The sequence below is a fragment of the Myodes glareolus genome, chromosome 18 (assembly GCF_982192425.1).
Source record: "Myodes glareolus chromosome 18, mMyoGla1.1, whole genome shotgun sequence".
Lineage (NCBI taxonomy): Eukaryota > Metazoa > Chordata > Mammalia > Rodentia > Cricetidae > Myodes > Myodes glareolus.
In genome coordinates, this window is record NC_142043.1 from 7,362,152 (window position 1) to 7,434,240 (window position 72,089).

Below are 72,089 nucleotides of genomic sequence, written 5' to 3' on the forward strand. Positions count from 1 at the left end.
CTTCTCTAGACTAGATCTTGTGATCCAGAATGTGATACCTCGGGCATTCTTTTCTTGCACTAGATTGTTTTATCTATACTGGGTTTTTGTTTCTCATATGAAGTTGAGTGTTGTTCTTATGAGTTTTGTGAAGAATTTTGTTGGAATTTTGATGGGGATTTTGTTGGATCTGCAGATTGCTTTTGGTCAAAAGGCTATTTTTTTTTCTTACCAGGTTAATACTTTTCTTTCATGAACTTGAGAGAGCTTTCAAGCTTTTGATACTTACTTTAATTTTTTCTCAAAGATTTGAAATGTTTATCATAAAAGGCTTTCACTTTCTTGGTTAGAGTTACCCAAATTTATATAATATCATTTGAGTCCTTGTGAAGGATGATGTGTCTCCAATTCCTTCCTCAGTTCTTCTGTCATTTCTGTATAGGAAGGATACTGAGGTATTTGAGTTAATCCTGTATCCAGCCAATTTACTGAAAGTGCTTATCAACCTTAGGTGTTCCCTAGTAGAATATTTGGAGTCACTTATAGATGTTGTCATTTCACCTGTATATTAAGATATTTCTGACTCTTTTCCATTATATATCTCCTTCAGCTGTCTTCCTGCATTAGGTAAAAGTTCAAATCCTGTATTGAACAGAGAGAGAGAGAGAAAGAGAGAGAGAGAGAGAGAGAGAGAGAGAGAGAGAGAGAGAGAGAGAGAAAGAGAGAGGACAACCTTGTCTCGTTCCCCACTTTAGTGGAATTGCTTTAATTTTCTCACCATTTAATTTGATGTTGGCTTTGGGTTTCTGTAAGTTGCCTTTGTTATGATTAGGTATGTCCATGGTTTCCCTAATCTCTCCAGGACTTTATGAAGGAGGGTTGTTGGATTTTTGTCAAAAGAGTTTTCAGCATCTAATGAGATGATCATGTAGGTTTCTTTCTTCTAGTGTGTTTGTATGGTGGATTACATTTACTGATTTTTGTATGTTGAACCATCCCTCGATTTGTGGATGAAACTTGCTTGATTGTGGTGGACGATCTTTTTATATGTTCTTGGTTTCAGCCTGCAAGTATTTCATTGAGTAATTTTACATCTATTTTCCTGGGTCGTTATATAACTTGAGCAGCAGCGTATATAGCATGATAATTGGGCAATATTCCTTACCTTTTTGTTTGTTAACAATTTGAGGAGTAATGTCTTAATTTTCTTTGAGCATCAAGTAGAATTCTTTGCTAAACCCATCTGTCTTGGGCCTTTTTGCAGCATGATGTAGATGGGTCTTCTGTCTATGTGTTACTTTCATGGGTTAATAAAGAAACTGCCTTGGCTTTTTGATAGGGCAGAATTTAGATAGGTGGAGTAGACCTAACAGAATGCTGGGAGAAAGAAAGAAAGCAGAGTCACACAGATTCTGTGATTCCCCTTCCAGAAACAGACACTGGCTAGACTCATGCTGGTAAGCCATGACCTCGTTGTGGCATACAGATTATTAGAAATGGGTTAGTCAAGATGTGAGAGTTAGCCAATAAGAGGCTAAAACTAATGGACCAGGCATAGTTTAAATGAATACAGTTTCTGTGTTATTATTTCGGGGGGTAAGCTAGCTGGGGTCCTGGCAGGAATTCAGCCTGGGGCTCCTATTTACAACAGCAGTACAGTCTTTTATTACCTGCTTCTGTTTTCCTAGGGCTTGGAGTTCTAGTTTAATTGTTTATCTGAGTTTGATGTAACTTTGGTAAGTGGTATCTATTGAAAAAATTATCTGTTTCTTTTAGATTTTCCAATTAGATGGAGTACAGGTTTTAAAGTATATCGTTAAGATTCTCTAAATTTTCTCAGGGTCAGTAGTTGTGTCCCCATTTTGCTTTTGAATTCATTACTTTGGAAATCAATTCTTTGTGTTTTAGGTAGTTCGGAAAAGGATTTGTCTATCTTTGTAGTTCTCAAAGAACCAGGTTTTGGTTCATTGATTCTTAGGTTCTCTTTGTTTTCATTTTATTTATTTCAGCCCTGACATTGATAATTTCTTGCCACCTCCTCCTTCTGCCTCGTTTTGTTCTAGAGCTTTCAGGGGTGCTGCTAAGCTGCTAGTGTGAGATCTGAGCTACTGTTTATGTAGGCACAGAGAGCCATGAAATTTCCCCTTAGGACAGCTTTTCTTGTGTAGCACATGCTTGGATATGTTGTACATCCCTTTTCCTTGAATTCTACATTGTCTGCATTTCTTTTTAATTTATATCTTGATCCATTCTTTATTGAGTATTTAGGTTTTTGATTTTTCTGAGTATGTAAGACTTTTGTTGTTTTAGGTCCTTGGGGGAGCAGCTGCACACTGTGCTCTGATAGGATGCAGGGGCTTATTTCCATTTTCTTGTATCTGTTGAGACTTGTGTTTTGTCCAGCTAAGTTGTCCGTTTTGACGAAAGTTCCATATTTGCTGAGAGGAAGTTATATTGTTTTTTGTTTGGGTGAACTATTCTCTAAATATCTGTTAGATTCATTTGTTTGATAATGTCTGTTAGCTAAATATTTCTCTACATAGTTTTTTCTGAATGATCTATCTGTTGTCAAGAGTGCTGTATCAAAATCTCCCACTTTAGTGCATGAGGATGAATGTGTGTTTTTAGCTGTACTAGTGTTTCCTCTTACAAAGGTGGGTGCCCTTGTGTTTTGGGCATGGATGTTAAGAATTGAAATGCTATCTTGGTAGTTAGTACATTTATTTGATGAATATGTTGTGTACTTTGTCATCTCTTTTGATTATTTTTGATTTGAGGTCTATTTTGTTACCTAATATATTGGCTATTCCATATTGCTTATTGGGGCAGTTGTTAAAATTTTTTTCAACCCTTTACACTAAGTAAATGTCTATCTTTAATGGGAGGTGGGTTTCTCATATACAGCAGAAGTATGGGTCCTATTTCCATTTCAATTCTTTTAATCTCAAAATTTTAATTGGGGAATGAAAGCTATTAATACTGACTGAATCAATGAAAAATGATTGTTATTCCTATTATGTTATTTTTGTTGCTGGTTGTTGAGTGTTTGTTTCTGTGTGTGTGTGTATGCAGGTGTGCATGTGTGTATGCAGTTGTACGTGTGTGTTTCCATTCTTTTGGTGTTTTGTGTGTGAGTTTATTTATTTCCTGTGTTTACAAGTTGACATTCTTAGTTTGGATCTCGATCTTTTAGCACTTTCTGCATTGCTGGATTTGCAGAAAACATATGACTTAAATTTGGCTTTGTCGTGGTATATCTTAGTTTCTCCACCTATGGTGATAATAAGTTCTTTTTGGGTATTGTACTCTGGGCCAGCATCTGTGGTCACTAAGAGTCTGCAATGATCTGTCCAGGCCCTTTGAGTCTCCTTTGAGAAGTCAGGTGTAATTCTAATAGGGCAGCCTTTTAATGATACTTTGTACTTTTCCTTTGCAGGGTTTAATATTCTTCCTTTGTTCTGTATGTTTAATATTTTGACCATTAGGTGATGAGGTGTCTTTTTTTCTGGTCCTATCTTTTTGGTATTTTGTATGTTCCTTGTAACCTTTTCAAAAATTATTTATTTATTTTGTATTGGTGTTTTGCCTGTGTAAGAATGTTGGGTCCCCTGGAATTGTAGTTACAGACAGTTGTGAGCTGCCATATGTCCCGCGCTACTGTCTCACCAGCAAGAACGACGCGGGGCACGTAGGATCCTTCTGCAGAACAGCTTTTTAATGCATCTTGAGAGCGAGAGCATAAGCCGACATGGCGGAGACCCAGAGCGAGGCGAACCCAGCCCTTTTATAGGAAACAGTCCCCGCCTCGGACGTGTCACTCTCAGATTGGTCAGCTGCCTATCATCCCAGATGACGCCTCGGGAGAGGCAGGGACTACAGCGTTGGAAATTTATCAACACATGCGCGTTATCCTGTTCACCAGGCGGTGGAACCGGATGTCAGCGCCATCTTGGAATGGCGAATGTGGTTGCGGTCCTCTACATCTCCCCCCCTTTTTTTTTTTTACTTCATTGCAGAAAGGCAATTCCCTCAGAAGGCAAAGATAGAGGTCGCACTTCCCAAAGTGGAAAACATTATAATGGGCTTGCATGGAATCTGCCCCTAGGTTCATGACACCTGGAACTTATCCGGCCTGCCCTCTGCCATTTTTCTGGGAAAGGGAATATACGGCAGGAAATCCTTATGCAGGGCGACATATCTCTCAGAGAGGGCCATTCTCTGTGTGCTGCTCTTTAGCTCGACAACCTTCAGGGCTAGCTAAGCCAAGCACTCCACCCTGTGCAATGGACAGAGGTGTCCTAGGGGTGCAGGAGCTGGTTGGCGTAAACCTTACTGCTTCAGCATAGATAACCACATCAGTAGAGGTTCCCTGTTCCAGGGCAGCCAGCGCTTGTGCAATAACCACACTTTGTCCCTACGACTTTGGGATTTGAGTCAGCAGACCATCCAGAGGAGAAACACTGATCCACAGCATAGGGCTGTTCCAAACATTCCCACCCCCACCCAATCTTAAAGTAGGAGATGAAGGACACAACCCAGGACTGGAATCCTTCGGCTAAGCTTATAAATAGAAGGTAGGGGAGCCCCAGAGTCTTATTGGTTGTAAAATAAAAAAAAACGAGGAAACACTGCCACTCTATGGCTGACTGGTGTCGGCTTCAGGAAGGCTGAGAGTATCCCCCATCGCTGCTCCTTCGTAACCGTTGTCATCCATCCACAAAATGGTAGGAGGAACAGAAGCCAAATCTTCAGGCGAGTCCGCGTGTTGTGGGTCACCCCTCACCGTTCGGGTCAGTTTTTCTGGCACCCAGAATGGATTTTCCTGGTCCTGTGGGAACACACAAACAGCTCCCCTGGATCTCAATAGGATGGGATCCGGGCCTTTCCATTCATTAGAAAACACATCTTTCCATATAACCAAATCCTTAGGCCGCTGCGGATCCGAACTATGTCGTGTTGCAGCATTCTGGCCATTATCGTCCAGATTTAAAAAATTTATAGTGAACAGAGCCATGGCAATGGCTACTCTTGGTGTCGGGGGTAATTCCTTCAATATTCCCCCTTTTTGTTTAAGTAGATAAGATTTGAGTGTGCGATGTGCTCGCTCTACAATACCTTGCCCCTGGGGGTTATAAGGCAGGCCTGTAATGTGTGTGACTTGCATCTGTGCACAAAATTGTTTAAACTTTTGAGAAGTATAGGCAGGCCCATTATCCGTCTTTAAAGATGTGGGCTTGCCCCAAGCACTCCATGCCTCAAGACAATGTTGAATGACATAAGAGGTTTTTTTCTCCTGTAAGTGGTGTGGCATGAATAATGCCAGAGCATGTGTCAATTGACACATGCACATACTGAAGGTTTCCAAAGGCAGTGATATGAGTCACATCCATCTGCCATATTTGCAAAGGCGCAATCCCTCTGGGGTTTACGCCAGTGTGTCTGACAGGGAGAAACTGGCAACAATTGTGACATTGGGTTACAATATCACGAGCCTCCTTTCTGGTAAGAGAAAAACGTTTACGCAGGGTTTCAGCTGTAACATGAAAATTATCATGAAAGGTTTTAGCGGTCTGTAACGGGGAGGCAAGAGCTACCGCAGCAAGCTGCGTAGCACGATCAGCCAGATCATTACCTAAACTCATGGGGCCCGGGAGCCCCGAATGTGCTCTTATGTGTGTGATAAAAAATGGAGCTCTCCTATTTAGTAAACAGTCCTGTATCCTCTGGAAAAGAGCTGCCACTGTACTAGTAGGTTTTATAATTCCAGCGGTCTCTAATAATTTAACAGCATTAACCACATAGGCAGAATCAGAAACAATATTAAGAGGACAATGAAATTTTTGAAGAACCTCTAAAACCACCATACATTCCACCACCTGGGGTGAGGTGGCAGAAAAGTTCTTTGTATATATTTTAGAATCCACAACATAGGCTCCCACACCATTTTTGGAGCCATCTGTATACACCATCACCCCGTCTTTTAGCGGGGCAGAAGACGTAACTCGGGGAAACACAATGGGATGATATGCAGCAAACTGCAGCAGAGGGTGTTTGGGATAATGATTATCAATTTTTCCTGAAAAGGTGGTAACCAAAATTGCCCAATCGTCAGAGGTGGCAGCCAAAGTTTGTATCTGAAAGGAGGTATAGGGAACTATCATAACCGCTGGATGCTTACCAAAATGACTAACAGACATTTTAAGGCCTTTAAGGGCAATTTGAGCTATAGCAGCTGGATACCAATCAATACTTTTGTTAGGAGAAGCATGCGGATGGATCCACAGTAACGGTCCATCCTGCCATAACACAGCAGTGGGTAGCTTTCTTGTTTTAAACACACATAGAACAAATGGTTGAGTTTCATCAATACGGCACAGCTGTGCCTCCTTAATGGATTCCTCCACTAGTAATAAGGCTGCTTCTGCTGCCGGCGTCAAGGCCCGAGGGGAGGTAATATGAGTATCCCCTTCCAAGATATCAAACAATGGCTTCAAATCAGCAGAGGGGATTTTTAAAAATGGTCGCAGCCAATTAATATCTCCTAACAACTTTTGGAAATCATTTAATGTTCACAAATCGTCCCTATAAATTTTTATTTTTTGTGGTAGAATCTTTTCAGGAAGAATAACAGAACCTAAGAATTGGCCAGTGTCTGTAATCTGGACCTTCTCAGCGGCTATTTGAAGACCCCATAGCTGTAAACTCTTAATGAGCAATGGGTAGGCTTCCCTTAGGACCTGTAAGTCCTCATGACACATGAGTACATCATCCATGTAATGAATCACAAGCAAACATGGGAAACGTTCACGAAGCGGTTCAAGAGCCTCCTGCACAAACATCTGACAAATTGTTGGACTATTGGCCATACCCTGAGGCAAAACTCTCCATTGAAAGCGTTTATCAGGCTCTATATGATTAATTGAAGGAACAGTAAAAGCAAAGCGAGGCCTATCAGCAGGATGCAATGGAATAGAAAAAAAACAATCCTTAATATCTATTATTACCAGACTCCAATTTTTGGGTAAAGCTGAAAGCACTGGGAGTCCTCGCTGCACAGGCCCAAAAAGATGCATTTGTTCATTAATGGCTCTCAAGTCATGCAACAAGCGCCATCTTCCTGACTTCTTTTTAATGACAAAAATGGGTGTATTCCACGGAGAGGTGGATGGTTCTATGTGCCCCAAAACGAATTGCTCATTAACTAGCTGATTCACTGCTTCCAGTTTTTCAGAGGTAAGTGGCCACTGAGGAACCCATACTGGGGTCTCTGTTTTCCATGGTATGGGCCGTGCTGCCCCAGTGGCGCCTAGGAAAAACCCAGACCCTGTTTATTGATATTAGGTTTAGGATTTACTGACTCCTGTATTCCTTGCTCGGAGCGACCCAAGCCCTTTCCTGGCCTATGGCCCATTCTTAACATTATATCTTGGGCCTGAGATGAATATGCATTAGATAAGGTCAATCCCATACCCTGCATTACATCTCTTCCCCATAAGTTGACTGGCAGGGGAAGGACATATGGTATAAAATATCCTGACTGCCCTTCGTCTGTTTCCCAGGTTAATCTGGTGGAGCTAATGGTGGGGTTTGCACTATAGCCCAAGCCCTGTAGGGCATGAGACAACTCAGTAACAGGCCAGGACTGTGGCCACCAGCGCGATGAGATAATACTTTTGTCTGCGCCAGTGTCCAAAATGCCTTCGAAGCATTTACCATTCACCCAAAGGGGCAGTTTGGGTCGATCTTGAAGGCTAACAAGCAGGTAGGCCGAATCCTGTCCTGTTGACCCCATTAATTTACTCCCCGGCCTCTGGTGGGTGTCTGCCGGAAGAAGCAGTAACTGAGCTATCCTGTCTCCTTTACTGATGGAAAAAACTCCACTAGGACAAGAGCACAGGGCTTGTATCTCAGCAGTGTGCTGACTATCAACAAGACCTGGGTGGACAATCAGTCCCTGCAGGGTAAGCGAGCCACGCCCTAAAAGCAGGCCCACGCTTCCAGGGGGTAGAGACTCAGGCAGCTGCACAGGGACAGGCTGCACCCCCATTTGGGGCATCAATAGGAAGTCGGTGGAGGCACACAAGTCCATTCTTGTTCTGCCTCCGAGGGTTCCTTGGTCGTTGCCCTGACGAACTTGTTCCCATATTTCTGAGGGCCCTGGGACCGAGGGCCCATCACCCCGTTTTTTGGATCAGTCTGTGGGTTTCCTAATGGTGGGAGGATCTTGCCATGGACATCCCTAACGGAGCGGCAGAGCTCAGCCCTATGATAACCTTTGCCACAGCGTGAGCAGAGGGTAGGAGGCTCTCTCTCCTTTTCTGATGACCTACAATCCTTTTTAAAATGTCCTGGCTTCCCACATTTAAAGCAAACTCTTCTGTCTGGCCCTTTAAAAGGGTGTTTTTGTGACTGCATGATGGCTGCAGCCAAACCCGCATTTGTCAGGGGTCCTCCTAGTTCTCTACAGACCCTGAGCCAGTCCTGTAACCCTTTATTTTTCCTGGGGGCTATGGCCGCACGGCACTCCTGCGTAGCTTGCTCAAAAATGAGCTGCTCTATGAGTGGCGTGGCCATATCAGTGTCGCCAAAAATGCGTCCTGCTGCCTCAGTCATTCTAGCCACAAAATCTGAAAAAGGCTCCTGAGTCCCTTGTATAATCTTGGTGAGCGGGGTGCTTCCTTCTCCCTTTTTAGACAAAGCTTTCCATGCTCTTATACCTGTATTGGCTATCTGGCGGTAGGCGTCATAAGGGTAGTCTATCTGGGCAGCGGTGAAGCACCCTTGCCCAGTCAGGAGGTCAAAAGTCCATTGTTGTTGTTCTGGAGTTAAGGCTTGAGCATTAGCTCTGGCCTGTTACTGGGCCACCTCATGCCACAGAGCTTTCCACTCCAAATATTGACCCATGCTGACAAGCGACGCTTTTGCAACTGTCTCCCAGTCTGCCGGAGTCATGGCACTCAAGGCTAATCTGTCCAATTGGGCTAATGTGAAATTAGCGGTCACTCCATATTTTCTAACTGACTCTGCTAATTCTTTTATTTGGTTGTACTCCACAGGCGCATACACCCGTCCATTTTCCCCTTTGTAAACGGGGAAGGCCAGGTGCAGCTTTCTCTTGACCTTGTCAGGGATAAATGAAAAAGTCTTTGGCCCAAGGTGTTCCTCATAAGGAGGCGCCGAAGGGGCAGTCGGGCGAGGGCGCAGCTCGTAAGGAGGCGGATGGGCCCTTTGGGATGACCTCATGGCCCTACCGCTGGTTAATTCTGCCTCTTCCTCTGTACCTAGTTCTTCTGCCTCTTCTCCTGAGCCAGAACTTCCATGCTCACTTTCATGGTCACTTTCAATTTGCGGAGCTTCAAGCTCCTGCAGAGGATATAAACTACTGTCCTTTCCTTTTTTCTTATTGTTGCTTCCAGAAATCTTTCGACCTTGTAAGTCAGTCCTCTCCCCCATTCTTATTTTCTTAAAACCACTGGAGGGTCCTTTTTCCTTATTTGAGACTGTGCGTGCACCTAACCTCTCACTGTACTCAGTTTCTGAAATGCTATCCTGGACTTCCTCCGTTGCAGCAACCGCCTGGCAGGATTCATCTTTTAAGCAATCTTTGGCGAAAAATAAGAGGACTACTAAAAGAGGTAGCAAGGCCCCTACGAAACCTTCCCAATGCGGAAACAAGTCAAGCCCAAAACCAAAAAATCCAGGAAAAGCCATACCTCTCTGAGTATACAGACCTGCAGTTCTGAATCCTCCTTGTGTCCAAGGGGTCTCCGGCGGTGCGAGCAGTTGTCAGGGTCCCTCAGCGTCCCGAGGGATTCGGCACCAGATGTCCCGCGCTACTGTCTCGCCAGCAAGAACGACGCGGGGCACGTAGGATCCTTCTGCAGAACAGCTTTTTAATGCATCTTGAGAGCGAGAGCATAAGCCGACATGGCGGAGACCCAGAGCGAGGCGAACCCAGCCCTTTTATAGGAAACAGTCCCCGCCTCGGACGTGTCACTCTCAGATTGGTCAGCTGCCTATCATCCCAGATGACGCCTCGGGAGAGGCAGGGACTACAGCGTTGGAAATTTATCAACACATGCGCGTTATCCTGTTCACCGGGCGGTGGAACCGGATGTCAGCGCCATCTTGGAATGGCGAATGTGGTTGCGGTCCTCTACAGCCATATAAATGCAGGAAATTAAACCTGGGTCCTCTAGGGAGAACAGTCAGTGTTCTTATCTCTGACCCATCTCTCCAGTCCCCTACCTTTTATATACTCATCTAATTTAGGTAAGGAATTTTTTCCTGTATGATTTTTGTTAAGAATATTTTTTAGGCCTCTTGTCATATCTTCATTCCTCATATTTGTGGGTTTGGGCATTTCCTGGTGTACAACATTTCTCGGATGTTTTGTTTCTGGAACTTTTTAGGTTTATAATTTTCATTGACGCTGTCTTCATTTCTTTTATATCTTTTTCTGTGCCTGAGATTCTTTCTTCCATTACTTGTCATCTGGTAGTCAAGTTTGCCTTGGTTCCTATTCCCATTCCTAGTTTTTTCTGTTCCAGGATTCCCTCAGTTTGTGTTTTCTATGTTGGTTTTGTTTCCATTTTCAGCTTTTGAACAGTTGTATTTGTTTGAGTGCATAGGCTTTCAAGAGACACCGAAGCCATGGAGGTGGGGCATGTTGTTCCCTATGGAACTGGTAGTTAGCTGTCTGGTGACACTGAATTAGAAGCTCTCTACTGCCAAGTGGCACAGATCCTCCAGCTAGCCCCTCATCCATGTGTTCTACAAATTCCCAATCTAGAAGCCATGTCATCAACACATCTGTTATACTTTCAACAGTAGTACTGTGGTAATGACCCACAAATATTTCAGTATTCCATAAAACTGAGGTAATGTATACTTTCAAACCTTTTTATGAAGCAAACTGTTCTCATAAAGCCCTTACTCTCTAGCCAAGTGAAGACCCCTTGAAAAGAAACAAGTATCTGAAAGGGTCGTTGACTCAGAACATGGGAATATCCTTAAGGAAAGTACTAGATCCTTTATTCTTAGTCAGTGCACATTAAAATGATTAGTTTTCTTGATCAAGATCCCTCTGGGGAAACACAAGAATCGATCTACATACAAAAGCTGACAAAAGAGGGAACATAATCCAACATCAAGTGAACATAGTCACCCATGAAAAGATATGAAATGCCACTGCGAGAAAAAAACAAGAACCAGTAAAAGTTTTATTATAAACAGTCCATTTAATGCAAAATGATTCATATTTTATCTATCTGTGGTCATAGAAGAGAAGATGAATTTCTTGTTAATAGAGGTATTGGTCACTGACATGGCAAGAGAGGTGACACACAGCTGGTGAATCTTCAACACAGTTAGGGAAAATTCTTACTGTACACATACAAACCAGCAAAGTTTACCAAAAAAAATCCAAACCAAACAAGACAAAACAAAGCAAAAAAACAGAGCACAGCTAAGAATGACAAAGAAATGAGATCAGATAAAAAGAAAAATTTCAGTCTTTGAAAGAATGGAAATAACAGCCCCATTTTTATTAGATTTTTAAAAAATACCAATCCAAGATCCCACTCCCTCCCCTTCTAGCATTTCCTCCACACACCCTCTCCCCAATTTCCAGGTGGTTCTATACATGTTTTCCTTTGGGTTCACCTTATTACTTAGCTTCTCTAGGATGAGGAACTATAGGCTCAATGTCCTTTGTTTATAGCTAGTATCCTCTAATGAGTGAGTAAATACCATATTCATCTTTTTGGGTCTGAGTTACCTCACTCAGGATAGTGTTTTCTAATTCTATCTATATGCATGCAAAATTTAAGATTTCATTGGTTTTTTTTACTGTTAACAGTCACATTGTAAAACAAAATTGAATATGATAAAAAGGAATCAGTCAATAAATGTCAAAACTGAAAATCACAGAAAACAAGGGAAATTCACTTTTTCAAGATCCAACCACTTTGAAGTATCCAAGTATATGAGAAATAACTGAGTCCAAATCCTCATCCACCAACAAATCTATCCTTTGTGATACAAAGACCAAACCCTGCCCCAGGTAATGCCTTATATGGACTTGCCTCTAGCTTACCTCACAATGACTTGCTGTGATGTCACTTGGAATGGGCCAATTACAGCTAAACAAAACAGCAGCAGTTTTCTGTAGTAGTTGTTTCCTCTGCTCATTTTCATTTATACAAATATTTTTTGTTTAAAAGTTTTTTTATCCATTTTATATAGCAACCACAGTTCCTCCCCCCTCCCCATTTTTAGTTCAACCAACTCCTCATCCAGTCCTCATAAAGGGTAAGGCCTGCCATGGGGCGTCAACAAAGTCTAGCATATCAAGTTCAGGCAGGATCTAGACCCTCTCCTGTATTGACAGTCTCAAATGTATTCTTCCATAAGGAATGGGTTCCAAAAAGCCAGTTCACGCACTGGGGATAAATCCTGGTCTCATTGTCATTGGTCCTTCCCGAAATTGCTTTCATTTATTAATACATTAAAAAAATATCAATTCAATTTCCTACTCCCTCTCTTCCTCCCACTTCCTCCACACCCCCTCCCACCACACTCCCATCTACTCCTCAAAGAGGGTAAGGCACTTGCCTTGTGGAAGGTCCAATGCCCTCCCTACTGTATCTAGGATGAGCATGGTATACATCCAAAGAGAATAGGCTCACAAAAAGCTACTTCATGCAGTAGGGATGAATCCTGTTGCCACTGACATTGGCCCATCAGTCTGTTTCAGTCACACAAATGTCAACTATATTCAGAGGAACTAGTTTGGGCCTATGTTTGTTCCTTCCTGATCAGGCTGCAGTTGCTGAGCTCCCATTTGCTCAGGCAAACTGTTTCAGTGGGTGAACCCATTATGGTCTTGACCTCCTTGCCCATAATGTCATTACTTCTACTCTTCAGCTGGACTTTGGGAGCTCAGTCCAGTGCTCCACTGTGGGTCTCTGACTCTTCCTCCATCAGTTGCTGGATGAAGGCTCTATGGCAATATTTGAGATAATCATCAGTCTCACTACAGGGAAAGTTGAGATTGAGCCCCTCTTCTCTATTGCCCAGCATCCTTGGTAGGGTAATCCTTGTGGATTCCTGGGAATTTCTCTAGAGCCAGGTGTCTGCAAATCCTGTAATGGCACCCTCAGTCAAGTTATCTCTCCCCTTGTTATCATCTCTGTCCTTCCTCCATCTCGACCATCCCATCCCCTCAAGTTCTCCTCTACTCTGCTTCTTTCCCCACCTTTTCTCCTCTTACCCTCCCCTCTTCTCCCACCCCCAGGCTCCCAACCCTGCCTGTCAATCCCGTCCACTTCCAATTTCCAGGTGGGTCTCTCTGTATTTTTCTTTGTGCTCACCTTATTACTTAGCTTCTCTAGGATTTTGAACTATAGGCTCTTTATGTTTTTAGTACTAAACTATGTCTTTAGTTTATAGCTAGTTTCAATGTATGAGTTAGTACATACGATATTCATCTTTTTGGATCTGAGTTACCCCACTCAGGATAGCATTTTGTAATCCATCCAATTTCATACAAAATTCAAAATGTCATGGTTTTTATTGCTGAGTAGTACTCTAATGTGTAAATCTGCCACATTTTCTCCATCCATTCTTTGTAACATGAGGGCCGGGACTGCTTGTTTGTGTTTTCTGTCCCCGCCTGGTACCCCACAGCCAGCAGGCCCCAAAGAAAATCAACCACACAGAGATTTCTATAAGTTATAAAGCTGATTGGGCCATTAGGTCAGGCTTCTTACTGGCTAACTCTATTATCTTGATTTACCCATTTTTCTGATTTATGTTAGCCATGTGGCTCAGTACCTTTTTCAGTGGGGCAGCTCACAACCTGCTGTTTCAGTGATCTGGGCAGGAGTGGGAGGAATGAACTTCCTCCTCCCCAGATTCTCCTGCTCTCCTCACATCATTTCTACTTCCTGTCTGTTTTTTCCTGCCTACACCTCCTGCCTGGCCAATCAGCATTTATTTAAAACACGATTAATAGAATACAGACAATTCTCCCACACCACCTCCCCCTCTTCTTTTAAAAAGCAAAGAACAATATTCATAGTCCATTTTTTGGGTATGTGGGCATAGTATTTCAGGCTACTTCCAGCTGGTTGGGGGCATTGATAATCTCATGGGGGCCTAAAGAAAATTTAGAGTTATGATCAAGTCCTGACTGAAGTATCTTCTAAGTCATGATCATCTTAGGCAGCAGTCTTCAACCTGTTCTGGATTAAGAAATCAGACATCTGGGCCATCTGTTCTTACCAGAGATTGCTCAGGTGGTCTCCCTTGGTCAAAGATGATTTTTCTTAACTCTGAACAAATCCACAGCCTCTCATTTTCTGTAGAAACAAAAGCAAAATCTCTTCTCTAAAGTAACATACATTTTGACTTCAATTGTGAAGCCAAGGTATTTTCAAAATACCTATCTTGGATTAATTCTGCAGCATTTATAAGCAAGTATCTTTTCGCAGCTGTTGCTCCTTCCTCAGCATTTAAACAATTCAAAGAGAGAATAATAGCATACAGTATCAAGATTCTCTGTGTATTTTCCATCTTTATGCAGCTTTATTTTAACCTCTATTTCTTTTATTTTTACTTTTAACTGTTGGCTTTTTGAAACAGGTTCTCTGCATATCTTTACCTGGAACTCCCTCTGTAGACCAGACTATTCTTGAACTCCCAGAGATCTGTCTGTCTCTGCCTCCCTAGTGCTGGGTTTAAAGGTGTGTACCATCAAATTCAACTACTCTCTTTCTTTCTTTTTCATTTTAAGGCTTTAAACATTTTTTTCAAGCGTGCATATATTTTTAGCATATTTTAAACCATTTAGAGTTTTTTTTTTATACTTTGAATCTCTCTTTACTGTAGATCTCTCTTTTTCTGACCATATGGGTCTTTAATTTGCTAAGGAATATGGAGAAGACAACACTCAAAAGCTCTTTAGGCCTTTCAAGGTCCTTGCCAGGAAAAGCTGCAACAGTGTTTCCATAGTCGGGACTGCCTGCTTCAAAGAGTCAGAGTTTTTTACCCTGGCAGGACGGCCCAGAAAGCAAGCATTTTAAAACAGCACAGCTTTTTTCCTGCTACAGCTGAAAACTGAAATGCTTTACTCTAGTCTTTCCCAAGCTTTCTCAGGCTTTCTGTGGATGCAGTTATCCACGTGGGCGCGATTGATGGGGCCTGCTTTTTTGTGTATCTGGCCTGTCTGTGCCCAAACTATGGACTATCGATAGTTTCCTTTGTTTTTTTTTTTCTTTTTTAAAGAGGGGGAAGTGGTTTGGGAGAATTGTCTGTATTCTGTCAATCATGTTTTAAATAAATGCTGATTGGCTAGGCAGGAGCTGTAGGTGGGAAGACCAGAGAGGAAGTGGAAATGATGCAGCCACTGTGGAAATCAGTGTGGCGGTTTCTCAGAAAACTGGGAGTCAACCTCCCTCAGGACCCAGCAATTGCACTCTTGGGAATATACCAAAGAGATTTCCTAACATACTAGAAAAGCATTTGTTCAACTATGTTCATAGCAGCACTATTTGTAATAGCCAGAACCTGGAAACAACCTAGGTGCCCCTCAATAGAAGAATGGTTAAAAAAGGTGTGGAACATATACACATTAGAGTTTTACTCAGCGGTAACAAATAATGACATCTTGAATTTTGTATGCAAATGGATGGAAATAGAAAATCTATCCTGTGTGAGATAACCCAGACCCAAAAATAAGTATGGTATGTACTCACTCATTAGTGGATTCTAGCCATAAACAAAGGACATTGAGCCTATAGTTCATGATCCTAGAGAAGCTAAATAATAAGGTGAACCCAAGGAAATACATATATAGATCCTCCTAGAAATTGAAAGCAGACAAAATCACTGGTCAAAAGTTTGGAGCATGGGCATGGGGTAGGATGGGGGAAGGGGAAAGGGAGAGAAAGAAGGGAAAAGGGGAGAAATGGGGAAAGCTTCAGGGAGTGGGATGGTTGAGATGGAGGAAGGGTGGATATGGGAGCAGGAAAGAAGATACCTTAATTAAGAGAGCCATATTTGGGTTGGCAAGAGACTTGACTCTAGAGGGATTCCCAGGTGTCCAAGGGGATGTCCCCAGCTAGGTCTTTGAACAGTAGAGGAGAGGGTGCCTGAACTGGCCTTGTCCCATAGTCACACTGAAGATATCTTGAATATCACCATAAAACCTTGGTCTGGTGATGGATGGAGATAGAGACAGAGACCCACATTGGAGCACTGGACTCAGCTCCCAAAGTCCAGTTGAAGAGCAGAGGAGGGAGAAGATGAGCAAGGAAGTCAGGACCACAAGGGGTTCATCCACCCACGGAAACAGTGTGCCTGTTCTCATGGGAGCTCACCAAATGCAGCTGAATTGGGACTGAATGAACATGTGATTAAACCAGACTCTCTGAATGTGGTTGACAATGGGGGCTGACTGAGAAGCCAATGATAATGGCACTGGGATTGGTTCTACTCCATGTACTGGCTTTTTGTTTTACTCCTAGTTTGTTTGGATGCACACCTTCCTGATCCTGGATGGACCGGGGAGGGCTGTGGACTTCTCACAGGGCAGCGTTCCCTCCCCATCTTAGGACTGGAGAGGGAAGAGGAAGGGTGAGTGTGGGAGCAGGAGGGAAATGGGAGGAGAGGAGGAGGTGGAAATTTTGAATGGTATTATTTATAAAGCAAAAAAAAAATTCTAAGAAAAGAAAAGGTAAGAACAAATGCGACACCACAAAGAGCAACACTGGTACAATCTAGTGACTCTACAACAGCAAGACTTGAACAACCAAATATAGATGAAGCAGAAGAAAATGACCTAAAAAATAACTTCATGAGAATGTTTGATGCCCTTAAAGTGGAAATGATAAATTTTCTCAAAGAAATTTAGGAAAAGGCAAAGAAAAAATTAGAAGACATTAACAAATCCATAAAAGAAAACCAAGGAAAAGCAATCAAACATATAAAAGAAACTATCCAAGACTTGAAACATGAGATAGAGACAATAAAGAAAACACAAACCAAGGGAATTATAGAAACAGAAATCATAAGAAAATGATCAGGAACCACAAGTGCAAGCATAAACAGCAGAATATAAGATATGGAAGAATGAATCTAAGCACTGTAGATACAATAGAGAAAATAAATTCATCAGTCAAAGAAAACATTAAATCTAGCAAAAGTTTACCACAACCTATCCAGGAAATAGGGAACACCATGAAAAGACCAAACCTAAGAATAATACGTATAGAAGAAGGAGAAGTTCAACTCAGAAGCACAAATAATATATTTAACATAATCATTGAAGAAAACTTTCCCAACATAAAGAAAGAGATGCTTATGAAGCTACAAGAAGCTTACAGAACACCAAATAGACTGGATGAAAAAAGTCCCCTCATTATGTAATAAACAAAACATTAAATATACAGAATAAAGAAAAATATTAAGAGTTGAAAGGGAAAAAGGCCAAGTAACATACAAAGGCAGACTACCAGAATTACACCTGACTTCTGAATGGAGGCAATGAAAGACAGAAGGTCCTGGTCAAGCGTTATGCAGATCGAGGATGTCAGCCCATTCTACTATACCAAGCAGAACTTTCAGTCACTGTAGAAGGACAAAACAAGATATTCCATGACAAAACCAGATGTAACCAATACCTCGTCACAAACCCAGTGCTACACAAAGTACTAGAAGGAAAACTGCAAACCAAAGAAATTGGCTACATCAACAAAAACACAGACCATTGATGATCTCACAGCAGAAAGTCCCAAAGAAGGGGAAAACACACAAATTAACATCACCAAAACTGAAAACTAAATTAAAAAGAGATAGCAATCAGTGGTCATTAATATACCTTAATAAAAATGGACTCAAATCACCTATAAAAAGACACAGGCTAACAGATTGTATATGAAAACAGAATCCAGGTTTCTTTTTTGCACATAATATAAAAATGTTTATGGAAAAAATAAATACAGAAGATAAATTTTTAATAAAGAATGATAAAGAATTGGGAACTCTTAAACAAGTGGAATTGTGGAGCTTGTCAGCATAGGACCAACTGGAGGTGACAGGAAGTCCCTGGGTATAGTGTGCCTTTTGCTGTATGTGTACCTCAGTTAAATCAATCTGAGTGGGAGAACATTTTACAGCGAAACATTTCACATCTCCCTCCAAATCTGGTCATAACTGCCAACCATGAGACCATGACAGACCATCAAACTGTCTTAAACTGTGTTCCATATCTTCTGAGCAATGAAGTAAAGTCACCATGGGATTCATCTCTTCAAGTGCACATGAGTGACATTACCTGTATCCAGGTTATGCAATTCCTATCTTTCTAGGCACCATATTTTCACTCACAAATGCAAGCAGAACATAGTAGGTGTTATGAGGTAAAAACCCACAGAGCACTCAGTGGGACCAAAGTTCTGATTGATTGAGTCTGTGCTCAGCTGGCCTGAGACTGCCTGGAGAGGAACACTTCTCACAGAGCAGCCCTGAATACATATTGCAGGGAAATTTTAAAGACAAAGAAGACAGAAAAATTACATCCTGATTGGCAGTTGCAGGGGGAATCAAGAAAGCAGTTTAACAAGAGTCAAGAACATGCTATTAGCTGGGGCATTTCAGTCCCGAGTTTCTAGAACAGCATTGGGTGCTTTCACAGGGGACTTTTCAGAGCAGGGTTTAGAAATCAAAGAGGACTTCGTCTGAGACACGATAGAGAAACCTTTACGTTCTTACACCAGGTGTATAACAAATGCTCATTTTCCTTCCTTCAGTCCTAGATATCCAGTAGTCTTCCTGCCTCTGAGATTATGCATTCCTGATAATCTAGCACAGTGCCCTGGATGTTCATCTGCTTTTGTGATTCTTCACAGCGCACTCACTCCTGTTTCAAGCAGACATCACTTATCTCATCATCACTTACGGCAGTCATTTTGGTCTTTAATTATCTCGACTGCTGTGTTAAGAATATGAGCATGCATGTAAATTGGATGCATGTTCTAATTGTTTTAAGTATATCCTGTTAGAATTTGACTATCAAATGTCACATGGAAGGTCACACGCTGAAATCTTGGTTACCAGCTGACAAACTTTTTAGAACTGAGTGGATCCTGAAGAATCAAACATGATCAATGTATCAATTCATTCAATTCATAAATGTGACAATATTTGAAGGAGGAAGGGCCTAATCTGAGGAAGTGTGTCTCAGGTACCATGTTTTGGGGGCACTTCTTCCTAGTTCTTTTTCCTCCTTCTGTGGGGCTCTGCCTGTGTACTTGGTGCCGAATAGTCATGAAATTAAACCTGTGCCACCTGAAGCTAAAATAAAATGTTCAACACTTTGGTTTTGTTCTTCAAGGTATTTCATCCTAGAAACTAATGTCTATTATACAACTAGATCCAAGTTATTTTTAATACATTGTTTTTTTTATAATTTTAAACAATTTAAATATATAAAATATAAAATAGTTATATATTTTAAACAATATATAATGTACAGTACTGACATGGTAATTTTGCTAGAGGTCTGAAGAACTAAAATATATTCTGAATGTTTTTACATTTTTATTTTTATTTTTTTAATTTATTTATTCATTTATTAAAAATTTTCACCTCCTCCCCGCCTCCCTTTTCCGTCCCCTTTCCGACCTCTCCCTCCCTCTCTAGTCCTCAGAGCAGTCAGGTTTCCATGCCCTGTGGGAAGTCCAAGGTCTTCCCCCCTCCACCCAGGTCTATAAAGGTAAGCATCTAAACAAACCAGGTTCCCACAAAGTCAGTCCATGCAGTAAAATCGAAACCCAGTGCCATTGTCCTTGGCTTCTCGGTCAGCCTTCATTGCCAGGCACATTCAGAGTGTCCAGTTTGATCACATGTTCCATCACCCCCAGTCCAGCTGGCCTAGGTGAGCTCCCATTAGATCCATCCCACCATCTCAGTGGTTGGAACCCCCTCGTGGTCCTGACTTCCTTGCTCATGTTTCCCCTCCTTCTGCTCCTCATTTGGACCTTGGGAGCTCAGTCCAGTGCTCCAATGTGGGTCTCTGTCTCTATATCAATCCATCACCAGATGAAGGTTCATCATAGCCAAGTTCCTTTCTGTTTCAGTAAATTTTTTAATTAGGAAAAGAACAAGTTCTGCATTTTCTCTAAATTTCCTCAATTCTTTCAACAGTCAAGTTTTTTTCTCTTTACCTGCTTTACAGCTTCAATGCCTGCCCACTCCATCAGATCAGCATCTAATGAGATGATCATGTGTTTTTTATTTTTCGGTTTGTTTATATGGTGGATTACGTTGACTGATTTTCGTTTGTTGAACCATCCATGCATCTCTGGGATGAAGTCTACTTGATCATGGTGGATGATGGCTCTGATGTGTTCTTGGATTCGATTTGCCAGTGTTTTAGTTAGTATTTTTGCATCAATGTTCATGAGTGAGATTGGTCTGTAATTCTCTTTCTTAGTAATGTCTTTCTGTTGTTTTGGTATCAGGGTAATTGTAGCCTTAAAAAAAGTGTTTGGCGACGTTCCTTCTGTTTCTATTGTGTGGAATAATTTGAGGAGTATTGGTATTAGTTCTTCTTTGAAAATCTTGTAGCATTCTAAGCTGAAAACATCTGGTCCTGGGCTTTTTTAGTTGAGAGACTTATGATTACTGTTTCTATTTCTTCAGCAGTGATAGGTCTGTTTAATTTGCTGCATTTTGGTTAGTTTGGGTAAAGGTTTGTCTATTTTTCTGATTTTCTTGAAGAACCAACTCTATGTCTCACTGATTATTTGTATTGTTTTCTTTGTTTCTTTTTTTTTATTTCAACTCTCAATTTGATTATTTCCTGCCATCTAGTTCTCTTAGGTGAGTTTGCTTCTTTTTGTTCTAGAATTTTCAAATGTTCTGTTAATAAACTAGGGCAACTTCTTTATGTGGGCATTTAGAGCTGTGAATTTCCTCTTAACATTGCTTTCATTGTGTCCCATAAATTTGGGTATCTTGTTTGGTCATTTTCATTGAATTTTAGGAAGGCTTTAACTTATCCCTTTATTTCTTCTTGACCCATTGATGAGGTGAGCACTGTTTAATTTCGATGTGTTTGTGGGCATTCTGGAATTAGTATTGCTATTGACTTCTAATTTTAAATCATGGTGATCTGATAAGATACAAGGGGTTATTCCAGTTTTTTGTATTTGTTTAGATTTGTTTTTTTACCAAATACGTAGTCAATTTTTAAGAAGGTTCCATAAGGTGCTGAAAAGAAGGAATATTCTTTTCTGTTTGGATGGAATGTTCTATAGATGTCTGATAAGTCCATTTGTGTCATAATGTCTGTCAATTCCCTTATTTCTCTGTTCACTGTTGTCTGACTGACCTGTCTAGTGGTGAGAGAGGAGTGTTGAAGTCTCCCACTGTTAGTGTGTGGGGTTTAATGTATGATTTAAGCTTTAGGAGCATTTCTTTTACATATGAGGGTGCACTTGTATTTGGGGCATAAGTGTCCAGTATTGAGAATTCCTGTTGATGGATTTTTCCTACGACTAATATGAAATGTCCTTCCTTGTCTCTTTTGAATGATTTTAGTTTGAAGTCTATTTTGTTAGATATTAAGATAGCTACACCAGCTTTTTTCTTAGGTTCATTTGATTGGAATATTTTTTCCCAACTCTTCACTCTGAGACGATGTCTGTCTTTGAGGTTGAGTTGTAATTCTTGTATGTAGAAGATGGATGCTTTCTCTTTTTGTATCCAATCTTATTTTGTCATGGAATACCTTGTTTTATCCTTCTGTGATGTTTGAAAGTTTTGCTGGGTATAGTAGTCTGGGCTGGCATCCATGGTCACTTAATGTCTGCATAACACTTGACCATAACCTTCTGGCTTTCATTGTCTCCAATGAGAAGTCAGCTGTAATTCTGATAGGCCTGCCTTTACATGTTTCTTGGCCTTTTTTTCCTTTGCAGCCCCTAATATTCTTTACTCTGTATGTTTAGTGTTTTGATTATTATGTGGTGAGCGGACTTTTTTTGATCCAGTCTATTTGGTGTTATATAAGCTTCTTGTATCTTCATAGGCATATCTTTCTTTGGGTTGGGAAAGTTTTCTTTTATGATTTTGTTAAATAATATTTTCTGTGCTTTTGAGTTGAACTTCTTCTCCTTCTTCTATACCTATTATTCTTAGGTTTGGCCTTTTCATGGTGTCCCTTAATTCTTGGATATTTTGGGTTAAGCTTTTGTTGGATTTAATGTTTTCATTGACTGATGAATCTATTTCCTCTATTGTATCTTCAGTGCTTGAGAGTCTCTCTTCCATCTCTTGGATTCTGCTGTTCATGCTTGCCTTTGTGGTTCCTGATAATTTTCTCTTGATTTCTCCTTCAGTAATTTCCTCAACTTGTACTTTCTTTATTGTTTCAAGTCTTGGATAATTTCTTTCATATGTTTGATTGCTGTTTCTTGGTTTCTTTAAGGGATTTGTTGATGTCTTCCAATTTTTTGTTTGTATTTTCTTCCATTTCTTTGATGCAATTTTTAATTTCCTCTTTAAGAGTTTGAAACATTCTCCTGAAGTTATTTTTAGGTCATTTTCTTCTGCTACATCTATATTTGGTTGTTCAAGTCTTGCAGTTGTAGGGTCTTTAGGTTTTACTGGTGTCATGTTGTTCTCCATGGTATTGCCTGTGTTCTTACATTTTATACTCAGCTTTTCCTCTAATAGGTGTCTTTGGGGGCTGTCTGTGATTCTGTTGAATAATCTTCTATGTGCCAGTGAATTCAAGGGTCAGATGGTTGTTCCTCTTGATACAGTCAGTGCCTAGGATCTAGTTACTCCTTTGTTCACTCCGTGTTCCTGGAGGTCACTCAGCACCCCGAGGCTTTGCTCCACTCCCGTGGAGTATGCTGTCTCAGGCCTGCTCTAGCCTAGGTTGTTGGCTCAGACCTGTTTCTGTAAATGTCCCTGGACTGGATCTGTTCCTGCAGACGTCCCTGGCTTGGGGTTGGTCCTGTAAAGGACTCTGGCTCTTGTCCACCCATCGGAGTACCCAGGCTCGGGCACGCTCAGGCTCACAGAGGACCTGGCTCAGGCTTACTCCCTCAGAGGTCCCAGACTTAAGCTTGGACCTACAGAGGTTTCTGGTTTCTACTTATTCCCTTGATGTCCCAGACCAACAGCTTGACCCACAGAGGTCCTAGTAATAGGCTTATGCCGGGTACCTTTGAGGTCCCAGACTCACACCTGGATCTGCACAGATCTCTGATTCTTGGCTACTCCCTTGAAGGTCCCAGATTCACGTCCAGACCCTCAGCAGTGTAGCTCTGACTCACTCACTTAGCGGTTACTTCCCTGTACCTGTTCCTGTGGAGTTCGCTGTCACAGGTCTGCTCTTGCCCAAGTTGTTGCCTCAATCCTAGTCCACCAATGTCCCTGGGATGAATCTGCTCCTTCTCCCATGGAGCTTGCTTCCTCAGGCCCACTCTGGCCTAGGTGGCTCGTGCATGGACATCTTATGTGCCCCTTCATGCTGCACCTTGGACATGGTCATCACATTTTTTCCCACATCACCTCCCAGTGGATCTTCAGAATATATTTACACACTTCTCCTCATTCCTCTGTGTCAGGAAGACTGCAGTTGGCCACCTGGGTGGCCCTGGGTGGCTCTGTGTGTGCAGAAAAGTGGTCTCTGTGGAGACTGGAGTAGCGATTGGATTTATTCTTCTTGATGGGAAACAGTTTCTGCAAGCACAGTTGGGAATTCCCAACAACCTAGTAGAGCAACCCCTTTCTGGTGCGGGTAAGCACATCTAGAAAGCAGTCAGGAGGTGCTCCCTGGAGATTCTGTACAGACTGTATGGTATCCGAATTCTCCTGGCCTCATGGTAAAGTCACAGATATTCTCAAGTAATCAATTGTAATGGAGTGAGGGTCCTCATGCTTTTGGGGACTTTGCTTCTGAAGGAGCAGATAAGAACTGTTGCCCAAAGGGGCCAACAAAGTGAAACTTATGCACTTAGCCCTCACACAGCATCACAATGACAAGAGCCGCTTCCTGGCTCCTTTCTAGGCCCTGGACCAGGATGTCATAGGAAATCCTTACAGTAATATAGTCCACTATGCACACAATTACTACAGTGGGGCATCTGGCATGTGCAGGCTGTCCCAGAGATCCTTAGTAACTTTGGATAATGACAGGGCAATTCCCAAAACGTAGCCTAGGCATAAGTTGCATGCTCCATTACCACTGAACCTGGACCAACTGCATTAGAACCATAAATGCATCATGCATCCCCCTGCTGTTCTGTGACAACCTGTCCCCTCATTCCCACATTAGTAGTGTTTGTTCACATTCTGACACAATCATGACTTTATCCAGAGTGAGCCGAAAATTAATACCAGCTGGTCACAAGTGGGAACTTATGGCCTGCAAGGGTCCATTCACAATCAGATTCAAGATTACCATTTGTGCTTTTTTTCTGTGGATCTCATAGATTCTCAAGTCTGTAAGGTTGGAGCTTTGGGAGTATGGTTATTTTCTATGCCTTGGACATGAATGCTGCCATGTGGAGACCCAGAAGTTGTACTAACCAAAAACTAAAATCCTCAGAAGACCATGCCTTTACACATTCTGTTGAGGAGGGAGGGGAGGCCAATGAAGCTCTCCTTCTCTGAGGTCATATAAACGGCGAACAGGCGAACTTGAATATGCAAGATATTCATCAGTGTGACTATGGGACAAGGCATGTTCAGGTACCCTCTCCTCTGCTGCTCAAGGAACATTCTGGGGACCCCTCTTTGGACCTGAGAACCCCTCTAGAGTCACGTCTCTTGAAAACCCTAAAATGGCTCCCTTAATTAAGATATTTACTTCACTGATCCCATATCCACCCATCCTCCATTCCACCCATCCCATTCCCCCAAGCTCTCCCAAATCTTCTCCTTCTCACTTCTCTCTACCCATCTCCCCTTACATCCACCCCACACTCCCCCGTGCACCAAAGTTTTGTCTGTTAATCTTGTCTACTTCTCATATCCAGGAGGATAACTATATGATTTTCTTTTGGTTCACCTTATTTAGCTTCTCTAGGATCATTAAATATATAGGCTCAGTGTCCTTTATTTGTGGCTAGAATCCACTTACGAGTGAGTACATACCATATTTTTTGATCTCTATCAATTTTGTCACCCGAAGATGAAGACCACATTATTCTGCTGCCCAGAGTAGCCTCATGATTAGAGATTAAAATTTAAGACATTGTTGAAGAAAGATTTATGTCATGTTTGATTCCCTTATGGTTCAATTAATCTGGACTGCTTTTTATTCCATCCTCAGCTGATCTCAGGAATGGCTGCTGCCATTTTCCCCCTTTCCTTGGGAGATGAGTTCATTAAGTGTATCTTCATTTATGTTGTGTGCTTTAGCGCACTCATCCTGGCATTACCATCAATTCCGTTCACTTCTTCTCAGATCTGATCTCACAAACCTCTGATCTTTACCTGAGATTTCATCAAATGAAAACTAGGGGTAGTTCTTAAACCACACGTGGTCACAAAGCACCCCCTCTGGGTTAGCTAGAGAGCAGAACTGTGAAAAATGTGGACTTCAAACCTTCCTTCTGAAGGCAGAGCTACAAACACATGGCAGAGCCGCAAGTCTCCCCGGATGTATATGGTTGCTGCCAAGAGGGAAGTCCTGAGTTTTAACCCTGGGACCAACATGGCAGGTGAGAGTTGCCTATCAGTTTTCTGTGACCTCCAGACATGTGAAATTAAAATTCTAAAAATGAAGAAATTACAAGTTTTCTCTGGGCAGAGAGGTTTGGGTCAGTCTCCTGATGGACTTGGTGTGAACGGCACAATGACTTAACCTGTCCTTCTGTCCCTGTGACTGGTGTCCTTAGGCTGCTCCCTACTTTAGCAGGGAGCTGGCCTGCACCCAAACCTGATAACTGCCCTTCTTTTCCTGTCCCTTGCTTTGCCTCTACTCTCAATGTGTGTGGTTTTAAAGAAATTAATTTCATCTACAGCCTGGGTGGTTATGTGAATAATAGTCAAGCTTGTAGTCATGTTAATAACATTTTCTAGATGTGCACAGATATTTTTCAGATAGGCATTCTTCATATCATTCAAAGACTATAGAATATGGCATTTAATGTTTTAATAACTTAGGGTTTTCCATGACAATGAAACACGTCTGCTCCTGACAGCACCAATCTACTTCAAGAGGAAGATGGGCATCAAAGAGGCTACTTATGGAGTTTGATAGCCATTTGGGCAAGAAACTGCTCTTTTTGGACTGATGCATAAACTGGACACAAAGAACCCACAGAGAGAGGACTGCTAAACTTGCCTAAAGGTGAGATAGTCTTTCAGGGTTCCTCATTCATAAAAGAGTCTGCGAGACATTCTACAAGACACAGCAGATAGTGACTGAACTGCCCTTAAAATTCCCTGCTTCATGGAAATGTCTACTGGAAACTATGGGCGTGTAGGCTGAAGATGGATGCCCCAATGGTACAGAGAAACTTTGGGTGACTGTGATCTTGACTATGAGCGAGATGTCTCTGTCATTTCTAGAGTTTTAGGAGTTGCTTACTTCTTATTTACTTAGGTAATATTATATCCTTCTGGAGTCTTTGATGAAATTGAAGAATGGTTAGTTATAGTTATATTATAATTTTCCTTAGTTATGATAAAAGATAAAATAGATATAGATATTGTAACTGTAATTCTTGCTTTATAACTGTTTTGCTACATGTAATTTTACTATGTTAAATTATAAGCCTTCTTTTTTGTTTAAACAAAAAAGGGGGAAATGATGCAGGAGGGTCTTCTTTCTAAGTGTTACTTTCATTGTTTAATCAATAAACTGCCTAGGCCTTTGATAGGACAGCAGCTTTGACAGGCAGAGTAGACAGAATAGAATGCGGGGAGGAAAAAGGCAGTGAGACAGTCGCCATGACTCTCCTCCCCGAGATAGATGCAGGTTAGGACCTTCTGGTAAACCACCACTCGTGGTGCTGCACAGATTATTAGAATGGGTTAGATCAATATGGAAGAGTTAACCAATAAGAGGCTACAGATAATGGGCCAGGCAGTGTTTAAATGAATTATTTTGGGGGCAAAGCTAGCCAGGCTGCCAGGACGTGGGTGGGATGAAAAGCAGCCTGCTGCTCCTTCTACAAGGTTATATGACTCAGGTCTGACCAATCAGAACAGCACACAACCTAGGACACAGTGATTGGCTCAACAATAGTCACGTGACTAGTCTGGGCAATGGAGCTGAAGATACTCAGAGATAGGACTTTCTGTGAGGCTGACTGGGACTAAATGTCCTCCTTTCACAGGGACCAGGGAGGACAAGGTGGGCTGATGTTGCCTGGGCTCCTTCTCCTGAACCAGGACAAGATGAGATGGTGACCTCCTGAGAGCCTCCTGCGAACAGAGGCCACAAAAAAAAAATAGAGAGAGGAAGGACAGGAGGAGGAGGGAGAGATTTATGCAGGAAAATTGAGCCAAGATCAATCTGTGTTGGGGGCAACCCTGCAGGAAAACCACTTGGAGGGGGCGAGAAGGCATGGAGTCAACCACATAGACTCTGCAAGTCTGGTGACTACAAAAAGCCAACTCCTTTATTGAGGGTATGGGCAGGCCTCTCATATCCTATCCCAAAATCCCATTGGCTCAGGTGGCCAATTCTTCGGTGTTGTTCTTCCTTCATTGGCATCTCCAGTCATGTGTCCATTAGTCAGCAGTCTCTGGGAATAGCAGCAGGCCTTCGATTGGTTCAGGGAAGAAGTTCCTGCATGCTCATGTGGGCTGGTTTTGGCAGAATGGCTGAGGCATGGGTAGGCTGGTTTTGGAAGGACAGCTAAAGCTTAGGAAGGCTGACCGACAGTTTCTCCTAAAAGCTAGGACCAGAAGCTCCTCTCTTTTATTGGCTAATATTAATATTTATTGTACACATTAGACTTTTATAGTTACTAATGAGTGTCCAGATATTTACATGAACCATTAACAACAAAGGGAAAAAAATCATATATGTACTACTTTCTCTATTTAAATTGAACTTCCAAAGTATAATAATAAAAACATTTTTTTAGAAATATACAAAGATTAATAAATAACAAGTAAAAATTTAAAAAAGCAAATAACACCAAAATCAGAATTATTGAAAGAGTGGGAGTTCAGATTGAAGCATAAGCTCTAACTCTATATCCATTGTCCCTGTCAATCAGATTCAAGGACATGGATTGTTGCAGGTCTGCCCTACAAACAGTCTTAAATTAAGTTGGAGAGGAGGAAGTGACCAAGATGGTGATCAACATGAGGTGGGCATCAAAGGCATTTCTGGTTGCAGAGGGAGATGTGTTAGATGTTATGGGTAACGGTCCTAAATGCAAACCAAGGCTGGGGAGATAAGAGGATCTCTCGGCTGATGGGCCTTCTGTCCAGCCCTGGATCTGGAAAGCAGTGCTGACACAGCAGTAAGCTAAAGGAGAAAGGGACTGGAAGCTCAGAACCTGTAGCTGGAGTATGGACGCAGGGGCCTGTTGCCCTTGGTTGCAGGGCCGCCAACATCTGAGCTTCTTTCCTGGCTCCCTCCTACAGCAGGCACTCCTTACCAGGGCTGGAATTCTCCTAGGCCACATCCGTTTGCCCACGTGGGGCGGGCAGGCAGCAGCAGCACAGTGCTCTGAGTGCCCGGGAAATTCGCTTCTTCATCAGCTTCCAGCCCCGGAGTGACCCTGTTCCAGAGGCTGTGGGTACAACCTGGGGCTGGTCACTGGGCACCTCTGGCTCTGTGGATTGTTCATCGGTGGAGGCCATTTTCACAAACCCTAAACATTTTTCATTCAGCGATGGCTCAGGGGAGGAGGATTCATCAGCCAGGCTATCCAGTGACGTCATGTTGACTGTGGTGTCCCCTGTAGCGGGGTTGATGGTTTCAGTGGGTAATGCTTATCCTTCTGGGGCTGTGCAGCTCCTCCGGGCAGGTGTGTGTGTGGAGCCCTGGTTTAGTTTGCTTCTGCCCCTGGACAGCAGAGCTGGTTCGCTGTGGCTCCTTTTCATGGCCACAGGGACACTAATAGCGACTGCAGGGATGATCGTTTGCAGACTGCTATCCCCAGAGCTCAATTTGAATTTTAGGATGTTAATCTTTGCTCTTAGGTTTGACTCTGGGTCTTTTAGTGACGATAAATCCTGCTGGAAGGTGTACCTGATGTTACACATGGTCTCCACAACCTTGGAGAGGTTTTCCTTGGCAGGAAGTGTTATGTGTTCATGAATATGGCCCAACCAAGGTCGTTCCACAAGCCGAGATGAAGTTAGCCTGAACCAAATGTTACCGTGAGCAGTCTGGACATGATGAGATAACAGGGCTTGGAAAGATGGTATGGAATGCGGCACGGGGTGGTGGTGATCAGATGGTACATAGCTTCGGGGGTCGGTGCTACATAGGGCAATTGTCCGGTGACCAGGAGGTAGAAGACAATCTTTAAGCTCCACATATCTCCTGCCATAGTGTCATATGGTGTTTCGGCCAAGATCTCAGGGGCCAAATATGGCAAGGTGCCCCACAGCTCCTCCAGCATCTGGCCCTCTACAACCTGAGTGGCCAGTCCAAAATCGCAAAGCTTGTCTTTGCCGCCTTCCCCCAGAAGTATGTTCTCTAGCTTGATGTCGCGGTGCGCGATCAGTCTCTGGTGCAGGAAGTGCACAGCAGACGCCAACTGATTGATTATTGGCCTAGCCTCCTCCTCTTTTAGACAGCCCACCTCCCTGATCAACATCACCAAGTCTTTTCCTTTATGGTACTCCATGATGAGATAGGTGGTCTGCAGCGTGTTGATAGCGTGAAATAACTGGATGATGTTGCTGTGTTGCAGTGACTTATGGATAGCAACTTCAGACCTGATGTACTCCTCATCATTGTACTCTTTCTCAAGCACCTTGATAGCCACCGGAGTTTTCGTTGGAAGGTGTTGGGCAAGTATCACCTCCCCAAATGCACCACACCCCAGAGATGTTAAAAATTTATAATTCTTCTTAAGGATGTCCTCTTCCCGGTGGCTGACCATGATGGTTACCTCAAGTTCTCTGTATTTGGGCAATTTCAGGGACACACGATGCTAGGGAAGAAATGATATAGTTTTAGAATGGTGGTTTATAGGTATGAATTCTCTGTCTTGTAATCTGAGAGAACCCAAACATGCAAATGATGCCTTTAAGACCAAGAAGTACAAGAATAATCCAGAAGGTAATTGACAAAAAAACACTGAGCAAGTGTGTGGCAGCATCTGTTCAGATTCTGGGGAGGAGCCCATTCTCAGACACAGGGATCACTGATCACTTATGCTCTGGGAAAGAAGCTACACATAGAGTAAATCTCATCTAAGAGAAACAAAGTCCACAAAGAGAAGTGTGATATTTTCTTCTCCTGTGGGTTTAAGGAGGATGCAGGCTGAGCAATTATCAAAGAAACAGTATTAGTCACAGAGATGGAGTGGATGAAGCGATAGAGCAGGAGAGTTTGACCAAAATGCAGGCTTGGAATGGATGAGAAATTTATAATGAAGTTGCTGTGGTTAGTTTACAGTAACACGTGTTTCATCTGAAGAAAATTGAAACCGCAGTAGAAAAAAGTAAATAATAAATGAATTTTGAAACAGAAAATTGGGTAATAATTAAAAAATAGAACATCCACAAATCAAACCAAGGATGTAAACTAATAACATCCATGTAAACATGAAATAGCAAAACTTAACTCTGGAACCAAAACCAGTAACAGGAAAGGAACTCACTCTAGCAAAGTCTCGTAGATTGGAGATTCCTAGTCTGTCACAGGCAATATTCAGTAGACTTGTTCTGTAGACCAGCTCCTTCGAGATACAAGACAGGAGCCCAATGCAGGCAGTGCCTAAAACAGAGTAGTTGTTAGCATGCTTCATAATGTTTCCTAGTGATGTCACCCAAATGAGTGGACCAAACATGGCTTCCATAACTGTCAGATTCTGGAACACAACCATTATCTTATGTGTGTGTGTGTCTATGCGTGTGTGTGCACATGCGTATATGCAGTTTCATGAGACACTGAAGCCATGGTGGTGGCACATGTCCTTCCCAAATAGAACTGGCACTTAAGTGGTTGGTGACACTGAATTAGAGTTCTCGATCACCAAGTGGCACAGGTCCTCTAGTTAGCCCCACATATGTGCTTCACAAATTCCCAAAGAAGGAGTCAAGTCCTGAACACATCTGACATTCAACAATCCCTCTGTTACTTTGAATAGAAATGTCTGATACAAATGGGGTGTTTGAACACATGGAGACACAAGGAAAGTAAATGGTACTGTTTGGGAACTTTGTAGGTTGGAGCCATGGAAGCAGAACTCCATCCGTGGCACTGTCCTTGAGAAGAAACAGCATAGTCTTCCTGTCGTCTTCTACTTCGTGCTTGAGTTTAGTTGGTGACATGTCAATTTTTCTGCATTTGCCTTCAGGATTCCAGCTGGCTTCCATGACACTGACCCACTCCCAGAGGCTCTTGTCCCTCCAAAACTAAGTCAGACAGGCATGCTCACTCTCTCTTAAGATGTCATGTTCATAAGTTTCTATCACAACAGAATGCTAGACAATAAACATGGGCTTAGCAGAGCTGGTTGCTCCCCATCCCCATGCTACCCATGCGGCACAGGAGTCAAGGCAGACTTATTGCAGTCACACAGTCACACATTGACTGTATATGTTCTATCGATCTCGCCAAGATTAAAAATGGTCCCTTCAAGCAGCCTGGATTTCAGGCAACATCCTCTGTAGTGTAGCACAGGTCTCATACTAAATGAACCAGCTTCATGTTTGTACAGGAGCTCCCATTCCCTCCGAAACCTGCATTTTCATGGAGACATGCTTTGTCTGACAGGAATGAAACTGCTTCAAACTCCCACTGTGTGGCCATCATTGCTAGAATCTTTGTGCCTGGATGGAGAATCTCTCCTAGCATTACCGTTTCTCTGTAGCTCCCATCTTTTTTCTTTCGCTACTAAAGATGGGGACTCATATAACAAGGAAAGATACAAGAATCTGTGGAAAACTTTTAAGTTGAAATATACAGCTAGGCAACACAATCTGAAAGAACAAATAGGTTGACAAAGCACTGCATTTTACTGGGACGATTCACTGACAGATCTTACAATCTAAAGAAATGACTGTAAGGATCCACACATATTCCATTAGCACATAAAACTGAGGCAAGTTTTATTTCCTAATCTTTCTATAAAACAAACTATTAGCGTAAAGCCCTTACTCTCTAGCCAAGAAAAGACACCCTGAAAAGACATGAGTATCTGACAGGGTCAATGACTATGAACATTAAAATATTCTTAAGTAGAGGACTTGGTCCTACAATTCTTAGTCAGTGAAACATTAAAATGGTCATTCTTCATGATCAAGATACCTTCAGGGGAACATAGGTATCAATCTACATACAAAAATTGACAAAAGAGCAAGCATAGTCCAAAATCAAGAAAACATCGTCACCCTTGAAAAGAAAAGAAATCCCACTGCCGGGGACAACATAGAACAAGAGAATGTTTTATTATAAACAATCCTATTCTAAAAACATGAAAATATTGATCTTCATCATAGTTGGAAGAGAAGATGAATTTCTTGTTAATAGAAACACTGGTCACCTGAAATTGGCAGGGAGGTGACACACTGCTGGTGTGTCTTCAGCACAGTCAGGAATTCTTCACTGTGTCCTACAAATCAGAAAGTTTGAAAAAAACAGAGCACAGTGAAGAATGACAAAGACATGAGATTGGATGAAAAGAAAAATCTCAGTCAGTGAAAGAATAGATATAACAGCCCAATTTAAAACAAAATTGAATATGGTCAAACTTGCCTCTTTCTTAGTTGGGGAATGTAAGGTTGATGGAGAACTGAGTAGTCCAAACCCATCATATCGTCAGTATACCTGTCAATGGTGAAAACACACAGATATTCTGCCAGAACCCTCCTGCTTCAGATTTTACAGTCAAAAACCATAAAAGGCAGTGGCAAAATAGGTTCCCCTCTGACGGAGCTGTAGAGGCAGTAATACTAGATTCTTACTTGCAGATTAGCAATCCTTTTAGAATTTTTATTGAGACAGGGTCTCTTTATGTAGTTTTGTCTGACCTGTATATGTACTATGTACACACACTGGCCCCAGAATTCTGCTCTCCCAGAATTCTGCTCTCCCAGAATTCTGCTCTTTTTGTCACTGAGTACTAAGATAAAGGCAAATGCCACCACCTCCAGTCACATTCCCATGTGAATGCCCTAAAGGGCTGGCAAGCAAGGCTGCTCTCTTCCTCCATTCTTCTGTTGATGTCTGGCTCATTTTCTATTTATTGAACAATATAACTAACACATCTATGAATATCCCAGGAATGTATTTTTATTTCTCTTGTGTATTTATCTAGCAATGTAACTGCTGGGTTATTGGAGACTCCGTGTTTAATTTTCTGAGAAAAACCATACAGTTCCACAGAATATTCAGTTTGAATGGCGTGGTCTATCACAAGAAAGTGGAGACCACATGGTCAGTCTTGACAGCTCAGAACAGCCTTCCCCAAAAAAGCTTCATGCAACCCTGGTATCTCTGTACCAGACTCTGTGAGCCACAATCATCCTGACTGCATGTAGATTCACATGGTAAGCTAGGGTCATGACTGTAATTGTCAGAACTTTAAGATAAGTTATTTGGATCCTTCTTTTTACTGCCCTTTGTGTCCATCTATCCAAAGCTATTGGCTAGAATGTTTCCTCTGAAGACTAATCAAAGGGAAACCGGACTCCACCATCTCCTCTTCTACAGGACACCCACAACCCCTCCTATTCTGCCCTCAATTCCATAGCATTCTTCTTAACTGAAGTCAGTGTATGCATGCCCAAACACCCAGGCATTGTCTCACGAGTCCTTTGCCATGATTCTCTTCACTCAAGTCATGATGTAACTATTTCCCAGACTAAACATTTCATCCATACCTCTCTCCTTCATGTCCTTCTCATGGAGGGCACATTTGGTGGCAATGTGGCTGAGAATGACTCTGGTCTGCACCAGCTTCATTTCATCAGTCTCCACCATGGGCACCAAACAGAACATCAAACTCCCAGCTCTTAGATGAAATAAAAAGATAAGAAAATAAGATGTTTATGGGATATTATACTTATTATAATATACATATATACAAACACATAATTTATTCCATAGACACATTCAAAAAAGGTGTTTGATTAAGTAACAAAAAAATTTGAAAGAACTAATTACTTGATAACTAACTGTTCAATGGAATAGCATTGAAAATTTTAGTTTTCTGCATCTTTAGTGTGTTCTAAGCTTTAGCAGTTTATTTTATTAAAATTTTTATTTCATACTGACAATACTTCTGGATTTTTTACACAGGATGTTATGGTATATTTATCTCATGTTGACATATATTTGAAGAAGAGGTAGAAGGAAGTATAATTATATTGTTAGCTGGTACCCGTAAAATAAAAATAAGGTCTCGATGTCTCTTGCTACTCAAGATAAGAAGACAAGATCTTAAACCTGTTTCTGTGTAGGTTTCCTGTGTGGTTTCACTAATACCAAGGGACAGTATGTGCTGGGTAGGCCCAGAGAACCTCACCTATAGGTGTTGACCTTCCCTCCTGTTTCACATTCTCCCTCACAGCATTCCACATGATCAGCATAACCTTTCTGATAACCCTATAATGTAATATTACTAGGGAATTAGTTTGTAAAACCCATTAGAACTCAGGATAAGTGGCTAACATATTTGCCCTGGCATCTAGTGAATTTGATGTGGATGGAAGGCTGTGTGGGAACCCAAGCTAACTCAGGGAAGCATGGGAAAACAGAGACCAGCCATTCCTACGGCTTAGGGGATGGCATCAGCAAACACAGTTTCAGCCCTTTTTATTGAGATGATTACCTTATCTGTTAACAGATACCCATGACTTGCAGTTCACCACCCTTTCATCAATGAATGCTGTAGTTACACAGGCAATGTCTTGTGTTTAACCCTTCCAATAGAAAACTCTCAGGAACTGTTAGATCTTTGCTATTTCCATTTTGTTGCCTTGTCAAGCCATACCGACTTCTCAGAATTTTTTTTCAAACTAGAATACACAAATGATAAACTAGTCTTAACTTCACTGCCTGTCAGGCTTCTCACTTTAATGGTGCAGATCTGCAGATCCTGTGAGAGAAGGCAGATAGTTTTCATTTGACAAGGACACAGGTGAACTAATCATGGCTTGTGGGACTTAGGAGCAGATCTTTAAGAAAGGAGTCGTGGTCACGACACATCGCTTGTCCTTCTAGTAATTGATGCTGTCTTTCCCAGAACTTTACCAGAGGCAGAACCAGAAGTCATGGGCTACAGCAATGCCAGTGGAAGGAAAATGCTGATCATTGCTTCTGACTATAATTTATAATATTTCTGCCTATTACCAATGTGATCAGAAAGAACATTGTGTATCCCCTGCGTGGAATATGGCACAGTCTAGTGTCTAACATCTGCCAATAGGCATGATTTGTAATTTTTAACTACAATGCTCTGCAATTATTTTCAAACACAATGTTGGAAACATTGCAAAGGTAGGGTATAGTAAAGTGGTGGGATCGCAGCTACTGGACTCTGGTGCTATCTAGTAAAATTTTCAGCCCCTCCTTTTGTTAGATCTGACATAGAGGTGGCCGAAGAATGGCTCTAAAGGGGCTAAAGATTGCCCACAATAAATAGGAATTAGCCTTTGTGTCTGTGACTTGCCACACTCTTCGCAGTTTTCATCAGCCTCTGCCGACTTTGCTTCTGTGTAGGAATTCCTGTGCACAGGTGCTTTTTGACATCATACTTTGAGTTTTTATATATAGTTTAAACAGGTCTAATATTGGAGAATAATGTGCTACGTTATAGATCCATATCTAATAATATAAATATTTTTATTTAAATTCTGAAGTCTAGTCAAAAGCCCACAAAAAGGATGATAAAGGCATGGGACTCTTGTTGTCATGTTTGTGGACATGCCTCATGCTGGAAGAGAGAAGGTAAATTTAATAACTTAACACAGGAAAGCATTTGTTTGATTATTTGTAAAGTTATAGGAAGTGTATTTTTTAGAAGAATAGTGGAATGTTTTCAAAACACTCAGCACCTCTCTTTCCTCACAGAAAGCAAGTATTGCTAAGCAACACAGTTGTTTAATTTCCTGGAGTTTCTGGTTGTAAGATGTCAGGACATCGGGGTTATTTGAACATGTTCCACGGATCAGCTTCTTGTGGATCTATATGATCACATGGTATCAGACTCAGGGCCCCATGAGCGTGGGCAAGGTGGGATGGGGCTTGAGTGTGATGTTGATGGTGAGGTTGCTGCTGATGGGTGTGGCTGTAGTGATATCATGTGTGCACAGTAGATCACTGCCAGAGCATCCAGGCCACTTGTTCTCAGTAGGCTCTTCAGTCATGTTGAGAGGCAGGAAGGGAAGCTGGCATCACTGCCACTTGCTCTTCCTGTACTGAGCTCACACTGCCCAGAGGCTTGGAACTCTTGAAACACAAGACCACCATCTACTTGTTTGGGAAACATCTCATTGTGTAAAGAAAACAGTCTGTGAAGCCCTACAATTTGCTTAATCGTTCTTCATTACTATGAAAGAGGATTAGGCCATACAGCCAATATATTCACAAAGTGGATTGCAAGGGCACTAAATTTAGCCTCTGGTAAATACTTTGCTGGGAAGCAGAGGAGGCAATGAAAAGCCAACTGAAAAAGGGGTCTCATATTGTAGCCCTGCCTTTCTGACCACTGCCTTCCAGGGACAAGACCTCCCTCGAACGTGATCTAACCAGATTCTCTGAATGTGACCGGATTCTCTGGATGTGGCTGGCCCGGAGTCTTTCTGAAAAGCCATTGACAATGACACTGGGACTTGTTTCCTCTGCATATACTGGATTTTTGGGATCCAGTCTGTTTGGATACTCACCTTCCTGGACCTGGAGGGAGGGGGGAGGAACTTGAACTTCCCACAGGGCAGGAAACCTTGACTACTCTTATCGATGGAGAGGGAGGAGGAGAGGGAGTGGGGGAAGTGAAAGTGGGAGGGTGTTGGGAGGAGGGGCAGAAATGGAAACTTTTATAATTTAATAAACTTTGAAAAAAATTAAAAAAAATAAATAAACAGACCATTCTCTATTTCCTGTCTTCAGTTTTTTAATCCATTTGGACTTGAGTTTTGTGCATGGAACCTGAGATGGATCTATTTTCATTCTTCTACAGGTTGATATTCAGTTATGTCAGCACCATTTGTCAAAGATGTTTTCTTTTTCCATTGTATAATTTTAGCTTCTTTGTCAAAAATCAGGTGTTCATAGGTGTGTGTGGAATAATATCCAGGTCTTTTATTAGATTCCCTTGGTCAACGTTTCTGTTTTCATGCCAATACCAAGCTGATTTCATTACTGTAGCTGTGTAATAGAGCTTGAGGTCAGGAATGGTGATGCCTCTGGAAGTGCCTTTATGGTTCAGGAATTTTTTTTGCTGTCCTGGGTTTTTGTTTTTCCATATGAAGTTGATTATTGTTCTTTCAAGTTCTGTGAAGAATTGTGTTGGGATTTTGATAATGATTACCTTGAATATGGTGGATTACGTCGGTAGATTATTGTATGTTGAACCATCCCTGAATCTCTGGGATGATTTTTCTGATGTGTTCTTGAATTTGTTTTACCAGTAGTTTATTGAGTATTTCTGCATACATGTTCATGAATGAGACTGGTCTGTAATTCTCTTTCTTGGTAAAATCTTTGTGTGGTTTTGCTATTAGGGTAACTGTGGCCTCATAAGAAGAGTTTGGCAATGTTCCTTCTGTTTATCTTATGGGGAACACTTTCAAGAGTATAGCTATTAGTTCTTCTTGAAAGTGATGGAAGAATTCTGCAGTAAAACCATCAGGCCCTTGTTTTTCTTTAAGAAATTGGTTGGGAGGCTTTTGATGACAGTTTCTATTTCCTTGCAGGTTATAGGTCTATTTAAATTGTCCACGTGATCTTAATTTAATTTTGGTAGGTGATATCTATCCAGAAATTTGTCCATTTGTCTTTCATTTTCCTATTTTGTGGAGTACAGGTTTTTGTAGCAAGTCCTAATGATTCTCTGAATTGTTCAGTGTCTGTTGATATGTCCCCCTTTCATTTCTGATTTTGTTAACTTGTATGTTCTCTCTCCCTTTACTTTTTGATTAGTTTGAATAAGGGTTTGTCTAGCTTATTGATTTTCTCAAAGAACCAGCTCTATGTTTCCTTGATTCTTTATATTGTTTTCTTTGTTTCTATTTTGTTGTTTTCAGCCCTTAATTTGATTATTGCCTGTCTTCTGTTCCTCCTGGATGAATCCACATCTTTTGGCTCTAGAGCTTTCAGGTGTGCTGTTAAGTCACTAATGTGAGCTTACTTCATTTTCTTTATGTGGGCCGTTAGTGCTAAGAACTTTCCTCATAGCACTGCTTTCATGGTGTCCCATAGGTTTGGATATGTTGTGCCTTCATTTTCTTTGAATTCAAGGAAGTCTTTAATTCCCTTCTTTATTTCTTCCTTGACCCAGATGTGATTCAATAGTGCACTATTTTATTTCCATGTGTTTTTCTGCATTCTGAAGTTCGTATTTCTGTTGAATTCTAATTTTAAACCATGGTAGTCTGATAAGACCCAGGGGATTACTCCAAATATTTTGTATCTTTGGAGGTTTGCTTTATTACTGAGGATGTAATCAATTTTAAAGGAGGTTCCATAAGGTGCTGAGAATAAGGTATATTCTTCTGTGTTTCGGTAGAATGTTCATTAGTTGTCTGTTAAATCCATTTGATTCATGATATGTTTTAGCCCTCTTATTTGTCTCTTAGATTTCTGTCTGGTTGACCTGTCCATTAGGACAGTAGTGTGTTGAAGTTTCCTATATTAGTATGTGAGGTTTGAATTGTGTTTAAGCTTTAGTATTATTTCTTTTACATGAGGGTGATCTAGTATTTTGGGCATCGATGTTCAGTATTGAGACTTTATCTTGATGAATTGTTCTTGTTATGAGGATAAAGTATCCTTCTCCATCCCTTTTGATTGATTTTACTTTGAAGTCTATTTTGTTAGGTATTAGGGTAGCTACACCACCTTTATTCTTAGGTCCATATATTTGGAAAATCTTGTCCAAACACTATACTCTGATGTATTGTCTGTCTTTGAGGTTGAGGTTGTGTTTCTTGTAGACAGCAGAAGGCTGGATCCTGCTTTTGTATCCATTGTTTTAGCCTGTGTCTTTTTATAGGTGAATTGAGTCCATTGAGATTAAGGGATATTAATGACGAGTGATTTTTAATTACTGTTATAGTTCTTACATTTTGAAGTTAACCCACTATCCTTCTTTACTCTCTGCCATGTCACAGTACCTTTATTAGCATGGTGCATTCAACTCCTGCTCCCCTTTGTACCTCCTGGTGACTCCTGACTCCATCCTTCCCCTTCCCATCTCCCTTAGTTTGGTTGCCCTGCCTGGATACTGGCCATTAAGTGTTTTATTAAACCAATTCGAGTGACAAATATTTCCAGTGTATAAGAAGCTTATTTCATGGCTGTAACATGAGGGCTTGCTCTGTTGGGGTTTCTGTGCTGCCCAGTTCCCACAGCTGGTACGTCCCAAAGAAAGCCATACAGAGGTCTCCATTGGTAATGCACTGGGCTATTAGCTCAGGCTTCATATTAGCTCTTATAACTTCTATTAACCTCTTATTCTTATCTATGTTAGCCACATGGATCAGTACCTTTTTCAGTGGGGCAGGTCACATCCTGCATCTTCAGTTTCTTCACGGGACTGGGAAAGGAGCTTCCATCTTCCCGGAATTCTTCTGTTCTCATTACCCTGCCTCTACTTCATGTCTAGTTGTCCTGCCTATACTTCCTGCCTGGCTACTGGTCCCTAAGCATTTATTTAAAACATCATTGAAAGAATACAGAATTCTCTCACACCACATAGTCCATTTTTGGGAATGTGGTTTAATATTCCAGGCTACTTCCTGCTGTTTGGGTGTGCTGATAATCTTATGGAGACAAAAAAAAAACTTTAGAATTATGAACAAGTCCTTACTGGAATATCTTGTGATTCTTGATCATCTCAGGAAGCAGTCTTAAATCTGTTCTGGACATAGAACTCAGACATCTGTGCCATCTGTTCCTAGTGGAGATTTCTCAGTTGGTCTTCCTTGATCAAAGCTGATTTTTCTTAACTCAGAATGAATCCAAAGCCTCTCATTTCCTGTGGAAACAAAAGCAAAATGTCTTCTATAAAGTAACATACATTCTGACTTCAATTTTGAACTCCAGATATTTTCTAAATCCCTATCTTGGATTAATTCAGCAGTATTTATAAGCAGATATCTTTTAACGGCTGTTGTTCCTTCCTCAGCATTCAAACAATTCAAAGAGAGCATAATAACATACAGTATCCAGATTCTCTGTGTGTTTTCCATCTTTCCATGGCTTTATTTTCAACTCTATTTTGTTTATTTTTAATTTTTGGCTTTTGAGACAGGGTTTCTATGTATTTTGTCCTGGAACTCATGCTGTAGACCAGGCTGTCCTTGAACTCACGGAGATATGCCTGTCTCTGCCTCCCCAGTGCTGAGTTTAAAGGTGTGTGCCACCATACCTTCAACTCACAGATATCTCTGTCTGCATCTGCCTCCCAAGTGTTGTGATTAAAGGTGTATGCCACCACACCCAGCTACTCTCTTTCTTACTCTTTGTTTTATGGACTTTAACCTTTTTTTTAAAAGCTTGCATATATTTTTAACACACTGTAAACCATTTAGAGGTTTTCTTTGTCTTTGAATCTCACTTTATGTATATCTCTCTTTTTCTGACCACATGAGTCTTTTCTGAGATTCCAGGCTCATGACGGATGTACCGGATATAGTCACGTTTATTGCCACAACTCTATTGAATTTTAATATCTGTGCCAACAAGCAAGCTGCAGCAGTGTACTCACACACTACACTCCAATTCTCCATAGTCGGACCACCTGCCTGAAAGAGTCAGAGTTTGCATTGTCAGGATGACCCATAAAGCCAGCATTTTAAAACAGCATGGCTTTATTCCTGCTACAACTGAATACCAAAAATCATTTGTTCAGCTTTTCATTATGCCCATTTAAGTATTTCGTGGCAGGACCTCTTTAAAAAACCTTGCAGCTAATACTGAGTCAGGAAGCCTTTCTTAAAAGAGAGAGCCTGCTTGACTCTAGCAAGCAGAGCAGACCTGAGAAATTTCTGCTGCTAAGAAGTCATGCTTTACTCTATTCTTTTCTGTCTAGAATTACTTCCCAGCTATCTCAGGTTTTATGTGGATGAAGTTGTCCTTGTGGGCACCATTCTGTAATGTGAGGACCTGCTTTGTTGGGGTTTTTGTCCTGCCCAGTTCCCACAGCTGGGACGTCCCCAAGAAAACCACACAGAGGTCTCCATAAGTAATACTCTGATTTGCCCATTAACTCAGGCTTTGTATTAGCTCTTATACCTTATATAAACCCATTATTCTTATCTATGTTATTCACATGGCTCAGTACCTTTATCAGTGGGGCAGGTCACATCCTGCATCTCAGTGTCTCCATGGTACTGGGGAAGGAGCTTCCTTCTTTCCAGAATTCACCTGTTCTCATCGCTCTGACTCTTCTTCTTGTCTGGTTTTCCCATCTATACTTCCTGCCTTGTTAACTGGCCAATATGCATTTATTTAAAACATAATTTACAGTAAATAGAATTGTCTCGCACCACAGGGCAGGCAAGAGCTTTGGGCTTCTGGTTACATTGTATCTGTTGTTAGAATCAGAGGCATGCATGCTGGTCCTCCAATCAATCTGTCTTTTTGATTCACCTCAGGTCTCTAGCTCAGGGGCTGCTGTCACTCACATTTTTATGTGCTGAGCTGGAAAGGGAAAGCTGAGATTAGCCTTTCCTCCTGGAACTGCTTTTTGGCATATTTTTTTTCCTTGCAGGAAAGCCGCAAGTGAGGACTGGGAGCTTGCATTTGTTCTTGTATAGGGGTATTGTTAAGAAGAGCAAGAGCGGTTCTCCCCTCTCTCTGGGTTCCTGCCTCTCTACTTCTGTTGGGGTACTGTTCCTCATGAGCCTTACCACACCGGACCCTTGAGGTCTAGAATGCTGAAATAAATAACCCTCTTTTGTGGATAAAGCAGTCAGGCTCACGATTTCAGTTACAGAGCCAGAAAACTGACAAACCCAGTAGGAGTGTCTGACTCACAGAGCAGCTCAGAAAAGCAGTCTATAAAATTATGCTTCCTTTTCGTAGTAATAGCACATTTGCCTGTAGCCCTAGACTGACTACAATGTGTATAGTGTGTCCCACTCACCTTGGAAAGGGAATAGTTGACTCAAACCTTGTAAGTCTTCCACTTTGCAGGAAATGATGAATTCTTCATTGGAACCACAGCAAACAACATACTTTAGGGAGGTTGAAGTGGATCAAGAGTTCAATCAGCACCCGAAGTCCACAGCTGATGAAGAGAGCGGTGACTTCTCAACCTGGACCGTTTAGCTTACTGGTACCTAAGCTGATGAAGAGAGCAATGACGTCTCTACCTGGACTGCTCCTCTTCCTGGGACCTAAGCAGATGGAGTTAGCTATGACTTCTCCAACTCCATCGTTTCTTCGCGGAACCAACCATTGATGAAGAGAGCAACGATTTCTCTACCTGGACCACTTCTCTTCCTGGTACCTACAGCTGATGGAGAGAGCGATGACTTCTCCAACTGGACCATTTCTCTTGCAGGTACCAACAGGTGATGGAGAAAGCAATGATTTCTCCATCTGGTCCATTTCTTCCTGGTACCTACAGCTTATGGAGAGAACGATGACTTCTATAACTGGACCATTTCTTCCAGGTACCAACAGTTGATGGACAGAGCGGTTTTTGCTCCAACTAGACCATTTATTCTCGGTACCCACAGATAATGAAGAGAACGATGATTTCTTCAACTGGACCATTTCTTCCTGGTACCTACAGCTGACGGAGAGAGCGGTGTTTGCTCCAACTGGACCGTTTATTCCCAGTACCTACAGCTGATGGAGAGAGCGGTGTTTGCTCCAACTGGACCGTTTATTCCCGGTACGTACAGCTGACGGAGAGAGCGGTGTTTGCTCCAACTGGACCGTTTATTCCCGGTACCTACAGCTGACGGAGAGAGCGGTGTTTGCTCCAACTGGACCGTTTATTCCCGGTACCTACAGCTGACGGAGAGAGCGGTGTTTGCTCCAACTGGACCGTTTATTCCCAGTACCTACAGCTGATGGAGAGAGCGGTGTTTGCTCCAACTGGACCGTTTATTCCTGGTACCTACAGCTGACGGAGAGAGTGATGACTTCTCCAACTGGACCGTTTCTTTCCAGTACCTACAACTGACAGAGACAGTAATGACTTCTTTAAGTGGACCGTTTCATCCCGGAACCAAGCGCACCTGGCTTAACTGAGACAAGGTCAGACAAATGTTTACTCATGTAAGCAACACTAATCAGGACACTGGATTTTGGTCTTGTTGGCAGAGCACAAACTCCTGTAGACAGAGGTACTCCATGACCTTGGTGTCAATATTACATGATCTAATTCTCCTCCCTGCAGCACTGCAGAGTTGAGTGTTGGCATTTGTTCACATTAACTTTTCTTCATTGTGCCTAAGCGACTTGCTTTTCTCGGTTTTGAACCTCAATGAGTAGCAGGAGGGAATCAGCCTGGAGATTCACTTGCTGTTTTTCTAGAAGAAAAGCATCTCACACCCAGTTCTTCCTTCAGATTGTCTGACATTCCCCATCCCCAGCATTCTCTCCCTTGTCCTTTCCTCAGGGAATCTGATGATTTTAGGGTATGACTGTATCTGAGTTCCTAGGACTGCTCATTGGTGCCTGTCATGTTCATCTTTAAAATAATAGGCATGGTTTCCCCATCTTCACTAGTCTCTAGGCTATGTGACATCATTAATTATAGGAAGCCATCTTCACCAAGTGTCTGTGTGTTGACAAATACTTCAGAATTTTCCATGTCTTTGTAGTCTAAGTGAAGACATACAAGGATGAATATCAGAAGTGTCAAGTTTGGGGTAAGAGGGAACACCTCTGTGCATTCTCAAACCCGGAGTAGCTGCAAAGGTCAAGTTCAAAATAGGAGTTGAAAGAGCTGTGCTTGGCATCTATCTCCTGAACACATCATGTGCCCTAGCAGAGCTCACTAATGAGAATGGGGAAGGCATCCACGGGTGGTTATTTTAGTTCACAAGACAAAGGATTTTCCAAAACATCTTACCAACAGTATGGAGTGGGTAGTACCAACAGATGTGAGCTTATTTCTCTTTTCTTTAAGCATTATAGGCTCAACCTCTTTTTACCAGGAGCACCTCAAAATCCAGGCTCTTCAACAAAGCAGGTGGGTTTGTCAGGTCCCAAGGAGGAAGCTCGGCTGGTAAAGATCTCTGACATATGTTCTAGTTTTGTTTCTGCTGCTGTAACAAATACTGCACAGGGGAGGAAAGGGCTTATTTGACTCATCAATCCAAGTGACAATCCATCAGTTTTGGGATTTTAAGGCAGGAACTCTAGCTGCTTGTCATATCACACTCATAGTCCATGGCAAAGAGAATAAACTCATCTTTGCTAGCTTGCTTCATTCTTAGACAATCCAGGGCTCAACCTAGGGAATGGTGCCACCCACAGGGGCTGGGCCTTCCTATACCTATGAACAATTCACGAATAATTCCAGTAAACTCCGTGCTTCACCACTCTGGTCTGGGTGGAGTCTTTCTTTGGTCTGTCATGGGCTACTCTCTACTGCAGGCAATTCTTTAATCTCCCCCACACAATTTTTCCTTCTGTGGATTCAGCTTCTCTACCAGCAGATCCTGTTTCTGCCTCAATTACCAAAAATGATATCTGTCTTTTCTCTGTGTGAAAAGCCTTGTGGAGGGATGATGATTGGCCTGCCCAGACCACATGACTTCCTGGAGGCTCACCACCAGGACCAGGTTTTGAGATTACTAGGTTTTCGCGTCATGTGTACAGTCCTGTGGATGTATCCTCCCAGGGGTGATAGTGTCACCATGACTTCGTGGGTAAGCATTTCCCAGGCTATCAGGCAGAACTGTGAAGTGGTTGTTCTCTACCTGAATGCATGAGTATCTAGGATGGGTAGCACACACTTGTGCATTGAGAGGAATATCCAGAGAGGGTTGGCATGTGGGACAGTGACTGAAGTAGACCCATCCTGATTGTAAATGGTACCATCCAAAGTTCTGGGAGCCCAGGGAGCAGACTAGGGGAGCAGGAAATCCTGGGTGTGCTAGCCTTTCTATGAGGAATTCACCCATTGTTGTAGCCATCTTCCAAGGACACAACGTTAACCCCTTCTGTCTTCAATGTGAACTCAGTGCTAGGGAGATTCTAGGTCACCAGCAGCACACAGAAACTGCAGAGGCATCCAGATTCCAGACTTGGCCTGCATGTTGTCAATAGGGAATACACCAGCCCTTAGGTTAACCAGTCCAATAAATCTCCCAGGTCAGTGGGATGGCTCATCAGGTAAACCTGTTGGCCATAAAGCCTGATGACCTGAGTTTGTTCTTCACTGACAACTCTGATCACGTGTCCGTTAGTCAGCAGTCTGTGGGCATAGCAGGAGGTCTTTGATTGGCTCAGGGAAAGTTCCTGCCATGCATGCTCATGTGGCTTGTTTTGGAAGGACGGCTGAGGCTTGGGTAGGCTGGTTTTGGCAGAAGAGCTGAGGCTTAGGAATGCTGGCCGACAGTCTCTCCCACAAGCTAGGACCAGAAGGTCCTCTCTTTTGTGGCTCATATGAATATTTATTGTCCACATTAGGCTTTCATAGTTACTAATGACTGTCCAGATATTTACATGAAGCATTAACAATATTAATTAACTACTTTTCCTATTTAAATTGAATTTCCTAATGAACACATTTATGTTTAAGATATATAAAAAGTAACAAATAACAAGTAAGCAAATTTTAACAAATAACACATAACACAAAAATCAGAACTATTGAAAAAGTGGGAGTTCAGATTGAAGCATAAGCTCAAACTCTGTATCCATTGTCTCTGTCAATCAGATTCAAGGACATGCATTGTTGCAGGTCTGCCCAACAGACAGTTGAAATTAAGCTGGAGCAGAGGAAGAACACAAGATGATGATCAGCATGAGGTGGGCATCTAAGTCATGGCTGGTTGCAGAGGGAGATGTGTTAGATGTTGTGGGTAACGGGCCTATATACAAACCAAATTTGGGGAGGAGGAGGCTTAGTGGGCAGATGGGCCTTCTGTCCAGCCCTGGATCTGGAAAGCAGTGCCGGGGCAGCAGGAAGCTAAAGGAGAAAGCTCAGAACCTGTAGCTGGAGTATGGACGCAGGGACTTGTTGCCCTGGGTTGCAGGGCCACTGCCATCTGAGCTTCTGTCCTGACTCCCTCCTGCAGCAGGCACTCCTTACCAGGGCTGGAATTCCCCTAGGCCACTTCCGTGTGCCCACATGGGGCGGGCAGGCAGCAGCAGCTCAGTGCTCTAAGGGCCCGGGAAATTCTTTTCTTCATTCGCTTCCAGCCCCGGAGTGGCCTGGTTCCAGAGGCTGTGGGTACATCCTGGGCCTGGTCACTGGGCACCTCTGGCTCTGTGGATTGTTCTTCGCTGAAGGCCATGTTCACCAGCCCCATGCATCTCCCATTCAGAGGTGGCTCATGGGAGGAGGATTCATCAGCCAGGCTATCCAGTGACATCGGGTTGACTGTGGTGTCCCCTGTAGAGGGCTTGATGGTTTCGGTGGCCAATGCATCTCCTTCTGGGGCTGTGTTTTCTGAATAGTGCAACTCCTCCGGGCAGGTGTGTGTGTGGAGCCCTGCTTTGTTTCTGCCCCTGGACAGCAGAGCTGGTTCGCTGTGGCTCCTCTTCATGGCCACAGGGACACTAATAGCGACTGCAGGGATGATCGTTTGCAGACTGCTATCCCCAGAGCTCACTTTGAATTTTAATATGTTAATCGTTGCTGTCAGGTTTGACTGTGGGTCTTTTAGCGATGATATAACCTGCTCACAGGTGTACCCGATGTTACACATGGTCTCCACAACCTTGGGGAGGATATCCTTGGCAGGAGGTGTTACGTGTTCCTGAATATGGCCCAGCCAAGATCGTTCCACAAGCCGAGATGAAGTTAGCCTGAACCAAATGTAACCGGTGAGCAGTCTGGCCAAGGTGAGATAACAGGCCTTAGAAAGATGGTATGGAATGCGGCACGGGGTGGTGGTGATCAGATGGTACATAGCTTCTGGGGTCGATGCTACATAGGGCAATTGTCCAGTGACAAGGACGTAGAAGACAATCCCTAAGCTCCACATATCCCCTGCCATAGCGTCATATGGTGTTCCGGCCAAGATCTCAGGGGCCAAATATGGCAAGGTTCCCCACAGCTCCTCCAGCATCTGGCCCTCTGCAAGCTGAGTGGCCAACCCGAAATCGCAAAGTTTGACTTTGCCGCCTTCCCCCAGAAGTATGTTTTCTAGCTTGATGTCGCGGTGCGCGATCCGTCTCTGGTGCAGGAAGTGCACAGCAGATGCCAACTGATTGATTATTGGCCTAGCCTCCTCCTCTTTTAGACAGCCCACCTCCCTGATCAACATCACCAAGTCTTTTCCTTTATGGTACTCCATGATGAGATAGGTGGTCTGCAGCGTGTTGATAGCGTGAAATAATTGGATGATGTTGCTGTGTTGCAGTGACTTATGGATAGCAACTTCAGACCTGATGTACTCCTCATCATTGTACTCTTTCTCAAGCACCTTGATAGCCACCGGAGTTTTCGTTGGAAGGTGTTGGGCAAGTATCACCTCCCCAAATGCACCACACCCCAGAGATGTTAAAAATTTATAATTCTTCTTAAGGATGTCCACTTCCCGGTGGCTGACCATGATGGTTACCTCAAGTTCTCTGTATTTGGGCAATTTCAGGGACACACGATGCTAGGGAAGAAATGATATAGTTTTAGAATGGTGGTTTATAGGTATGAATTCTCTGTCTTGTATTCTGAGCGAACCCAAACAAGCAAATGATGCCTTTAAGACCAAGAAGTACAAGAATAATCCAGAAGGTAATTGACATGAAGACACTGAACAAGCGTGTAGCAGCAATTGTTCATATTCTGGGGAGGAACCCATACTCAGATACAGGGATCACTGATCGTTTATACTCTGTGGAAAGTAGCTTCAAGTAGAGAAAATCTCATCTAAGAGAAACAAAGTCTACAAAGAGAAACGGATATTTTCTTCTCCTGTGTGTTTAAGAAATAGGAAGGCTGAGCGTTTATCAAAGAAACAGCATTAGTCACAGAGATGGAGTGGAGGAAGCGATAGAGCAGGAGAGTTTGACCAAAATGCAGGCTAGACATGGATGGGAAATTTATAATGAAGTTGCTGTGGTTAGTTTACAGTAACACGTGTTCCAGCTGAAGAAAATGGGAAAAAATGTAAAGAATACATGAATTTTGAAGAAGGAAATTGGGTAATAATGAAAAAATAGATACAACATTCACAAATCAAACCTAGGATGGAAACTAATAGCATCCATGTAAACATGAAATTGCAAAACTTAACTCTGGAACCAAAACCAATAACTGGAAAGGAACTCACTCTAGGAAAGTCCAGTAGACTGGAGATTCCTAGTCTGTCACAGAATATTCGGTGACACTTCTTCTGTAGCCCAGCAACAGCTACTCCGAGATACAAACCAGAAACCCAATTCAGGCAGGGCCTAAAACAGAGTAGTTGTTAGCATACTTCATAATGTTTCCTTGTGATGTCACCCAAATGAGCAGACCAATCATGGCTTCCATAACTGACAGTGGTTTTGACCAGGTTCTGTGACACAACCAGTGACCTGAGTATTTTTCTCATGGCTGGCACCAAATCCCAGACCAGAATCAATTCCAGGGAGGAAGGGTTTGTGTCTGTGTGCGCATGTGCTCGCGTGTGTGTTTGTGCACATGCGTGTACGCACTTTAAAGAGACACTGAAGCCATGGTGGTGGCACATTTCCTTCCCACATGGAGCTGTTGCTTAGGTGGTTGGTGACATTGCATTAGAGTTCTTGATCACCAAGGGGCACAGGTCCTCTAGCCTGCCCCACATCCATGCGTCCCACAAATTCCTAAACAAAAAGTCAAGTCCTCATCACATCTGACATTCCACAATCCCTCTGAACACATGGACACACAAGAAAAATAGATGGTACTGTTTAGAAACATCGTAGGTTGGAACCATAGAAGCAGAACTCCATCCTTGGCACTGTCCTTGAGAAGAGACAGCATAGTCTTCATGCCCTCTTCTACTTCTTGCTGGAGTTGCAGTGTGTGACATTTCAATATTCTGCATTTGCCTTCAGGGTTCCAGCTGACCTCTGTGATTCTGACCCACCACCATGGGCTCTTGTCCCTCCTAAACTAAGTCACATATACATGCTCACCCTCTCTTAAGATGCCAGGTTTATAACTTCTATCACATCAGAATGCTAGCCAATAATCCCGAGCATAGCAGAGCTGGTTGCCCTCATCCCCACCCTACCTACCCATACGGCCCAGAAGTCAAGGCAGACTCATTGCTGTCACACAGTCACACATTGCCTGTGTCTGTTCCATCCACCTCCACCAGAGAAAGAATGGACCCTTCAAGTAGCCCGATTCCAGGCCCCATCCTCTGTAGTGTAGCACAGGTCTCATTCTAAATGAACCTGCTTCCAATTGGTATAGGACCTCCCTTTCCCTCAGAAACCTACAATTCCATGAAGACATGCTTTGTCTTACAGGAATGCAACTGCTTCAGACTCTCACTGCATGGCCATCATTGCTAGAGTCCTTGTGCATGGATGGAATCTCTCTAAGCATCACCATCTCTCTGTAGCTCCCAACTTTCCGCACTCCCCCGTAAAAACGCGGACTCATATACCAAAGAAAGATACAAAAATCTGTGGAACACTTTAACGTTGAAATATAAAACTAGACAACACAATCTGAAAGAACAAATAGGTTGACAATGCCTTGTATTGTTACCGGGATAATTCACTGACGGATCATACAATCTAAAGAAATAACTGCAATGTTCCACAGATATTCCATTAGCCCATAAAACTGAGCAAGGGATACTTTCAAATCTTTTTATAAAACAAACTCTTCTAATAAAGCCCTTACTCTCTAGCCTAGTAAAGCACCGTGAAAAGAGATGAGTATCTGACAGGGGCAATGACTACGAACATTAAAATATCCTTAAGGGAAGCACTTGTTCCTTTACTTCTTAGTAACACATTAAAATGATAATTCTTCATGATCAAGATCTTCAGGAGAACACAAGAATCAATCTACATACAAAAATTGACAAAACAGCAAGCGTGGTCCAACATCAAGAAACGATAGTCACCCCTGAAAAGAAATGCCACTGCCAGGGACAGGCCTAGAATGAGAGAATGTTCTATTATAAACAATCTTATTCTACAAACATGAAGATATTTATTGTCATCATAGGTAGAAGAAAAGATGAATTTCTTGTTAATAGAAACACTGGTACTAGACATTGGCAGGGAGGTGACACAAGGGTTGTGAATCTTCAGCACTAAAACTCTAATTAACCTAATTAAAAAATGGGGTACTGATCTGAACAGAGAATTCACAACAGATGAACTTCGAATGGCCAGAAGACACTTAAGGTCATGCTCAACCTCCTTAGCTATCAGGGAAATGCAAATCAAAACCACTTTGAGATACCATCTTACACCTGTCAGAATAGCTAAAGTTAAAAACACCAATGATAGCCTATGCTGGAGAGGATGTGGAATGAGGGGAACACTCATCCATTGTTGGTGGGAATGCAAACTTGTGCAGCCACTTTGGAAATCAGTGTGGAGGTTTCTCAGGAAACTGGGAGTCAACCTCCCTCAGGACCCAGCAATTCCTCTCTTGGGAATATACACTAGAGATGCCCAAACATACTACAAAAGCGTTTGTTCAACTATGTTCATAGCAGCACTATTTGTAATAGCCAGAACCTGGAAACAGCCTAGGTGCCCCTCAATAGAAGAATGGTTAAAAAAGGTGTGGAACATATACACATTAGAGTTTTACTCAGCGGTAAAAAATAATGACATCTTGAATTTTGCATGCAAATGGATGGACATAGAAAACGCTTTACTGAGTGAGGTAAGCCAGACCCAAAAAGAGGAACACGGTATGTATTCACTCATAAGTGGATTCTAACCATAATTAAAGGTCTTTGAGCCTATTATTCGTGATCCTAGAGAAGCTAAATAAGAAGACGAACCTGATGAAGATTATTTACCTATCCGCCAGGAGGTAGGAAATAGTCAAGAGTCCCAGGTAACCTTGGGTGCATGGGGGGGGGGGGGTGGGAGGGTTGATGGAAGGGGAGAGGGTTAGAGAGAAGGGAGTAGGGGAGGAATGGAGAAAGCTCGGTTGACCGGGATGGGGGGAAGGGAGGAAGGATGAATGTGGGATCAGGGAAGAATATATTTCAACTAAGGGAGTCATATTAGAGTTTACAGGAAACTTGATTATATATGGGATCCCAGGTCCAAGGAGAGATCCCCAGATTGTTCTCTGGACAGAGGAGGGGGTGCCTGAACCGGCCTTGGCCCGTGACCATACTGATGAATATTTTGCTTATCACCATAGATCCCTCATCTGGCGTTGGATGACGATACAGATGGAGGCCCGCGTTGGAGCACCGAACTGAGCCCCCCAAGATCCAAACGAGGAGCAAAAGGAGGAAGAAAATGACGAAGGACTGCGAGGGATACTATCACCCACTGATACAAGGGGTCGGATCTAATGAGAGTTTACCAAGGCCAGATGGACCATGACTGAACGAGCATGTGATCCAACCAGATTCTCTGAATGTGGCCGGATTTTCTGAATGTGGCTGGCCTGCAGTCTTTCCGAGAAGCCATTGACAATGACACTGGGACTGGTTTCCTCTGCATATACTGGATTTTTGGGATCCAGTCTGTTTGGATGCTCACCTTCCTGGACCTGGAGTGAGGGGGGAGGAACTTGGACTTCCCACAGGGCAGGAGACCCTGACTTCCCTAGGGGACAAAGAGGGAGGAGGAGAGGGAGGGGGGGAGTGGGAGAGCATTGGGAGGAGGGGCGTAAATGGAAACTTTTTATAATTTAATAAAATTACAAAAAAAAATAAAAAAAAGATCTTCAGAAGAACACAAGAATCAATCTACATTACATACAAAAATTGACAAAACAGCAAGCATAGTCCAACATCAAGAAACGATAGTCACCCCTGAAAAGAAAAGCAATGGCACTGCCAGGGACAAGCATAGAATGAGATAATGTTCTATTATAAACAATCTTATTCTACAAACATGAAGATATTTATTGTCATCATAGGCAGAAGAAAAGATGAATTTCTTGTTAATAGAAACACTGGTCACCTGACATTGGCAGGGAGGTGACACAAGGCTTGTGAATCATCAGCACAGTTCAGTAAATTCCTCACTGTGTGCTTACAAACCAGAACATTAAAAATAAAAGAGCACATTGAAGAATGATAAAGAATTGAGATTGGATAAAAAGGAAAATCGCAGTCAGTGAAAGAAATAACAGCCACAATTTAAAGCAAAGTTGAATATGGTCGAAAAGAATTAATCAATAAATGTCAAACGTTGAAAGTCGAACGGAAAACAAGAGAAGCTCACTTTTTTTCAAGATCACCCACTTTCGGATATCCAAGAATACGAGGAATAATTGAGTCCAAATCCTTATCCACCAACCAACTCCTCTCCTGTGAGACAAGGACAAATCCCAGCGCCAGGCAGCTCCTTTTATGGTCTGGTCTCTAGCTGATGTCACAATGACTCCCTGTGATGTCATTTGCACTGGGCCAATCACGGCTGAACAAAACCTCAGTATTCTGCTGTAGTTGTTGCTTTCCCCACTTACTTTCATTTAAATGAAATTTTTTATTTTAAAGTTTTTTTTTTAAATTTTACATACCAACCACAGTTCACCTTCCCTTCCCCACACACATTTTCCCTCAACCAACTCCCCAAACTCCTCATAGAAGGTAAGCCCTGTCATAGGGAGTCAACAAAGTCTGGCCTATCAAGTTCAGGCAGGACCAAGTCCCTCCCCTCTATCAAGGCTGAGAATTGTATTCTCCCATAAGGAATGGGCTTCAAAAATACAGTTCATGCCCTGAGGATAAATCCTGGTCCCACACAGTGGCCCCACTGTGTGCCCAAGTCACAGAACTGTTACCCATTTTCAGAGGGCATCGTCTGGTCCTATGCAGACTTCCCATCTGTCAGTCCAGTGTCAATGAGTTCCCACTACCTCCGGTCAGCTGTCTCTGTGGGTTTCCCCATTATGATCTTGAACCCTTTGCTCACATAATTTCTCCTCTCTCTCTTCAACTGGACTCCAGGAGCTTGGCCAAGTGCTTAGTCCAGCTGCTTCTTTTAACTCACTCATTTATGGACCAATGCACTTAGTGTTTGCTTATGTTCACTTTGTGGTTCCTCTTTCCCTCCCCCACAGTGTCTTTTCTTTCTCTTTTCCTTCTTCTCCCTATCTCATCTCTTCTCTCCCTCCTCTTTCCTTTGCTCTTTTCTTCTCCCTTTTTGTCCTTGATGGAGTCTTACTCTGTAGTCCAGCTGGCCTCCAGTTCACTAAGAAACCCTCTGGGTTCCAGCATCCTCCACAGCCCCCAAAGATTAGGATCACACCCAGGAGCCTCTAGTCCTGACTCTAAGTGTCCTCTACTTGGGTTCCCATGAGAGTTAGTCCTTGTCACCTTGCCTGGGTTAGAATCACCTAGGACACTGGTGAGGGAGAGCACTGGTGTGTCTGTGAAGGCATTCAAGGAAGAGACACCATGAATATGGATAGCACCATTCTGTGGGTTGAGAACCTAGATGGACTCTAAGAAGGACAAGCAGCGGGGATGCCTCCTCTCTGCTTCCTGTCTGCCTGAAGAATGTCCTTGATGCACAGTGCTGCTGTCATGTTACATGGAAATACTCATCGTCTGACCTCTGAAACCTGAACCAGAATGCGTACTTTGCCCTTTCATATTTTCACAGTGGTGAGGAACTAACCAATACAGTTTCTACATCTATATGAATTAACCACATCAGTCATGTGATTTCAGCTCCCGTCTTCAACATCTCACAGCTGGTAATGGACCTTGTCTTTCCTCATTGGTCGAGAGCTCGTGAATATGTCCTGTTTCCTACTGTAGGAGAGGCTCTTGGGTCACACTCCTTCTTCCCGGTGTCTTTTTTACCTACTGCTGCTGAAGGCCCCCAGAGCAAAGCTTACATGAGTAATGAGTGCCCTCAAGGATTTGGACCTAACTCTCTGTGAGGTACCTGTGTCTCCCTAGATAGAAGCTGGCTGCTGTGGGCCAGAGGTGCCAATGTTTAGGCCCCTGGAGGGCCAGATGCTGTGGATAAAGGGGACTCTCACACAACAGGGGCTTCCTTCCAGATCCACAATTGCATGTAAACTGCACCCAAACTCTTTCTTCACAGAAAGATTCTTTATTATGGAGGGAAGAAAAAAAGTGGCTGATTTCTGACTCTGGTGGGAAAGCAGCAGCAAATGACCTCACAGGTATAATTTTAAGGAGTAGGAGAAGGGGAGCTGTGTTAGAATAGGCTATGATGCTGTGGTAAAGGAGATGAGTGACAAGGATAAAGGGGAGGGAAAAAGGGAGAGGGACAGGGGTTTTGTCCTAGAGAGACAAAAGTCTACCTCTGGATAAATAGGGGATGGAAGAAGGTCACAGAGAAATAACAGTTTACCAAGGTAAAATGGGAATCCCTGTCTTACGAGGAGGTGTTTAACTTTAAACAGGCACGTTCATTAGGTGAACAAAATGGAACTTTTATACCTGGACTTTGGTAGTCAGCCTGAGGAGGAAAGAGTGGTCAAAGAAGGGAATAGACCTTGGTGGCCTTCTTTGCGAATGTAACCTAACAGAGTTTAGATGACAGAGGGAAGTGGGAGAAGGGCAATGCCTACCAGAGCCATGCTTGCCATGCTTGAGCAGGTCAGAGTCCCTTCAGTGGGCTCCCAGTGACAACCTGAATCGGGAAGTTGTCTACTCATGTCACACCTTCTTTCTATCCCCGTCCCTTCATAAATGACTCCGAATTTCAGCTTTTCTTCTGCAGAGCTCAGCCTATGGCGACTTGTAACTTCAAATATGACAGATGTGATTTCTCCATATTCTTCCATATCCTTATTCCAGTGCTGTTCCTCCTGATGGATGGGTGTATCTGTCTTTCAATCTAGGTGGGTGATGGGCTCTGCCAGCAGAGTGAGGCAAAGTGTTGCTGTGGAATTCTAAGTCTAGGTTGTTAGAAGGTGTGGAGCTTCTGCCTGGCTGAAGCACACCCCACAGGAAATGTAGTTGTTTGGTTCCCACATTCCTCCTGTTTCTCAACTATATGTGTATGAGGAAATGAACAGAACCTTCACACGGTCTTTGCACCATCATGTTCTAAGTGCAAGGCCTCTCTGAGACTATGAGCCAAGGCAAGTTTCTCCTGGAGGTCACGTCAGGTCACAGACACAGATGTAACTAATCTGGATGGATGTAGAGATGAATGGATAGATGGATTCATGGGTGATAGACTGGGTGGATGGGTGAATGTATGTGTGGGTAGATGGACAGGCAAATGAGTGGATAGATATACTTTGTCTGTCCTGCCTGTGGTAGTCTAACATGTTTAGCTGCCAACTGTTGGTATCCACTTGAAGGCCTTACAGTTGGAGTGTCCTATTATTCAGTGATAGCAACTGAACCCCGTTGTAAGGTAACTATCCTGAGCCTTGAGCCAACCTTGATTTCCTTTTATGTTTCTGTCTCACTACCTGCATGGATTCAATAGGACATCCCCACAGACTTGTAGATTTGAAAGCTTGGTCATTGGGGTGATGCTACTTGACAGCGGTGAGAAGGTTTGACATTGTTGGAGGCAGTCTGTCACTGGAGGTGGTCCTTGGGGCTTCAAATGCTCAACCGGCCTGGTTTGTCTCTCTCTCTCTCTCTCTCTCTCTCTCTCTCTCTCTCTCTCTCTCTTTCTTGCTTTCATTCTAGTTTAGGTCTCTTGTAAATTCACCAGTCCCAAATCATGGTCTTATTTAATAATCATTATTCCTTAAATGTTTGACTTACTCAAAACCAAAGTGAGGTGACATATAAACCCTTTTAAGTAGCTAAAAATGGGAATTTATTTCAAAATGAGTTTTGTGGGAACACCTTCATCTCACCCCATCTTTAAACACATTTAGGAAGCACACAGAGTATATCTAGCCACACAAAGGGTACCAGATGGATGTCTTTGCTTAGTTTGGCACATGCTGTGACAAGTAGAGTGGCAGAAGGCAGACATTGCCTCCGGGAATTCTAGATTCAGATGATGAACACTACCTAGATGAGAGCTTGCTTGCTGGGAGCCATTCTGATAGTACAGATATTACAGCTCCTATGTGTTTCTACAGAAACAAATGCAGGAAAAGGTGAGTATGTATGTGTGTGCCTCTGTGTGTGTATATGTGTCTATGTGAGTGTGTGAATGTGACAGAGGACCTGGTGCAGACCAATTTTGGCTCTTTGTTTGCTGCTTCAGTCTCTGTGAATCCCTGTGAACCCTGCTTAGTTGACTTGGTGAACTCTGTTCTATTGGTGTCCTCCATCCTCTCCGTCTTCTAGTCTTCCCTCCCTATCTTCTGTTGGCTTTCCTGATCAGTGAATGGAGGGACCTGATAGAGACCTCTAGTTTAGACTCATCCCTCCAATACTGTCTTGTTGTGGGTCTCTCCATTCCCTGCCATCTTCTGCAGGAGGAGTCCCCTTTGATAACAATTGGACAAGACACTGATCTATGAGTAGAGCACAATATTAGGAATTATAATAAAACCTTAAGTGGTTTCTATTTTGCCTGGTGTGTTTTGTTGTACACTAGGTCTCTGGGCTGTCCAGTCTCTGGCTTCTGGCCATCCAGGCAGTGTCCCTACATGGGCTCCCTCTTGTGGTGTGGACCTCAAGATAGACCAGTCATTGGTTGGCCACTCCTACAAGCTCTTTGCCACCATTGCTGGCAGGACAGGTTGCACACTGAGGGTTTTATGACTGGGTTGTTGTGCATATTTCTCTTTTCATAGCTTGAGGGTACAATTTGCGCCAAAGATACTGGAATATAGGGGTGATATCTCCTCCAAATCTTCACCATCACAACATGTCTGCATCCAGTGAGTTGTATGGAAGTCACCCTTGGCAATAGGGCACCACAATCAGTTTTCAGAGGATGACCTGGATCCTAGCATCAGCCAGGGTCATTTAGGGATACCCATGGACAACAACTCAATCACATGTAACCCAATGCCACCATTGGAATCATTGCCTGACTAAAAAGATGGCCAGTTCAGACTCTGTATCCTCCATTACTGGTGTTCTCCCTAGGGTCACCCTCCTAGATTCCAGGGAGCTTCCATTACACTAGGATTCCACACCAACCCCAGACATCTACCAATCCCAGGTATCTCTTTCCAATTCTTGCTTTATTCTGAACATCCTGACCCTATCCTACCCAACTCTATTCTACCCACAGCATTTATTCTATTTCTTCTTTTTTAGGGAGATCCATGCTTTCCCCTGTTGATCTCCTCTTTCCCTAACCTCTATGAGTCTCTGAGTTGTTGATTGATTATCATTAATGTAACAATTATTATCCATATCTATTCAATACCACCACATTTGTTTTTCTAGATCTGGATTACTCCTCTTGGGATAATGTTTTTTAACAGTTCTATCCATTTGCCTGAAAATATGGGGAGATCTCTCTCTCTCTCTCTCTCTCTCTCTCTCTCTCTCTCTCTCTCTCTCATTTCTTTCTTCCTTTTTCTCCTTTTGTTCTTCTTCTTCTCTCTCTCTTTCTTTCTTTCTTATCCTCTGTGTAGTACTCCATTTCTGAAGTGTACCCCATGTTCTTTATTCTGTCTTTAGTTGAGTAACGTCTAGGTTGTTTCCATTTTCTTGCTATCACGAATAAAGCTGCAGTGAACATAGGTGAGTAAGTGTCCTTGTGGTTCGTTCAAGTGTCCTCCATGTATATGACCAAGAGCAGCATAACGTGGTTTTGAATTGATCAGTTGCCAGTTCATGTGGAACTACCATCTTGGTTTCTATCTTGCTGCACAGGTTTGCATTTCCACCAGCAATGAAGGAGAGTTTCACTTGCTCTACATGTTTGCCAACTTTAGCTGTCACTTGATTTATTGATGTTAGCCATCCTGATAGTTACAAGTTGCACTCTCGAACTTTTTAAAATGGCATTTTTCTGATGGGTCAGAATTTTGAGCATTTCTTAATGTGTTTTTCTGCCATTTGAGATTTCTCTGTTGAGAATTCCCTGTTTAGACCCAGATCCTACCTTTAAATTGGAATGTTTGGTTTGTTGGATACCTAATTTCTTAAGTGCTTTATATATTTTATATCAGATGTGAAGTTGGTGAAAAATTTTCCACCAACTCTCTAGGCTCCTGTTTTGTCCTATTGACACTCTTCTTTGCCTTATAGACACTTCTCAGTTTCATGAGGTCTCATTCATGAATCATTGATCTTAGTGCCTGTGCTATCAGTGTTCTGTTCAGGACATTGTCTGCTTTGACTATGTGTTCAAGGTCATTCCCACTTTCTCTTCTGTTAGGTTCACTGTGTCTGGTTTAATGGTGAGATCTTTTGATTGACTTGGACTTGTATTTTGTGCATTGTGGTTAATCTGGACCTCTTTGCATTTGCCTAAATGTCTCATCAGTTTTGAACAGCACCATTTGCTGAATGTGCTTTCTTTTTTCGATCATGTGTATCTGTATTCTTTATTAAAAAGCAGGTGTCTATAGGAGTGCAGATTTGTGTCTGGGTCTTCAATTACATTAAATTCTTCAACATACCTTCTTTTAATGCCATCACCTGATCTTTCTTATCTTCTTTATAGTAGATCTTGTGATCCGGAGTGTGATACCTCGGCCATTCAATTCTTTCATAGGATTGTATTATCTTTAATGGTTCTTTTTTCCATATGAAGTTGAGTGTTGTTCTTATGAGGTCTGTGAAGAATTGTGTTGGATTTCCAAAGTGGCTGCACAAGTTTGCATTCCCACCAACAATGGATGAGTGTTCCCCTCATTCCACATCCCCTCCAGCATAGGTTATCATTGGTGTTTTTAACTTTAGCTATTCTGACAGGTGTAAGATGGTATCTCAAAGTGGTTTTGATTTGCATTTCCCTGATAGCTAAGGAGGTTGAGCATGACCTTAAGTGTCTTCTGGCCATTCGAAGTTCATCTGTTGTGAATTCTCTGTTCAGATCAGTACCCCATTTTTTAATTGGGTTAATTAGAGTTTTAGTGTCTAGTTTCTTGAGTTCTTTGTATATTCTGGAGATCAGACCTTTGTCTGATGAGGGGTTGGTGAAGATCTTCTCCCAGTCAGAAGGCAGCCTTTTTGTCTTACTGACAGTGTCCTTTGCTTTACAGAAGCTTCTCAGTTTCAGCAGGTCCCATTTATTCATTGTTTCTCTTATTGTCTGTGCTGCTGGGGTCCTACTTAGGAAGTGGCCTCCTGTGCCTATATCTTGTAGACTACTTCCCACTTTCTCTTCTATCAGGTTCAAAGTGGACAGATTGATGTTGATGTCTTTAATCCATTTGGACTTGAGTTTTGTGCATGGTGATAGATATGGATCTATTTTCATTCTTCTACAGGTTGACATCCAGTTATACCAGCACCATTTGTTAAAGACGCTTTCCTTCTTCCATTGTATACCTTTAGCTCCCTTGTCAAAAATTAGGTGTTCGTAGGTTTGAGGGTTAGTATCTGGGTCTTCTATTCGATTCCATAGGTCGACTTCTCTGTTCTTATGCCAATACCAAGCTGTTTTCAATACTGTAGCTCTGTAATAGAGTTTGAAGTAACCTCCCTCAGGACCCAGCAATTCCTCTCTTGGGAATATACCCTAGAGATGCCCAAACATACTACAAAAGCGTTTGTTCAACTATGTTCATAGCAGCACTATTTGTAATAGCCAGAACCTGGAAACAGCCTAGGTGCCCCTCAATAGAAGAATGGTTAAAAAAGGTGTGGAACATATACACATTAGAGTTTTACTCAGCGGTAAAAAATAATGACATCTTGAATTTTGCATGCAAATGGATGGACATAGAAAACGCTTTACTGAGTGAGGTAAGCCAGACCCAAAAAGAGGAACACGGTATGTATTCACTCATAAGTGGATTCTAACCATAATTAAAGGTCTTTGAGCCTATTATTCGTGATCCTAGAGAAGCTAAATAAGAAGACGAACCTGATGAAGATTATTTACCTATCCGCCAGGAGGTAGGAAATAGTCAAGAGTCCCAGGTAACCTTGGGTGCATGGGGGGGGGGGGGTGGGAGGGTTGATGGAAGGGGAGAGGGTTAGAGAGAAGGGAGTAGGGGAGGAATGGAGAAAGCTCGGTTGACCGGGATGGGGGGAAGGGAGGAAGGATGAATGTGGGATCAGGGAAGAATATATTTCAACTAAGGGAGTCATATTAGAGTTTACAGGAAACTTGATTATATATGGGATCCCAGGTCCAAGGAGAGATCCCCAGATTGTTCTCTGGACAGAGGAGGGGGTGCCTGAACCGGCCTTGGCCCGTGACCATACTGATGAATATTTTGCTTATCACCATAGATCCCTCATCTGGCGTTGGATGACGATACAGATGGAGGCCCGCGTTGGAGCACCGAACTGAGCCCCCCAAGATCCAAACGAGGAGCAAAAGGAGGAAGAAAATGACGAAGGACTGCGAGGGATACTATCACCCACTGATACAAGGGGTCGGATCTAATGAGAGTTTACCAAGGCCAGATGGACCGTGACTGAACGAGCATGTGATCCAACCAGATTCTCTGAATGTGGCCGGATTTTCTGAATGTGGCTGGCCTGCAGTCTTTCCGAGAAGCCATTGACAATGACACTGGGACTGGTTTCCTCTGCATATACTGGATTTTTGGGATCCAGTCTGTTTGGATGCTCACCTTCCTGGACCTGGAGTGAGGGGGGAGGAACTTGGACTTCCCACAGGGCAAGAGACCCTGACTTCCCTTGGGGACAAAGAGGGAGGAGGAGAGGGAGGGGGGGAGTGGGAGGGCGTTGGGAGGAGGGGCGTAAATGGAAACTTTTTATAATTTAATAAAATTACTAAAAAAAAATAAAAAAAAAGAATTGTGTTGGAATTTTGATGGGGATTTTCTTGGATCTGCAGATTGCTTTTGGTCAAATGGCTATTTATTTTACCAGGTTAATACTGTTTTTTTTGTGTGTGTGAATATGAGAGATCTTTCAATCTTTTAATACTTACTTTTTTTTCTCAAAGTGGAATTCTTTACTAAACCATCTGTCGTTTGGCTTTCTGAAGCATGATGTAGGTGGGTCTTCGGTCTATGTGTTGCATTCATTGGTTATTAAAGAAACTGCCTTGTTAGGGCAGAATTTAGATAGGTGGGTTAGACCGAACAGAATGCTAGGATAAAGAAAGCAGAGTCATGCAGATGTCATGATTCCCCTTCCAGAGACAGACGCTGCCTAGACTCATGCCGGTAAGCCATGACCTCATGGTGGCATACAAATTATTAGAAATGGATTAGTCAAGATGTGAGAGTTAGCTAATAAGAGGCTACAACTAATGGGCCATGCAGTGTTTAAATGAATACTGTTTCTGTGTTATTATTTTGAGGGTGAATTAACCAGGGTCCAGGCAGAAATGCAGCCAGCGGCTCCTATTTACAACAGCAGCAGAGTCTTCTATTATCTGCTTCTGTTTCCCTGTTAGAAGGTGTGGAGCTTCTGCCTGGCTGAAGCACACCCAATAGAAACATGTGGTTTTTGGTTCCCACATTCCTCCTGTTTCCCAGCTCTGTGTCTATGAGGAAATAAACAGAACCTCCACACGGTCTTCCCACCATCATATTCTAAGAGCAAGGGCTCTCTGAGACTATGAGCCCAGACAAATCGCTCCTCCTGTAGGTCACCTCCGGACAGAGAGACACATATGTAACTAATCTGGATAGATGGATAAATGGATGGATGGATGGATGGATGGATGGATGGATGGATGATGGAATGGGCCGATGCATAGGTGGATGGGTGGATGTATGTGTGGGTACATGGACAGACAAATTACCAGATAGATAGACTTCATCTGTCCTGCTTGTAGTCGTCTGAGAAGTTTAGATGCCAATGTTGGTATCCATTAGAAGGCCTTATAGTTGGAGTGTCCTGTTATTCAATGATAACATGTGAACACCGCTTTAAAGTAACTATCCTGAGCCTTGATCCAACCTTGATTTCCTTCCATGCTTCTGTCTCACTACCTTCATGGATTCAATAGGACACACCCACAAACTCATAGATTTGAATGCTTGGTCATTAGCGTGATGCTACTTGACAGGGATGAGGAGGTTTACCTGGACAGAGGAAGTAAGTTACTGGACGTGGTTCTTGGAGCTTTAAATGCTCAACCGGCCTGGTTTTTCTCTCTCTCTTTCTCCCTCTCCCTCTCCCTCTCTCCCTCAGTCTCCCTCTCTGTATCTCTCCCTTTCATTCTAGTTTAGGTCTCTTGTAAATTCCCCAGTCCCAAATCATGGTCTTATTTAATAATCATTATTCCTTAAATGTCTGACTTACACAAAACCAAAGTGAGATGACAAGTAAACCCTTTTAAGTAGCTAAGAATGGGAATTTATTTCAGAATGAGTTTTGTGGGAACACCTTCATCTCACCCCATCTTTAAACACATTTAGGAAGCACACGGAGTGTATCTAGCCACACAAACAGCACCAGATGGATGTCTTTGCTTAGTTTGGTTCATGGTGTGGCGAGTAGAGTGGCAGAAGGCGGACATTGCCTCTGGGAATTCTAGATTCAGATTATGAACTTTACCTAGATGAGAGCTTGCTTGCTGGGAGCCATTCTGATAGTTCAGATGTTACAGCTCCTATTTGTTTCTTCAGAAACAAATGCAGGAAACAGTGTGTGTGTGTTTGTCTCTCTGTGTTTGTGTGTGTGTGTGTGTGTGTGTGTGTGTGTATGTGTATAATGTGTGTCTCTGTGTGTTTGTGTGTATGTGTCTATGTTTTTGTGTGTGTCTATATATGTGTGTGAGTGTGTGACATGTGACAGAGGACCTGGTGCAGACCAATGCTGGCTCCTTGTTTGCTGCTTCAGTCTCTGTGAATCCCTGTGAACCCTGCTTAATTGACTTGGTGAACTCTGTTCTATTGGTGTCCTCCTTCCCCTCTGTCTTCTAGTCTTTCCTCCCTACCTTCTGTGGGGTTTCCCGATCAGTGAATGGAGGGACCTGATAGAGACCTCTAGTTTAGAGGTGTCCAATACTCCAATACTGTCTTGTTGTGGGTCTCTCCATCCACTGCCATCTTCTGCAGGAGGAATCCCCTTTGATAACAATTGGACAAGACACTGATCTATGAGTAGAGCACAATATTAGGAATTAAGAATAAAACCTTACTTTCTTTTTTATTTTGCCTGTTATGATTTGTCATACACAAGGTCTCTGAGCTGTCCAGTCTCTGGCTTCTGGCCATCCAGGCAGTGTCCCTACATGGGCTCCCTCTTGTGGTGTGGACCTCAAGATAGACCAGTCATTGGTTGGCCACTCCTGCAAGCTCTTTGCCACCATTGTTTGCAGGACTGGTGGCAGGCTGAATGTTTTATGACTGGGTTGTTGTGCATATTTCTCTTTTCATAGCTTGCAGGGTACCATTTGCACCAAAGACACTAGAATATAGGGGTGAAAACTCCTCCAAATTTTCACCAGAAAAACATGTCTACATTCAGTGAGCTGTATGGAAGTCGCCCTAGGGCACCACAGTCAGTTTTCAGAGGATGATCTGGGTCCTAGCATCAGCCTGGGTCATTTAGGGATACTCATGAACAACAACTTAATCAAATGTAACCCAGTCCCACCACTGAAATCATTGCTTGACTAAACAGATGGCCAGTTCAGACTCTGTATCCTCCATTACTGGTGTTCTCCCTAGGGTCACCCTCCTAGGTTCCAGGGAGTTTCCAATGCACTAGGATTCCACACAAACCCCAGACGTCTACCAATCCCAGGTATCTCTTTCCAAACTCTCCCTTTATTCTCAACATCCTGACCCTCTCCCACCCAACTCTATTCAACCCACAGTATTTATTCTATTTCCTCTGTCCAGGGAGATCCATGCTTCCCTCTGTTGATCTCCTCTTTCCCTAACCTCTATGGGTCTCTGAGTTGTAGACTGATTATCATTAATGTAACAATCATTATCCATATCTGTTGAATACATACCACATTTGAATTTCTAGGTGTGAATTACTGCTCTTGGGATGATGTTTTTTAATTGTTCTATCCATTTGCCTGAAAATATGGGGAGGTCTCTCTCTCTCTCTCTCTCTCTCTCTCTCTCTCTCTCTCTCTCTCCCTCTCCCTCCCACTCACTCTCCCTCTCTGTCTCTGTCTCTGTCTCTCTCTTTCATTTCTTTTATCCTTCCTTCCTTCTTTCTTTCTTTCCTCCTACCTTCCTTCCTTTCTTCCTTAATTTCTTTTTCTATCTCTTTTTCTTTCTTCCTTTATCTTACGACTACTGCTCCATTGTTGAAGTGTACCCCATTTTCTTTATTATGTCTTTAGTTGAGTAACATCGAAGTTGTTTCTATTTTCTTGCTATCACGAATAAAGCTGAAGTGAACATAAGTGAGTAAGTGTCCTTGTGGTTCGTTCAAGTGTCCTCCGTGTGTATGACCAAGAGCAGCATAACGTGGTTTTGAATTGATCAGTTGCCAGTTCATGTGGAACTACCATCTTGGTTTCTATCTTGCTGCACAGGTTTGCATTTCCACCAGCAATGAAGGAGAGTTTCACTTGCTCTACATGTTTGCCAACTTTAGCTGTCACTTGATTTATTGATGTTAGCCATCCTGATAGTTACAAGTTGCAATCTCGAACTTTTTATAATGGCATTTTTCTGATGGGTCAGAATTTTGAGGATTTCTTGATGTGTTTTTCTGCCATTTGAGATTTCTCTGTTGAGAATTCCCTGTTTAGACCCAGATCCTACCTTTAAATTGGAATGTTTGGTTTGTTAGATACCTAATTTCTTAAGTGCTTTATATATTTTATGTATTAGCCTTCTGTCAGATGTGAAGTTGGTGAAAAATTTTCCACCAACTCTCTAGGCTCCTGTTTTGTCCTATTGACACTCTTCTTTGCCTTATAGACACTTCTCAGTTTCATGAGGTCTCATTCATGAATCATTGATCTTAGTGCCTGTGCTATCAGTGTTCTGTTCAGGACATTGTCTGCTTTGACTATGTGTTCAAGGTAGTTCCCACTTTCTCTTCTGTTAGGTTCACTGTGTCTGGTTTAATGGTGAGATCTTTTGATTGACTTGGACTTGTATTTCGTGCGTTGTGGTAAATCTGGATCTCTTTGCATTTGTCTAAATGTTTATCTATTTAGAACAGCACCATTTGCTGAATGTACTTTCTTTTTTCCATCATGTATTTCTGTATTCTTTATTAAAAAGCAGGTGTCCATAGGAGTGCAGATTTGTGTCTGTGTCTTCAGTCACATTAAATGATTCAACCTGCCAGCTTTTAATGCCATCACCTGATTTTTCTTGCTGCTACTTCTCTATAGTAGATCTTGTGATCCGGAATGTGATATCTCCTCAGGCATTCTTTTCTTGCACAAGATTGTCTTATCTATACTGGGTTTTTGTTTCTCATATGAAGTTGAGTGTTGTTCTTATGAGTTTTGTGAAGAATTTTGTTGGAATTTTGATGGGGATTTTGTTGGATCTGCAGATTGCTTTTGGTCAAAAGGCTATTTTTTTTCTTACAATGTTAATACTTTTCTTTCATGAACATGAGAGAGCTTTCAATCTTTTGATACTTACTTTAATTTTTTCTCAAAGACTTGAAATGTTTATCATACAAGGCATTCTCTTTCTTGGTTAGAGTTACCCAAATTTATATAATATCATTTGAGTCCTTGTGAAGGATGATGTGTCTCCAATTCCTTCCTCAGTTCTTCTGTCATTTCTGTATAGGAAGGATACTGAGGTTTTTGAGTTAATCCTGTATCCAGCCAATTTACTGAAAGTGCTTATCAGCCTTAGGTGTTCCCTAGTAGAATATTTGGAATCACTTATATATGATGTCATTTCACCTGCATGTAAAGATATTTCTTACTCTTTTCCATATTATATCTCCTTCAGCTGTCTTCCTGTATTAGGTAAAAGTTCAAATCCTGTATTGAACAGAGAGAGAGAGAGAAAGAGAGAGAGAGAGAGAGAGAGAGAGAGAGAGAGAGAGAGAGAGGACAACCTTGTCTCGTTCCCCACTTTAGTGGAATTGCTTTAATTTTCTCACCATTTAATTTGATGTTGGCTTTGGGTTTCTGTAAGTTGCCTTTGTTATGATTAGGTATGTCCATGGTTTCCCTAATCTCTCCAGGACTTTATGAAGAAGGATTGTTGGATTTTTGTCAAAAGATTTTTCAGCATCTAATGAGATGATCATGTAGGTTTCTTTCTTCCAGTGTGTTTGTATGGAGGATTACATTTACTGATTTTTGTATGTTGAACCATCCCTCGATTTGTGGATGAAACTTGGTTGATTGTGGTGGACGATCTTTTTATATGTTCTTGGTTTCAGCCTGCAAGTATTTTATTGAGTAATTTTACATCTATTTTCATGAGTCGTTATATAACTTGAGCACCAGCGTATGTAGCATGATAACTGGGCATTATTCCTTACCTTTTTGTTTGTTAACAATTTGAGGATTAATGTCTTAATTCTTCTTTGAGCATCAAGTAGAATTCTTTGCTAAATCCATCTGTCTTGGGCCTTTTTGCAGCATGATGTAGATGGGTCTTCTGTCTATGTGTTACTTTCATGGGTTAATATAGAAACTGTCTTGGCTTTTTTTTTGACAGCCTGTAGAAACTTTATTTTCCTTCCACCTTTTTTTCCTTTGCTTAGGACCACTCAGTGGTGGCTCCAACCCACTCGGTGTCCTGCGCTGTGGGAGCTGCTGACCAATCCTCAGTGGCTGGCTGGGCACTCCAGTCTTCAGTAGGGAACTGCTGTATGGGCACCGAGGGCACCTGCACACCCTCAGACCAGTCAGCCACCTCTGGCTGAGCAGCAGTTAACTCAGGAGCTGGTGCAGTCCATTCGCCCTGAAATTCCTCCTTGGTCACGGCCTTCTCAGCAGCAGCCTGTTCTTCCTTCTCAATCTCCTCTGGGTCTCTGTAGAAGTAAAGATCAGGCATAACCTCCCATGGGTGCTCCTGGGAGATAGTGCCACGCATGCGGAGTACTTCCTGGGCCAGCATCCACCACATCAGGCCCACTGAGTGAGCTCCCTTGTTGTTGCAGTGGATGGCAATGTCCAAGTAGCGCAGAGGTGAGTCTGTGTTACATAGGGCAATGGTGGGCAGGTTCACGTAAGACGCCTCTGTGAGGGACTGGTGGTCAGCCCTGGGATCGGTCACCACCAGAAGCCGTGGCTCCCTGAAGGCTGCCTGGATCTGGTTAGTGAAGGTCCCTGGGGTGAAGCGGCCAGCGATCAGAGTGGCTCCAGTGGCAGCAGCGAACTTCAGCACAGCTCGCTGCCCAGTGTTCCCGGAGGAGATGACGCTGACATCAGCAGGATTCTCAATGGCAACAATAGCCCGGGCTGCAAGCCACAGCTTCTCCCAGGTCCTCTTCAGATTGATGATATAGATGCCATCGCTTTTCCTTTTGTAGATGTACTGCTCCATCTGAGAGTCGAGGTTGGTGCCACCTAAGTGGGTTCCCGCAGCGAGGAATTTGAGGACATCCTCCTCCTTCATCTGCAGGACATCAAGGGCTCCGGACATTGTGTAAGTTTCCCTTTTAAGTTACGTCGGGAACCAAGAACAACGCCGTATGGACCCATCCCGGGGCAGCGCGGAAAGGCTGCCTTGGCTTTTTGATAGGGCAGAATTTAGATAGGTGGAGTAGACCTAACAGAATGCTGGGAGAAAGAAAGCAGAGTCACACAGATTCTGTGATTTCCCTTCCAGAAACAGACACTGGCTAGACTCATGCTGGTAAGCCATGACCTCGTTGTGGCTTACAGATTATTAGAAATGGGTTAGTCAAGATGTGAGAGTTAGCCAATAAGAGGCTAAAACTAATGGACCAGGCAGAGTTTAAATGAATACAGTTTCCGTGTTATTATTTCGGGGGTAAGTTAGCTGGGGTCCTGGCGGGAATTCAGCCTGGGGTCCCTATTTACAACAGCAGTACAGTCTTTTATTACCTGCTTCTGTTTCCCTAGAACTTGGAGTTCTAGTTTAATTGTTTATCTGAGTTTGATGTAACTTTGGTAAGTGGTATCTATTGAGAAAATTATCTGTTTCTTTTAGATTTTCCAATTAGATGGAGTACAGGTTTTAAAGTATATCGTTAAGATTCTCTAAATTTTCTCAGGGTCAGTAGTTGTGTCCCCATTTTGCTTTTGAATTCATTACTTTGGAAATCAATTCTTTGTGTTTTAGGTAGTTTGGAAAAGAATTTGTCTATCTTTGTAGTTCTCAAAGAACCAGGTTTTGGTTCATTGATTCTTAGGTTCTCTTTGTTTTCATTTTATTTATTTCAGCCCTGACACTGATAATTTCTTGCCACCTCCCCCTTCTGCTTCGTTTTGTTCTAGAAATTTCAGGGGTGCTGCTAAGCTGCTAGTGTGAGATCTGAGCTACTATTTATGTAGGCACAGAGAGCCATGAAATTTCCCCTTAGGACCACTTTTCATGTGTAGCATATGCTTAGATATGTTGTACATCCCTTTTCCTTGAGTTCTACATAGTCTGAATTTCTTTTTAATTTATATCTTGATCCATTCTTTATTGAGTATTTAGGTTTTTGGTTTTTCTGAGTATGTAAGACTTTTGTTTTTTCAGGTCCTTGGGGGAGCAGCTGCACACTGTGCTCTGATACGATGCATGGGCTTATTTCCATTTTCTTGTATCTGTTGAGATTTGTGTTTTGTCCAGCTATGTTGTCTGTTTTGACGAAAGTTCTATATTTGCTGAGAGAAGTTATATTGTTTTTTGTTTAGGTGAACTATTCTCTAAATATCTGTTAGATTCATTTGGTTGATAATGTCTGTTAGCTACATCTCTCTCTCTATATTTTTTTCTGAATGATCTATCTGTTGTCAAGAGTGCTGTATCAAAATCTCCCACTTTAGTGCATGAGGATGAATGTGTGTTTTTAGCTGTACTAGTGTTTCCTCTTACAAAGGTGGGTGCCCTTGTGTTTTGGGCATGGATGTAAAGAATTGAAATGCTATCTTGGTAGTTAATACATTTATTTGATGAATATGTTGTGTACTTTGTCATCTCTTTTGATTATTTTTGTTTTGAAGTCTATTTTGTTACCTAATATATTGGCTATTCCATATTGCTTATTGGGCAGTTGTTAAAATTTTTTTCAACCCTTTACACTAAGGAAATGTCTATCTTTAATGGGAGGTGGGTTTCTCATATACAGCAGAAGTATGGGTCCAATTTCCATTTCAATTCTTTTCATCTCAAAATTTTAATTGGGGAATGAAAGCTATTAATACTGACCGAATCAATGAAAAATGATTGTTATTCCTATTATGTTGTTTTTGTTGCTGGTTGTTGAGTGTTTGTTTGTGTGTGTGTGTGTGTGTGTGTGTGTGTGTGTGTATGCAGGTGTGTGTGTGTGTGTGTGTGTATGCAGGTGTGCATGTGTGTTTCCATTCTTTTGGTGTTTTGAGTGTGAGATTATTTATTTCCTGTGTTTACAAGTTGACATTCTTAGTTTGGATCTAGATCTTTTAGCACTTTCTGCAGTGCTGGATTTGCAGAAAACATATGACTTAAATTTGTCTTTGTCGTGGTATATCCTAGTTTCTCCACCTATGGTGATAATAAGTTCTTTTTGGGTATTGTACTCTGGGCCAGCATCTGTGGTCACTAAGAGTCTGCAATGATCTGTCCAGGCCCTTTGAGTCTCCTTTGAGAAGTCAGGTGTAATTCTAATAGGGCAGCCTTTTAAGGATACTTTGAACTTTTCCTTTGCAGGCTTTAATATTCTTCCTTTGTTCTGTATGTTTAATATTTTGACCATTAGGTGATGAGGTGTCTTTCTTTTCTGGTCCTATCTATTTGGTATTTTGTATGTTCCCTGTAACCTGTTCAAAAATTATTTATTTATTTTGTATTGGTGTTTTGCCTGTGTAAGAATGTTGGGTCCCCTGGAATTGTAGTTACAGACAGTTGTGAGCTGCCATATAAATGCAGGAAATTAAACCTGGGTCCTCTAGGGAGAACAGTCAGTGTTCTTATCTCTGACCCATCTCTCCAGTCCCCTACCTTTTATATACTCATCTAATTTAGGTAAGGAATTTTTTCCTGTATGATTTTTGTTAAGAATGTTTTTTAGGCCTCTTGTCATATCTTCATTCCGTGTATTTGTGGGTTTGGACCTTTTTATGGTGTACAACATTTCTCGGATGTTTTGTTTCTGGAACTTTTTAGGTTTATAATTTTCATTGACGCTGTCTTCATTTCTTTTATATCATTTTCAGTGCCTGAGATTTTTCTTCCATTCCTTGTCATCTGGTGGTGAAGTTTGCCTTGGTTCCTATTCCCATTCCGAGTTTTTTCTGTTCCAGGATTCCCTCAGTTTGTGTTTTCTATGTTGGTTTTGTTTCCATTTTCAGCTTTTGAACAGTTGTATTTGTTTGAGTGCATAGGCTTTCAAGAGACACCGAAGCCATGGAGGTGGGGCATGTTGTTCCCTATGGAACTGGTAGTTAGCTGTCTGGTGACACTGAATTAGAAGCTCTCTACTGCCAAGTGGCACAGATCCTCCAGCTAGCCCCTCAGCCATGTGTTCTACAAATTCCCAATCTAGAAGCCATGTCCTCAACACATCTGGTATACTTTCAACAGTAGTACTGTGGTAATGACCCACAAATATTTCAGTAGTCCATAAAACTGAGGTAAGGTATACTTTCAAACCTTTTTATGAAGCAAACTGTTCTCATAAAGCCCTTACTCTCTAGCCAAGTGAAGACCCCTTGAAAAGAAACAAGTAACTGAAATGGTCGTTGACTCAGAACATGGGAATATCCTTAAGGAAAGTGCTAGATCCTTTACTTCTTAGTCAGTGCACATTAAAATGATTAGTTTTACTGATCAAGATCCCTCTGGGGAAACACAAGAATCGATCTACATACAAAAGCTGACAAAAGAGGGAACATAATCCAACATCAAGTGAACATAGTCACCCATGAAAAGATATGAAATGCCACTGCGAGAAAAAAACAAGAACCAGTAAAAGTTTTATTATAAACAGTCCATTTAATGCAAAATGATTCATATTTTATCTATCTGTGGTCATAGAAGAGAAGATGAATTTCTCGTTAATAGAGGTTTTGGTCACTGACATGACAAGAGAGGTGACACACAGCTGGTGAATCTTCAACACAGTTAGGGAAAATTCTTACTGTACGCATACAAACCAGCAAAGTTTACCAAAAAAAATCCAAACCAAACAAGACAAAACAAAGCAAAAAACAGAGCACAACTAAGAATGACAAAGAAATGAGATCAGATAAAAAGGAAAATTTCAGTCTTTGAAAGAATGGAAATAACAGCCCCATTTTTATTAGATTTTTAAAAAATACCAATCCAAGATCCCACTCCCTCCCCTTCTAGCATTTCCTCCACACACCCTCTCCCCAATTTCCAGGTGGTTCTATACATGTTTTCCTTTGGGTTCACCTTATTACTTAGCTT

At 42.3% G+C, this 72,089-nt stretch overlaps 2 protein-coding genes and 1 pseudogene across 2 annotated transcripts; all 3 read right to left on the reverse strand.

Annotated features, from left to right (window-relative positions):
• Positions 1-27,661: 27,661 nt before the first annotated feature.
• LOC148119061 (sperm motility kinase-like) lies at positions 27,662-32,127 on the reverse strand. The gene is made up of 2 exons (XM_087897823.1): positions 30,807-32,127; positions 27,662-30,134 (listed from the first exon to the last, which is right to left on the reverse strand). Exons 1-2 carry the CDS (start codon positions 31,029-31,031, stop codon positions 29,331-29,333), a joined length of 1,029 nt encoding a protein of 342 aa, XP_087753949.1. The 5' UTR covers positions 31,032-32,127; the 3' UTR covers positions 27,662-29,330.
• Positions 32,128-46,611: 14,484 nt separating this feature from the next.
• Positions 46,612-48,063, reverse strand: LOC148119062 (sperm motility kinase-like). The gene has a single exon (XM_087897878.1). It carries the CDS (start codon positions 48,061-48,063, stop codon positions 46,612-46,614), a length of 1,452 nt encoding a protein of 483 aa, XP_087754004.1.
• Positions 48,064-67,206: 19,143 nt separating this feature from the next.
• On the reverse strand, positions 67,207-68,212 carry LOC148119063 (small ribosomal subunit protein uS2 pseudogene; annotated as a pseudogene).
• Positions 68,213-72,089: the final 3,877 nt, after the last annotated feature.

Coding starts and splice junctions, on each gene's coding strand:
- LOC148119061 (XM_087897823.1), bottom strand. CDS start 31,031: ATGGTTGTGTTCCAGAATCTGACAGTTATGGAAGCCATGTTTGGTCCA. Junction 30,135..30,806: donor ATCTACGAGACTTTGCTAGA/GTGAGTTCCTTT, acceptor TTTCTTCCCTAG/CATCGTGTGTCCCTGAAATT.
- LOC148119062 (XM_087897878.1), bottom strand. CDS start 48,063: ATGGTCAGCCACCGGGAAGTGGACATCCTTAAGAAGAATTATAAATTT.